This window comes from Chelon labrosus (assembly GCF_963514085.1).
Source record: "Chelon labrosus genome assembly, contig: SCAFFOLD_132, whole genome shotgun sequence".
Taxonomy (NCBI): domain Eukaryota; kingdom Metazoa; phylum Chordata; class Actinopteri; order Mugiliformes; family Mugilidae; genus Chelon; species Chelon labrosus.
In genome coordinates this window covers 5,116-77,204 of record NW_028181612.1, presented here as the reverse complement: position 1 = coordinate 77,204, position 72,089 = coordinate 5,116, and the positions used below count along the sequence as shown (strand labels likewise).

The 72,089-nt window shown below is 41.4% G+C and overlaps 1 protein-coding gene across 3 annotated transcripts; it reads right to left on the bottom strand.

Moving 5' to 3' along the window:
- Positions 1–39,436: 39,436 nt before the first annotated feature.
- LOC311509855 (uncharacterized protein) lies at positions 39,437–70,258 on the bottom strand. 3 transcript variants are annotated; one of them, XR_014699872.1, is made up of 15 exons: positions 68,171–70,258; positions 45,984–46,122; positions 45,364–45,900; positions 45,115–45,210; positions 44,805–45,034; positions 44,418–44,596; positions 44,239–44,326; positions 43,713–44,060; positions 43,479–43,597; positions 42,812–42,903; positions 42,610–42,724; positions 42,389–42,478; positions 41,801–41,962; positions 41,341–41,520; positions 39,437–41,248 (listed from the first exon to the last, which is right to left on the bottom strand). XR_014699872.1 is itself a non-coding variant. In XM_084575295.1 (9 exons), exons 1-9 carry the CDS (start codon positions 68,423–68,425, stop codon positions 43,538–43,540), a joined length of 1,932 nt encoding a protein of 643 aa, XP_084431421.1. In that variant the 5' UTR covers positions 68,426–70,258; the 3' UTR covers positions 43,169–43,537. The 3 variants fall into 3 exon arrangements, 1 of the variants encoding a protein (XP_084431421.1); XR_014699873.1 differs by lacking the exon at positions 68,171–70,258 and adding an exon at positions 46,561–51,950; XM_084575295.1 differs by lacking the exons at positions 39,437–41,248; positions 41,341–41,520; positions 41,801–41,962; ... (1 more) ...; positions 42,610–42,724; positions 42,812–42,903 and having other exon boundaries at positions 43,169–43,597.
- Between the last annotated feature and the right edge of the window lie 1,831 nt (positions 70,259–72,089).

Here is a 72,089-nt window from a genome sequence, read left to right as displayed (position 1 = left end):
TATATACATTTCTCATGGTTAGAGTTTGGTAGGATACACGTCTGTTCCTATAGCCCAAGGTATCAAAAACACAATGCCAGCTAAGCCCTAGTGCACCCTCTACAGGATCTGTCCGGTTTTGGGTCAGCCAGAGCTCAGCACTGTCTGATCTGGCAGCTGATGGTAGGTGATCAACAACCGATGGAAAATTACTTGCCCACTGCCTAATTTCAAATCCACCAGAGGAAAACAGAGCTCTCATATTCAGAAGAAGCTCTTTTGCTTTGTTGGGGCAGGAAAGTGATCTAAGGCAGTTATCTACATAGAATGATTTGAGAACAGTTTAAACCACATCCTCGTTGCCTTTACTGTGATCCTGCACGTGTCTCTGGACGGCATATGTTGTGCAGCAGGGAGCACATGTTGTACCGAATGGGAGTACTTGCCATTCATAGACTGTTGGTGTTTCTTTCCGTTTCATGTCACGCCACAAAAACCTGAGAAGTGGTTTGTCCTCTGGTAAGAGCCTTACTTGGTGAAACATTCCTTTAATGTCTCCACTCATAGCAACTCTGTGTTGGCGGAAACACAATAGTACGCCAAGCAGTGATGGACCTAATGTGGGGCCAGGAAGGAGCTGCACATTTAAACACAGGATCCGGACAGCGTTCCAAGTTCCAATAGTTTATTCTGATGAAGTTGAACAGTTGTTTGTTGGTGATGAATGGTAAAGCTGAATGGTAGAGGTGGATGATAAAGGTGGATGATTTTGTCTATACAAAAAATAACAAAGGAAATATTATAAATCTAGAGAGTATCAAATATATTATAAGAAATGAGGTTGTCTTTACACTTGCATCAGTGATGCATCCACAATCACCTTTTTCTACCGCTAAAGGATTAAATTTAGGAATCTATTATCATGAAACACAAACAATGAATAAATCAAACAATATGCAATATCAACCAAATGAATATCAGAAAGGTGAAAGCCCATACAACTCACATCCAGTATCTCTTTGTTCTCGTGGGATGGTTTGGAGGGAAAAGAGAGGGGTCAAAGGGCTGAAGGGCCGGATTATATAAGGTAGGGGGGTGTGGTCCAGGTAGGTGTGGTCAGTGATGGTGTGGGGATTGGGATTTAACAATAGGCCTGTTCGACTTCATGCAGATCTGTGCAGATCTGACTTGACGTGATGCATGCTGGGTTGTTCATGCTCATAGACCTCGAATATGATTGGTTAAAATTAACTTGTTCAACCCAGCATGCATCACGTCAAGTCAGATCTGCACAGATCTGCATGAAGTCGAACACGCCTAATGTCAGTTAGGGGATTGTAAATGCCTCCTTCTTTGAACTATTGACCTTTGAACCCTGACTTCTGAGAAGTTCTGAAGGGCTATAATTCTGCATCAAAAGGGGCTATAGACATAGGACAAAGTGTTCTAGAAAGCTTATGAACTCAGCTGTGTGACTATACCGAGTGGATATAGACAGAGAGTGGGGGCACTGTTCAAGATGGTAAACATATATTTTCACCCACTTGACAATTATATACTTAACTTCTGGTCACAGAAATGTGTTTCCCACACCCTTAAACCCCCGGCTATGTATTATTCATTTTATTATTTATAACCTCCTATTCTAGGAAATCACTAATCGTTGTAGAAACTACAAATCCCTTGAGCTGCGACATGTAGCTTGACACCAAGTCACGTGATATTTGTAGTTTTTCAGTTTTCAAACACATGTTAAAATAGGGTTGTAAAAAAGATATATATACTGATTACATCAAATATCTAGTACTGCCGAACTAGCGATGACATTGCTTTAAACTGATATATGTTAAGAAAAAGTAACGATAGTTTATTTAAGATGTGTTTAGAACCGCCCAATATTTACGCCAAAAAGCAATACAGTTTGGTTATCTGATCTGATTAATATGAAATATTAACTACAGCCGAACTTGTAATGGCAGTGATTATAGTTGCTTTCAGTTAAGAAAGGACACACAACACTGCATTTGAGTCGTTTATTTGAAAATATTATGACGCTTTGCTGGAGCTTGGTTGAGCGGCAGAAACCGAACGCAGACAATCCACGGCAGACAGCTATAGACAGGAATCGAATGAGTCCAACTACGTCACCAGGCCTTCTGTCGATGTCATAAGCCTTCTTTTAATAATACAGTTTAAAATGTGCCAGGTTTAACGAATGCATTGAGTAACACGGCATTAGTAGCATTCACTTTGAGGGTGTGGGTAGTATTTTCACACTAATCGGCTCGTTTTCTACCCCGGGATGACGACGGAGGTTGACCGGCCGATCACCTCAGGAGGCCGGCGGCTCGTCTCTGAGATGACCCGGCGCCCCCGGTTCCACAGGTGGCGCTTCACTTCTCCGAAAACGTCCGAGCAAACTTCCAAACAGGCGTTATTTGAATAAACTGATCACATATTCGGGATCTACACGGTTACTTTCTCGCATGAAAAAATATTAAAACTTAATTAAGTGACGTATCAACAGCTCTAGAGCGCGAATTAAAACAGCGCGGCGAGTCACCCTCAAATGTAATTTCGGTGCATGTAAAATGACAACTGTGACCGGAGTGTCGATATTTACTCGACCGCTAGAGGTCGCTTAACTTTGAAACGTAACATGAGGTTAGAATTCACCGCTTGTACATACGACTCATGTGGTCGTTTTTTCGAGGAGGACAGTCTCTAATGTGGTGTGGACAGAAAAATAGACGCTCAGGCAGAGAGAGAGCTTTTCTTGCATTTTCACTGAAAACGCCCGTTCTTCACTTAATATTGAACTGCAACATAGGATTTGGATCAGGTGTTATTATAATAAGCTCGAATGGGTTGTGTAATGAGGGAAAAACCATTATTTTTATCCTCCACGAGAGGGGGCCTGCGGCCGTCCAATTGATCCGGCTGAACGCGCACTCTCGTGGAGGATAAAAATAATGGTTTTTCCCTCATTACACATATTCGATGTAATCAGTATATCTTTTTTACAACCCTATTTTAACATGTGTTTGAAAACCGAAAAACTACAAATATCACGTGACTTGGTATCAAGCTACATGTCGCAGCTCAAGGGATTTGTAGTTTCTACAACGATTACTGATTTCCTAGAATAGGAGGTTATAAATAATAAAATGAATACATAGCCGGGGGTTTAAGGGTGTGGGAAACACATTTCTGTGACCAGAAGTTAAGTATATAATTGTCAAGTGGGTGAAAAGATATGTTTACCATTTTGAACAGCGCCCCCACTCTCTGTCTATATCCACTCGGTATAGTCACACAGCTGAGTTCATAAGCTTTCTACAGCACTTTGTCCCATGTCTATAGCCCCTTTTGATGCAGAATTACAGCCCTTCAGAACTTCTCAGAAGTCAGGGTTCAAAGGTCAATAGTTCAAAGAAGGAGCCATTTACAATCCCCTAACTAACATATGCTATTCCCCAGGTTGAGCCCTTTCCAGTGATATCTTTATTATAGTCCTACAACAAAGTATGGATTTTCACATTTCATGGACACAGCTGTGCACAGGCTTAGATTCAGAGAGCCTTTTGAGGGCTCAGCCCATGAAATAAGGATTTATTATTTTTTTATTTTTTTTTAAATAACAGTGAGAAAAATCATGTAAGGTAATCATATCTGACAGATTTACAACTGAATTAGTAATTTATATTGTATCTGCTCATTTGTTTTTGCCAATTAATTAAGTCCACCAGACATCTTGAACCCGTGTGTAAACTAACATCACAACAGCTATTTGTCAAGGGACTTTGAGTAAATCAGTTACACATACCGTTATGATGTCCAATAGGTCATTTCTGACACCTGTGTGTTTCAATGAAAAAACAGCATCTCAACAAAACACTAATGAGGATATGCGACAGGGGCATTCCTTGATTTCAGAATATTGTAACTTCTATCCTCACCTATAGTGTAACTACAGATTCACGACTTATGCCTTTAACAATAAATGTTAATCAAAACTAAATCAATTCTTAGTAATTAACAAGCAATATAAGCACAGCTGATGGATAAGAATGTACTTCTTGATAACATGGGCTTGTCTTTTATGCTGGCTAAGCCACTGTATTGGGTGTGATTGGATGAAGTTGTTTGTTAACCCCTCACCCTTTTTTAGTGAAAACAAACCTATTCAGGCTGCTAATTTATAAACTGTTAACAATCATGAAACTGAATTGAATGGAAATGAACACAGACAGAGACAGGTGGCAGGTATTTTATTTTAAAACATTAACATTTATCATTCGTGTAGCCTGCCTCCTCAAAGATCAAGCAAAACAGATCATAAAGCAGTTATATCAAAGAATATATAACTGATTTTCACTCTTGTCATCAATTAAATACCAGTCTGAATCAAACATTAAAAATTAATTATTAAAAAATAAACATGTCTATACTTGAACATTTTTGATTCCCACAGTATGGCATAATCCTCTGTCAGTCTCCATAACCGTCATACAACACAGCAACAATAACAAACAATACAACACAGCCACAACAACAAAATCAATATGACACAGTAACAGTCTATTTCAGGATGTTAGCTTTGAATGTTGTCTTTTGGCTCCCAGGAGTTTTTCCACTTTGTCCCACTGCAAGACAGACAGACAGACAGCATTAAGTATTACTGTTAAATTGTTTGAAAATTACTGGAAAATGTACAGTTTCCAGTGACACATTGATTCCTCAGTTATGCAGGCATTTTGTAATACCTGGTAAAATGATCCACATTCAGTATGTGTATGCAACAGCCTATATTTGAAGATAACGCGATAAATTAGTGTAGCCAAGTTAGATAAAAAAGTGCATTATGTAACACAGTATGCATGTAGTACACAACGTACGTACTATGTAGTCAGGCACCTACAAGATACAAACATGTCATGTTTTCAATTTGCAGTATAACTTTACTCATAATGCTTCTAACATCAGAAATATAATGTACTGCAGAAACTTATGTCAGAATTTAGTTTCCCAACACAAATCACAGAAGTTGTTCCTTCGTGAAATTGAGGGTCTAAGGACAGAGGATGTCACATACTGTATAGATTGTAAACCCCCTGGGACAAATTGAATTGATTTGATTTTGGGCTATATAAATAAAATTAGATTTGACTTTAAGTCCTTTTGATGCTGGATGACATCAGCAAAACTGTCTAATCAAGGGGCTACGTGTCTGTTTAACTTCATGTTTACCCCTTATTTTCCAGTCAGTATCTTACTATTATATGCATGTTATGTTCCTTTGTAGAAATCATGGCCAATCAAACAGTGATGCAGGCTATGGGTTAAGAGAAGGCTGGAATGAGACTGTTCTCACTGAAACAGTTTGACAGGTATACATATAGTGATAATAAAATTACTGATGACACACTTTTAAATGATCCAATGATCACTTTGAGCTACTCACCCTCAAACGTAACAGTGAGTCGTAATTTGGGTGCACGCAAAACGACAACTGTGACCGCAGTGTCGATATTTACTCGACCGCTCTGGGTGGCTTAAGTTTGAAACGTAACATGAGGTCGTAACTCGCAGTTCTACACACGACTCATGTGGTCGTTTTTTTTCGAGGAGGACAGTCTCAAATGAACAGAGACAGGTGGCAGGTATTTTATTTCAAAACATTACCAGACATTAACATTTATCATTCATGTAGCCTGCCTCCTCAAAGATCAAGCAAAACAGATCATAAAGAAGTTACATCAAAGACATATAATAACTGATTTTCACTTGTCATCAATTAAATACCAGTCTGAATCAAACAATAAAAAATAATTAAAAAAGAAATATGCCTATACTTGAACATTTTTGATTTCCACAATATGGCATAATCCCCTGTCAGTCTCCATAACTGCCATACAACACAGCAACAATAACAAAATCAATATGACACAGTAACGGTCTATTTCAGGATGTTGGCTTTGAATGTTGTCTTTTGGCTCCCAGGAGTTTTTCCACTTTGTCCTACTGCAAGACAGATAGACAGTATTAAGTAACCTTAAGGACAGGTTCGTTTTACTCAAGGCAAGAGACACATTTCACTTGTGAAGGAATTATGTATATACTTTATTACAAAAATGGTCTAAAACGCACAGTAAAAACACCATTCACTCAGGGGAAACTAATGGGAAAAAAATGGATGCTGAGGCTCCTGGTGTGTTGGAGCTAAGGGCTGGGACGGAGACACCCAACTAAAACAATAAGCACCCAGACACTCGTGCTAATCGCCCACACAAAATCGGTGAAGAGACCCAGAACCAAGGGGAGCACAGCACACCAAACGGGGGGGATCCCACCACCAGACCACCAGCGCCACCTCAGCAACTAAAGAAGAAAAACAGGGAAATCAGTGGGGTTGCACTAACACACAAACATAACAAAAACACCCAAACTCTAATCAAACAGGCAGTTGGCAAACAATATCAATCAATAAACAAAACAAAAATACAAACGGTCAATTGCCAGGTCCAGAAAGGAATAATGAAAAAAAACAAAGGAATCCACCAAACAGAATATCAAAATTAAAGAAAAATAACAAATCCAATAAACAGGCGGAATAAACTGAGTCAACTATAGAAAGAAAACAAAATAATCGAACATAAAGGGGACTTCACCCCACTATCAACCATTACCCAGCCGGCACACGACCGACCTTCAACGTTGAAATATAGGTGAAATAACGTCAGTTGTTGCGTCAATGTTGAAACAATGTTGAAACAATGTTTAATGCTAAATGGTTGTAAAAGGGTACGTAGACAAACATTGAAACAATGTTTAATGTTAAATGGTTGTAAAAAGATCAAGAAAATCAATGTTGAATTATAGGTGAAATAATGTCAGTTGTTGTGTCAATGTTGAAACAGTTCTTTTTTATTTATTTATTTATTTATTTATTTGTGATCGTAGTAGACAGTAACGTTACCGTAGCCCACACAGCAGCACAGACTCTTCAGTCTTACGGACCTTCGCGGGGTTTAACCAGACGTTCCACGAGTTCCACCAATCAGATGCATCACTGTGGGATTGTGGGATTTTTCAGGATTGTGGGTAATGAAGTACTTATCCAAGACATCGCGAATAAAAGGCATTTATCTCAAAACAAGGTTAGTGTCCTATGAACTTTTGGTGTCTACATGAGCATATACAATCGCTTAGTACAGCCGTAGCTGGTTTTAAGTCAACCATGTGCAGTTAAGTTTTTATGGCTTATATCCGAACTGTCAATGGAGAAATTGCATTGGTATCTACTTCCGGCATCGGCTGTGGGCGGGACTGTGATGCTCTATTGCGCACAGCAGCGGGAAACTACTGGACACTACGCTGCAGCACAGCCGGCTGAAGTAAGTAAGTGATTTCATTAATGGTTTGATTTTGAGTTCATTTTCTTTAAACAAAAAGTATTAACATAAACGTTATTAGCTATTAACAATAACGTTATATATTCTAGCTCGTGAGGCGCTAATTTACTAGCTAGCTAACGTAAGCTACAGTTAGTCAGTCAGCTGCCGCCTTCTATAGAGTTGAACGAATAATGCTAACGTTAACATTAGCTACTGAAATTTAAACCAGTCTGCGTTTCTCTATAAAGTCTCATTAGCTAGCTAACGGTAACGTTTCTCTATAACGTCTCATTAGCTAGCTAATGGTAACTAGCTACGAACTTGCTAATTAGGCGCCGCTTACTTAACACAGTGTGACTGATGGCCATTATTTGGAAGTTATTTGAATGCTTTAATTTGACCGAAAATGTATTAACGTCAACATGACTCTGGGTTTGTCTCAAATCGCGTACTTCTGCACTTACAATACCTAATTTGAGTACGTGAGGGCGTTCACACTGAAAATTCCAACGAGACTCATAACGGTCAAAAAGCTGAGTGTGGAACGCTGCACACTAAACGGTAGCCATCTTGGTTACGAAGCGGAAGGGGAGGGACTATCAACCCAATTCAAACTTGCGATAGTGGCGGCTGATATTGGCGGCAGTGATTTGGAAGCGGTGGTGGAGCAGTTTTACAGGTTCATACAGATGTAAGTTATAATATGACATTTAATGAAAATGATCTATATTGCTGTTTTACACGTAGTACTATTAAATTGCTGCTCGATATACGCTCGCGGTCAAAATCAAAATACAGCGTTAGTCATTCGTCATTTCCAAGTATAGGCGTAGTACCCGATTTGAGACGATACTACCTTTTTGAAAATTACGCTCTACGGACGTAAGTGCATAGTGCATGATATCGAAGTGTACTGACGAAAGTACGCCATTTGAGACACACTAACATGTGGTTTTAAGCTAGGCTATATTTGTTAGCTAGCTAACGTTAGCTAATCGTGTGTTCAATTCTTCAGGAGTTCTACTGAGAAAAAGGCGCGAGCGTTAGCTGGAGAGGGCAGAACATTTTAAGGTAAGATACGCAACAGTTTTGAATGCTATTTTTTTCTAGACTATGATGCAGTGTAATTCCATTACTTTTAGCGGTAATGAGCATGTAACGAAGTATTTTTGTAAATCAAGTAACGCAATTACAGTTACTGAAATTTAAATTTACTATACTTTTTTTATTTATTAAAGAAAAACAAGCAAGGTGCTTACATGACAAGGACAAAAACACTGTAGTCTAAATTCATACTGTGTGTTTTTCAGAACTCTTTCAAATGCCTTGATGGCCAAGATGAGTACGAAAGGGGGATCGGGGAAGCTGTCATTTTCCCAGTCACGGCTCTGCAAGACCATCTGTGGTAAGTTTAAATTGAATATCATATTTTGGAGCTATATGGTTTTGTGAAATTAACAGTGTAAACAGAATTTGTGATACATGTGGTAAATGGACTACACTTATACATATAGCTTTTATCCAAAGCACTTTACAATGAAAGACTCTCCTTCACTGATTCACACACCAACGGCAGTTACTGCCATGCAAGGCGCTATCACGGCCCATTGGGAGAATTTTGGGGTTCATGCAATCCCTCTGTCAGCCACTATGGCGCGAGGGCGCACAGCTAGGAATGCGCCAGGGATGCGCAGGGCCAGGAACACACACACACACGCGTGCAGTGCAGTTCCACGGGCCATCCAAATGCGCCACCCCTAGTGTTCTCCATGCATTTTTTTTTTTTTTTTCCTCAAATCAAAATAATACGTATGCCATTATTATCTTGTTTTGATTTGGTTTTGAATACAATTTTGTTGAAATAGTTGTGTTACAAGCTTGGTACCTAAGAATCCTGACAATGGTGACAACTTGTAGTTATTACATCTGCTAGTTGACTATCAATGAGGTCTTGCAGCCAAAAGTGTTAAAGGTTGTATCAGCGATTTCTGGCCCAAAAAAGGCCCAAACATAAATGATCACATTCATCTAATCTTTCCTAACGATCCACTAGCTGCCTGTCCCATAAGTAGGCCGTCAAAAAAACGTGTCTGTAGGCAGCCTAGGCTCTGAGATCTGTACATAAAAATAATTGCTATCAACAAGTGTGCACCACCCACTCAAAAGCAAAACAAAGTGTTCTAACCAATAACCGACGAGATGCGCGTTTAGGAGAGTTTCAATTGCACGGGAGGGAGGGGGAGGGAGTAGCGAGCTAGCGTTCTGTTTTGTTTTAACATCAACAGAGTGACGTGGCCATTCTTTATGTGTACAGATCGGAGCCTAGGTTGCCTACAGAGACACGTTTTTTGACGGCTTGCTTATGGGGCAGGCAGCTAGCGGATCGTTAGGAAAGATTAGATGAATGTGATAATTTATGTTTGGGCCTTTTTTGGGCCAGAATTCACTGATCATATCTGCAAGCATGTTAGACTATCCAACAGGTTTAAATAAGTGATCACAACCACGTAAAACGCAAAAACATGAGGTACCTAATAATTCTGCACGCACTGTACTTACACTGACCGCGAGCGGACAAAGCGCTTTACAATGACCTCTCGTTCACCCATTCACACACACATTCATACACCAATGGTGGCAACTGCCATGCAAGGCACACACAGATCCACACACTATGCAAATGGATATATTTTTGCTTGTTCACAAAGGTCTGTGCGGCTGGTTGGTCGAGCGCAGCTCAGTTGGTAGAACGGATCGTTCAGTGATCGGAATATCCCTGATTCAAATCCCGAAGAATGTCCACAGGCTTTTTCACTAGTTTTTGACAATAATGGTTTGTTGTTTCCTCTTTAGATGCAGTCTTCAGCGACCATAAAACCACCCTGACCCAAATAATGGACATCATGGCAAAATTCTTGAAGTATGCACCGGAGAGGGTGGGCGTCGGAAGATCCCTGCTGTTGCCGTTGCTGAATGATTCGGATAGATAATTTATGTTGTAAAACAAAACAAAATAAAATAATGTAAAAACAAAATAAGCTGACTGGTTCTTGATGGAGGTGTTTATCATTTTTGTGTGTGATAGGCCTACTGCAAGTTGCATAGGCTAATATAGGTAAAATGTTGAAGCAATGTTGCAATATCAATGTTCATTCAACGTTGATTTCTAGTTGAGGCTTTAACCATGTTGGATTTGCGTTGTTTCAATGTTGCAATATATCATATTCACCGTTGACAATGTTCACCTATGTTGAAATGGCGGATGTTGAAACAATGTTGCAATATCAACGTTGATTCAATTTGCAAATCCAACACATAATTCAACGTTGATTCACCCTCTGTATATAACGTTTTTTCAACGTTGAATCAATGTTGAAATGCCAGCAGGGTAAATGTGAATCTCCTTGATGCACGAAACGATCTACGGCCGAGCCGCCCAACGGGCAGCTAAACACCAGGAGAGACAATAGAAAAGCAGCGAAAATGATGCAATACATAAAGCACAGCATCAAGCCAATAATAGTAAAGCAGCAAAGCAAAACAGCAGCGGTCCCCCGTAGCTCGTAACGATGTGTAGCGTGATTAGCGTCACACGGCCCTGTCAGCTGATGCTGACGTCACCCGTTCCCGAGATCCACGTTGACCACGGGGATCTGCGGACCCAATAAATCGGTTAATGATAGCTAGCATAGGTGTACCAAAGTGGGAAAGGTCAAGGGGCTACATACCAGTTAGCAGGGTTGGCTAGTCATAACACACCGCAGGGAGAAGAGCGTGCTGCACAGCTACCATCTACCTGTGATCATATGATAATTAGCTGCCGCTAACTAGCAGCAATCAACTGTGCAGAGAGAGTGAGACGCTCACCACCGAAGGCCGTTTAAGTAGCACACACACAGGAGTACAGGAGGCACCCAATCAGACGCTCTGCCCGAGGCAGAAGTTCCGAACCGGAAATGACGTAGCCTACCCAGTCGGGGAGCAGCGAGAGAACTGGCGGCGCGGAAGGGGATCACCCGTTTTATAGGTCTGTGCGCCCCCACTGGTTGGTTGTATTAATGTCAATTAAAACCCACAGATCTCTATACTGCTACACAGGCATTTTGTAATACCTGGTAAAATGATCCACATTCTGTTTTTGTATACAACAGCCTATATCTGAAGATATAGGAAGACGCGATAAGTTAGTGTAGCCAAGTTAGATTAAAAAAAAAAAAGTGCATTATGTAACAGTATGCATGTAGTACACAACGTGCATACTATGTAGTCAGGCACCTACAAGGTACAAACATGTCATGTTTTCAATTTGCAGTATAACATTACTCATAATGTTTCTAACATCAGAAATATAATGTAGCTACTGCAGAAACCTGTCAGAATTTGGTTTCCCAAATCATAGTAGTTGTTCCTTAGCGAAATTTAGGGTCTAAGGACAGAGGATGTCCCGCTTCCAGTAATATCTGGCCCGCCAGATGACATTGAAAATCTGATTTGAAAGAAAAAAAGTTTTAAAATGATTTACTATCACAAAAACGACAATTCCATAGAGAATTCAGACCTTCTATTTAGAAAAGATAAAAATAAAATAAAAGCGTAATTTTCTTGATTCAGGGCGCACACCGGCTTGTGGTGGGAACGTGGGACATATGCGCTCTTGAAATTACAGAGCAAAAAAGGAAAAAGCGAAAAAAGAAATTACTGTTTAAATAAAATAAAGCAACAATGAATATGACTAATAAAAACGGTAATGACAAGCTTAAAAGATTACTCACTTAATGGGACAACTGGCATCTCCCTTCAGTCACGATCTTTTGGATGTCAGGAGATATGGATGTGACTTTCACCCGCAAGCAGTTATTCCAGATTTTTGTGCTTCAGGCGATCCCTCTCGTGCGTCTTAATGGCATTCATCGTAGAAAAGGTGACTTGTAGGTGGAGGGAAACATCGTCAGTACATAAAAGGCGAGTTTCTTGACCCATCTGTACTCATCTGAGCATGTCATCCAAAAGTCATCCACTGATTGAAATCAATAAGCTCCAGCTGAAATACGGCCTCACAAACTGCGGTCAAGTGCGGTCGTTCACAGAAAGCGAGTCAAGCCAGCCGCGTTCGGATTTTTCTTGCGCGTATATTTGTTTACTTACAAATATGCCGGGACAGGCCAAAATGCGAAATGCACACAAAAATTAATGAATAAATACAAGCTTTTTCATAACGCAGCCATAAGGTGGAGCTAAAGCAGTAACACCAATAACAGTCTGTAGCAAATTGAAGTTACTTTATTTTAAACGAATGACTTTCTTAAATTACTTTTTGTTCAAGATATAATAGTAGCCTATAGATGGGGGAAAACGTTTTGTTAAGGAGAAAAAAAACAGCATGTTTGAAACGAAGCACAGTTCGTTACCCGTAAATATTGCACATGGGTAATTTGCACAACAATAACTTGAGTTTTTGAAATAACTGCACATTGCACTGTAGTCACGATAGCACTTTATTTGCTAGATTTGCACAGTACATTTTGCACATTGCGGTACAGATACGTAAATTACTTTATTGAATGTTTAAAGAATTTTTAAGTAACCTCGTGGCCACGGGTGGTTACGTGCCGTCGGGCGGGTGCAAGGGTGCACACTCGGCTCAGCCTGCAAGAGAGGGAAGTTAAGCTCTGACAAAATTATGCATATATATATATATATATTGGAAATAGTAAACGATAAGCGTGCAAATGTAATTTTAAAGACTTGTGGTGCATATTGTTAAGTGGTAAAGGTGCAATCAGTAGGGGTGTGACGCTCGAAGCTGACGTTTCGAAACAGGGTCGAGCTTCCGAAACGCAAGTGTTTCGAAAAGTGTTTCGAAGTGTGGTTCAAAACGCCCATGTCACGTGACCATGGCTAAGTGAGGCTTCGTGGTGTTTCAAACTGGTTTCACCTGGTGGCACACTTGCCGAGCCGAGTAATTAGCCAAGTCCCACAATGCTTAAAAGTCATTCAAACACATCCTATCTTCGTGGGTTTTTTGTGAGGAGAGAGATTGAGAGATAACGACATATAGAGACTCCAAAACAAGAAACAGATTAAATGCCAAGACGGCAGAACAACTGTTATTCTTAAATAAAAATTTATGTTGAACCCGATTAGTCTAACCTGCTTCATTCATTTATCCTTTATTTCCCTACAACATGTTCCCAAAAAAAAAAAAAAAAAAGCCTGGGCCATAAGCATACATTTTAAAACCACTGTAACATTTTTCTTGAGTATATCCCAAAGGATAATATACTATTAAACTGAAATAACAAAACATCTGTAACTGGCAGTACATTTCACTGTGCATTGTACTATGTATTACTGTGCATGTGACAAATAAAACCTATCTATATGTATAAAATGCTCAATTTACTCTAGGGATAAACTAGTTCAGACATTTTAAGCATCAGCAGTGAATCGAGCCTCGGCCGTTTAGGCCGCGTGCATGTGAGTTAACCACTGAACCACCTGGCGGTTGACGAAACATCGCGTTCCATGTCGGTTATTTATATTCTTTGTCTGAAGCGGTTGTGCTTCATGGTCAAAGTGTGATGTTAGCAAAACAGGCCACTAGATGTCACCATGGAGTTACGTGTGTCGGATTGTTTCGAAGCCTCGACACAATTCCGGCGCAATTGCTTCGAACGTTTCGTTGTTTCAGAAAGCCTCGTTCTGCCCATCCCTAGCAATCAGGTGCAATAGCGAAATAAGCGAGTTGTTTGTGTTAACACTTACCTGTCCAGTCCGTGTCCTCTCCAGAGTGCGCCGCCAAAAGAGTCCACCGGGCGCACAGGCACGGTCATATACGTTCCGGGAGAGACCAAGCGGCAGGACAGGAAGTGGGGGATTTTTAATTTTGGTGTTTATTTCTATATTTTGTATTTATATTTATATATGTGTATTTGGGTCAGAATGGCAGCAAATATTATTTATTGTAAATATTATGGATTATTGACAGGGGGAATATTTTGTCATTGGTAAGACAGCAAATTGATAATATTTTAACTTACCTCTGAATGGATGAGTCCAATGATTAGAGCCGGAGACGCAGTACATAAGGCGCCATTTACAATCTGTCTGGATTGTAGGTCTGATCTCACTGGATATATGCCATGCTTGTTTGTTGCTGCTATGTTGCGTTTGGGTTTAAATAAATGCAACGGAAACTGAGAAACCGGAGTCTGCTACGTTTCTCGGCATCATCCAGCCGCTCAAGGGTCATCCATTTCACAATGTTTCTGATTGATGTGATGTTTTGGCCCGCCATTCAGTTGCTCGGAAAAAAATTGGCCCCAGGCCAAACTTACTTGCCGACCCCTGGTCTAGGATTTTTAACAGGTGGGTTACAGATCTCTGAGTCACTACTAAACCAGATTGGATGCATTTCAAATGCATGAATTTGTATCCAAGGGATGTGTAATGAGGGGAAAACCATTATTTTTATCCTCCACGAGAGGGGGCCTGCGGCCGTCCAATTGGCTGAACGCCCACTCTCGTGGAGGATAAAAATAATGGTATTTCCCTCATTACACATCCCATTCGAGCTTATTATAATAAAACCTGATCCAAATCATATATTGCAGTTCAATATTAAGTGAAGAACGGGCGTTTTCAGTCAAAATGCAAAAAAAAAGCTTCCTCTCGGCCTGAGCTTCTTTTTTCTCTCATTAAAGTTACCAACGTTCTCCTCATGGCTTCAGACAGTGGACTTGTCTCTATACTTGTTCTGCTAGATCTCATTTTAGTTTGAGAGCCACATACATTCCCAATTTGATCTCAAGCGGGCCGGACCAGTAAGATAATAACCTGTTCCTCTCTCTGCACAGTTGATTGCTGCTAGTTAGCGGCAGCTAATTATCATATGATCACAGGTAGATGCCGGTAGCTGTGCAGCACGCTCTTGTCCTCTCCCTGCGGTGTGTTATGACTAGCCAACCCTGCTAACTGGTATGTAGCCCCTTGACCTTTCCCACTTTGGTACACCTGTGCTAGCTATCATTAACCGATTTATTAGGTCTTGCTGGGGAACGAGTGACGTCAGCATCAGCTGACAGGGTCGTGTGATGCTAATCGCGCTACACATCCTTACGAGCTACGGGGGACCGCTGCTGTTTTACTATTATTAGCTTTATGCTGTGCTTTATGCATTGCATCATTTTCGCTGCTTTAACATTGTCTCTCCTGGTGTTTAGTTATTATTGTTTGTTATTGTTTTAGTTGGGTGTCTCCGCCCCAGCCCTTAGCTCCAACACACCGGTAAGCCTCAGCATCCATTTTTTTCCCATTAGTTTCCCCTGAGTGAATGGTGTTTTTACTGTGTGTTTTAGACCATTTTTGTAATAAAGTATATACATAATTCCTTCACAAGTGAAATGTGTCTCTTGCCTTGAGTAAACCGAACCTGTGTGTCCTTAAGGTGGCTGGGACTCAAAACTACTTCCTTGCGCGAAATTCCCCAGGTGGCGTTGTCGGTGACTGTTCTCTCCATGATAATATAACCATACACAGACTTCTCTATAACTCCCCCGACCACAAAACTGAGGAATCAATGAGTGATTGGAAATTGTACATTTTCCAATCATTTTCAAACAATTTAACAATAATACTTAATACTGTCTATCTATCTGTCTTGCAGTGGGACAAAGTGGAAAAATTCCTGGGAGCCAAAAGACAACATTCAAAGCTAACATCCTGAAATAGACTGTTACTGTGTCATTGATTTTGTTATTGTTGCTGTGTTATATGGCAGTTATGGAGACTGACAGGGGATTATGCCATATTGTGGAAATCAAAAATGTTCAAGTATAGACATGTTTCTTTTTTAATTAATTTTTATTGTTTGATTCAGACTGGTATTTAATTGATGACAAGTGAAAATCAGTTATTATATATTCTTTGATATAACTTCTTTATGATCCGTTTTGCTTGATCTTTGAGGAGGCAGGCTACATGAATGATAAATGTTAATGTCTGGTAATGTTTTTGAAATAAAATACCTGCCACCTGTCTCTGTCTGTGTTCATTTCCATTCAGTTTAGTTTCATGATTGTTTACGGTTAAATTAACAGCCTGAATAGGTTTGTCTTCACTAAGAAAAGGTGAGGGGTTAACAGACAACTTCATCCAATCACACCCATTACAGTAGCTTAGCCAGCATAAAAGACAAGCCCATGTCATCGGGAAGTACATTCTTACCCATCAGCTGAATGTTTGTGCTTATATTGCTTGTAGCGGGCCCTTGGCATCCACAAATGAGGCGGAGAGAATCAACGGGTGCTTAAATTTTATTGGTTGTCTTAGCACCGTGAAAACTATGTAAAGGAAATACAGAAAGGAAAAAAAAGGAAATTAGATTAAATACATCAGGGAAATATTTCATTTATACACATAAATACAATTATCTCTGTTCAATTAAAGATACATTTATTAAATCATGTTCAGAATCATTGTTAAAACTCAATCGGACCATATCAAAATAAGATGCGCATTCCTCAAAATAAGCCAAATCTAAACATCCCAAGGATAAAAATAATTCAGAAACTGAGGTCCACATACCTCGTTCCACTATACCAAGGGAGCTAATTGTTTGATGTCAAAAGGTGCCGTCGGGGAAACCATCTGAATCATAACAACAATAAAACAAACTTAAAGCAGACCACAGCACCTAATCAACATGAGGATGACACATGATTACAATAAATGGTTTTAAAATGAAACTTACATGGAGAGCCACAAATAATCAAACAAAGGAAAGACTCAGCAGCACATGCACCATGCCAGCACAGAGGAGACAAAGACCCAGGAGGGGGAGCGTGCACAGGTAGGATTACAGGCCTCACTAGTCTCCTCCCTCTTATCCCTTGCTACCCTCCTCAAAGACTGGCCACCAGATGTCAGTCCATTTACTGACTCAACAAACAAAAACACAAAGGAAGACTAAGGTGACAGCCTAAAACACTCTGGCATTCACACTCCCACCAATCATGTTATGATGAATTTAATACTCCAAGAATCATACATGATTTTAAATAATGAATGACAAAATTTAAAAGGCTCAGATTCATAACTTTAACCTCCTTGTATTGAACCACAAATATGAACAGGTTAGCGTAATAGCAAACACCAAGTCACTCATTTTCTAAAAGGAGCACCAATTTCTGGATGGGTCTTTCAACAACTGAAAGCTTCCCTGACAATCTTCGATCTCCCACTTGCACTTTGACCGTACGAACTAGGTCATCACTTCCTTGAATGGATTCAACCACCCTCCCCAACTGCCACTGGTTTCTGGGGAGAAAATCATCCTTGATAATGACGACATCATTAACTTTGAGGTTACGCCGAGGTACATGCCACTTCTGCCGTGTAGAGATATTCAAAAGGTATTCCTTCCTCCAGCGACTCCAAAACTGTTCAACCAAATATTGCACTCGCCGCCACCGTTTTGTTGCATACATATCTTCCTTTACAAATTTCCCAGGAGGCGGGAGAGCAACTTTGGACTTCATCAGAATAAGATGGTTGGGCGTTAAGGGCTCTAGTGATGTGGGATCATTGATTCCATCAGTATTCAGCGGGCGACTATTAACAATGGCCATAGCTTCATAGAACAAAGTTCGAAGTGAAGCATCATCAAGTCTACCAGGACAGAGAGAAAGAGTGGCGTTCAACACATTTCTTACAGTCCGGATTTGACCTTCCCAAACACCACCAGCATGACTTGCTGCAGGGGCATTGAAAATGAACTCACATTGTTTATCAGCCAGGTAAACCTCAAGTTGAGTGACATCACACTGCTTGAGTGCCTCTCTGAGCGCATTCCTGGCTCCCACAAAATTTGTGCCATGATCACAATGGAGTTGACGTACCGCTCCCCTGAGGCTAATGAAGCACCTCAAAGCATTGATAAATGTGTCTGTTGACACATCCTCCAACATTTCAATGTGAACAGCTCGGGAAGAGAGGCAAGTTAGAATCAATCCATACCTTTTATATTCCTTGCGTGCTCTCTTAATGATGAATGGGCCAAAAACATCCATACCACAATATGTGAATGGTGCTGACACCTCCACTCGTTCCCTTGGAAGCTCAGCCATACGTTGCTCCTCTACTGGGCGTCGAAGTTTCCTACACCTCACACAGTTGTATATCAACTTAGTGACAGATTTACTTCCACCAATAAGCCAAAACCCATTGGCTCTGAGCTCCATTTGAGTTTGACTTCGACCTTGATGACAAATGCTTTCATGATAATGGGTCAGAATGAGCTTAGTAAGGTGCGAGTTCTTTGGCAGGATGACTGGGTGTTTTAGTTCCCAACTGAGAGATGATTGCTTTAGCCTCCCACCAATCCGGAGCAGGCCCTTATCCACAATAGGGTCAAGGTGGAAAAGAGGACTGGAACTAGGGAGACTACCACCTCTTTCAAGTATTTTCATCTCTCGAGGAAATGCTTGCTGCTGAGTGAGCTTAATGACCACCTCAGCTGCTCTCTCTCGTTCTTCGACAGTCACATGATTACTTTGATGTCTTCTCTTGGATGCCAGCTTCTTAATTCTCGCAACAACCTTGAGGAGCCTGATCCAAGATGAAAATCGGCTCAAACGGCTGAGCATGTTGTTGGAGTCACTGGTAGTGGTAGTGGCTACATTCACTTGAACTGTTCTAACTTCAGGGTCGCCAACCAGCAGTTCAGTAGAGAAGTTAGGTCTAGATTTCATTTCTTGCTCCCACAGGAATTTAGGTCCTGACATCCAGCTTGTTGAGGAGATATCAGAGACATGAAGGCCTCTAGAGGCATGGTCGGCTGGGTTTTCTAATGTGTCAACATAATGCCACTGACCAGGATCTGTCTTTTCCTTTATCACTTGGAGGCGATTTGCAACAAACACGTGAAACCTTCTTGAGTCATTATGGATATATGCTAGCACAACTTGAGAGTCCGTCCAAAAGAACTCCTCATCAATTTTCAATTCCAGCTCAGCTTTCAACATAGCACTTATTTTGGCAGAGACTACAGCAGCAGAAAGTTCCAGTCTTGGAATGGTCATAATTTTTGTGGGCGCTACTCTCGCCTTGGCCATCACAAGGCTGCAGTAGATTTCATTTCTGTCGTTGATGTACCTCACATAGGAACATGCACCATACCCAATATTACTAGCATCCGAGAAGTGGTGCAGTTCCGTCCTCGTGATGTTGCCAAAGTTGTGTGGATGATAACATCTGGGTATCGTGACCTCTCTCAGCTTCTGGAGACCATTTTTCCACTCCTCCCACCGTGAGTATACATCCTCAGGAAGGGGCTCATCCCATCCCTTGCCCATACGACACAATTCCTGTAGAATGCACTTTCCACGTGTGGCCGGGCGGTGGCTATTTTACCCTAATTTTTAATGAGGGAAAGGATAAGTGAAGGAGAAAACTTGAGGGAAGGAAACTAATGCAGACAACGCCACCTGGGGACTTGCACCCCAGGATATAACCCGAAATAAAACAATAAGATAAGGACACAGGTTCGACCACTGAGGAGTCAGAGACCGTAGTTCTTGAGGAACAAATACTTTTATTATAAATGAGGTAAAGTCAGGAGCAGGACTAAAGAAAAACTAAAACTGGTACTGCTGCTGAAAGTAGATAGAAGAGAACAACAAGGTAAGTATAAGACAAAAATATTTTATTAATACAATCTAAAAAATCTACAGTGACGCTAAAACTAAACTAACACACATGGGCTGGGGCCTCAGGGGGAGATAGACTATGTGGTGTGCACCCCGTCCTACTGGTACAGCACTATGAAATAAAACAAAACTCAAATCACTCAAACACATGCATAAAAAGGGTGCTCCAGTTTCTACTTGCATACAATGGACAGGAGTGCTCACCACTGCGTCCGCCTCCCACCTGACGACTCCCAGGCCACACGGAAAACAAAAAAGGACAGAAACTTCCTGAAACACAGGCAGAAATAAACAACAAAAACCACAACCCAATTGCTTATTAAAATGATCCCTAACCATAAACCCAAAACAAAGAATCAAACAGAAATATACTTAAACTAAACTAACTTAAAGCTGGACCAAACAAAACAGAAACAGAACAGCAGGTGAACCACCTTAGCACTCAACCACCTGGAACCAGCAAGAGAGGCTGAATGAAGCCATCTTGGAGCCTTAAATGCTGCACCTGGGCAGAGGGGGAGGAGCTAAGGGAGGTACCCTGACTGAGATTCACTACACACGCAAGGTGAAAGGAGAAACAAAGCCCAATGGGTCATACAAGGAGGCAACAACTGAAAGAATACCACGGCGCGTAGCAGGTTGGTCCTTAAAGTTGACATTAAAACTGAAGGTGTCATCTTCTATTGACCACTGAATGCCAAGTGCACATCCTACTGATGTCACATCTAGACCGAGATCGTGGGATTTAGCAGTTGTCGCCCTTTCTGAGGGATCAACACAGCTGAGAACTTCTTGCTTGTTTGAGTTAAACTTATGCAAACGCAAACCTCCCCTTTTACACAGCTTTTGAGCTTCAACAATCAAATCCTTGGCTTCTTCGATCGAAGAAACACTGGTCAGGCCATCATCTACATAAAAATTCTTCTCAACAAAGGCTGAGGCCAAAGAATGAGAAGACTTGTGTTGCTGTGCTAAATACTTAAGGCCGAAGTTGGCACAACCAGGGGATGAAGCAGCACCAAAAAGGTGAACGGCCATCTGATATTCTTGGGGGTCTGTTTCCAAATCTCCATGCTCCCACCAAAGAAACCTCAGATAGTTCCGTACTCTGGATGGAACAAAAAACTGATGAAACATCCTTTCAATATCACATACCACAGCCACAGCTTCCTTTCGGAAGCGACAAAGGACTCCCACCAGTGAGTTAATTAGGTCTGGACCAGTCAGGAGAGTGTCATTAAGGGAGACTCCACGGAACTTTGCGGAGCAATCAAAAACCACCCTCAACTTATCAGGTTTTTGCGGGTGGTATACACCGTGATGAGGTATATACCACACAATCTCTCCCTCAGACGGGGGTGGGGCTGGCTCTGCATCACCTCTGCTGATAATTTCCTCCATAAAGGTCTTATAATGATCATGATACCGCTTATTGGTCTTTAGCTTCCTCCTCAAATGCTGCAGACGAACAATGGCCAGCCTTTTGTTATTTGGCAGTGAGGGCAGAGTGCTACTCTTAAAGGGGAGAGGGAGCTCATAATGTCCGTCTTCTCTCTGCTTTATGTTGTCACTAAGATGTTGGATGAAGCGAACATCGTCTTGTGACACATACTTATCTTCATATCCCTTCTCATTAAAATCTGACTCAAGAATTTTAAGAACGTCAGCGGCCGATGGAGTTGGCATTTCCTTCACTGCAACTCTGTGTACAAAGCTCTGGCTTCCCAGTCTGTCTAGATGGGGATTAGATGATCCTGTTATACTCCACCCAAGCTCGGTTCTCTGTGCGAAAGGTTCATTTCCCTCACCTCTGATGACCTCCAGAGGTGCTAATGCTAATGGACAATCATATCCAATCAACAATCCCACTTCGCAGTCTTGCAGTGGTGAAAGTTTATCAGCCAGGTGTCTCAGGTGTGGCCACTGCAGCGCTGTCTTATCGGTTGGGATATGAGATCTGTCCACAGGGATAAAATTCCTAGAGTAGGCCTTATATAGCTGAACGTGGGTTTCAGAGTGGATTCCTCTAATTTGCAAACCGTGTGCAATTTTGCTGGCTATGATAGTATTGACAGCCGTCATCGTGCTTAGCTTTAACTGAACAGACGACACATTCACATTAAGTTCTTTGAGCAAATCTTCCAAAATAAAGGTTGAATCACTCTGTGTATCAAGTAGAGCATAGGTGAGCAGCTCTCGGTGTGGCTCTTCCACTGATGACAAAAATACAGGTACAATATTGGAAGTGGAGAAAGATCTTTGAGTCACGGCGTGGGACAATACATTGTGGACTTCCTGACTTCTACCATCCTCTGTGGAAGTAAGATTTTGTTCCAGGGCTGCCATAGATTCATTCCCCTTCTCTTGATGGAGACAGGTTGGATGACGTTGGCCACAAGTACCACATGTGTGTCGCCTTTTGCAGTCCTTTATAACATGTCCCTTCCACAGACAGCCAAAGCAAAGTTGGTTTTCTCGAATGAATGCCCTTTTATCTTCAATAGAATTTTCTGCAAAGGTAGGGCACTTAGCTATGCCATGCATTTCATCCTTACAGACTGGGCAAGGTGGTTTTGACTTAAAATAAGTTGTTCTATGCATCACAGCAGGGGGGTTATTAGACTGGGTGCTAGTATTCAGAATATTTGCTCTTTTAGGTAATCTGTCATCCATGACTTTGGAGTTCATCAGAAATGGAGAGGCAATGGGATTGCATACTATCCGGGCTTCCTTTTGTATGAAATCTGTAAAATGTGAAAAGCTTGGGTAATCACCAGATACATCCAACTCATCAACAACAATCCTGCTCCATCGGCGCACAATCCAATCTGGTAATTTCTTAAGCAATTTATGATTTTCCTCACAGTCATCTAAGATGGCTAACCCTTTAACATGGGGCATAGCCTCAGCACAGCCTTTTAGGAAGTCTGCGAATTCTCTGAGGGCTGGAGGGTCACTTCCACTGATTTTGGGCCATTTCATAAGTTTATCACGAAAAGCCCTTTGAACGATGAAAGGATTTCCATATCTTTCCTGCAACAATGCCAAAGCGCTGTAATAGGCATCTTCAGAATTCCTGTAAAAGAATCCCTCCACAGCCTTGCGTGCTTCTCCTGCGAGATAGTGTTTAAGATAAAGCATCTTTTCACAAGCTGGGAGGGGCTTCTGGTCAATAAGGGCCATAAAGGAAATCTTCCAGTCAATAAATTTTAAAGGGTCACCAGAGAATGTTATCGGATCGGGGGGAGACAGCCTGCTTACACCTAAAGAGCTTGCAATGGCTTGGGCTAAATTGGCTGTGTCTTGACTTGTTATTTCAGGAGGTGTCTGAGATTGGAACGGCACAACCTGTGGATTTAATGAATAGCTGGACTCCACCATTTCATGCACAGAGGGGATCTCACCAGACTCACTCTCTTCTCCATGATCCTGCACATTGCCTTCAAGACGTTTATAGGCTCTCACCCGGGCTGCTGCTACTTCCACCTCGTTTTCAGCTTCTAGCTGTTTTAGCCTCAACTTCTCTTTTTCTCGTTTTAAGTGCATTTCAGCTTCCTTCCGTTTTAATTCTGCCAACATCTTTGCTTCACTTTGTTTCCATTCATTTTCCATTTTACACAATTTTGCTTGTTGAGTTTGAATTTTCTGCATTGCCTTCGCCTTTTCCAGTTTTACTACAAGCTCTGCTTCGGCCTCGGCTCGTTTGCTAGAGACCGTGGAGAGAGAAGAGTGGATTGAAGATGTCTCTATTTTCTGCTTAGCCTTTACCTTTCCCAGTTTCAGTGGTGGCCCTACTTTGGTCTCAGCTCGTTTGGAATGAGTAGAGGGATAGACCGAGGACGCCTCTGAGATTACTGTCTCTGTATTGGTGTTTCCAAAAATGGAGCCATGATTCATTTTGTTTAGTATTTCCCTCACCCTCTCTTTCTCCAATTCATCATTAAACGTCTTTTCAATAGTTTCTTTTCTTTTACACACAAGGCCACAGATATCAGCTGTGAGGGAGATGCAGGCATCCATTTTCTTAGTAATTTCTGGGGTGGAAGTGCAGTTACGTCTAATAGGCTCATAGAGTTCACACACCGTGTCATGTTTGGTTTTTATGGTTTGTTGAATATTTTCAAGGTCATCCAGTGTACAAAATGCCTTCAGTTCCGTTCTGGAGTCCCTTGCTGTTTGCTTCCAAGAATTATAAGCCTTACTGAAGTTCTTCTCATGTTGTTTAGCCCTCTCTTCCCGCAGCTCCCGACCCTTGTCTGTTAAAGTTCTTTCACGGGAGCTGGGCCTGGATGGTTGACCCTTGATGTTATCCATCCCTTGTGATTTAAGTGACATTTTGAATGCTTGTTTAATTAAAAGTTTGTATTCAAAATTCTAGGTTATGATTCTTTTAGTTCACAAAGTAACCCCTTCACACATTAACAAATTTTGACAAAGCGTATCAGAAACTGTAACCAAAATGAAAACACAATTTCTATAAGCATAAAGGGTTATATTGCACTTTACCCTTTCAACCATTTCATTTAAAGAGACATTGTACATGTGTCATTCGAGGATGGGAAATACGTGGGCTACTGTAACCTTTACTGGACATTTAACTCAAAGGCAACATACAGTGCGTTGCTCCATTTTCTTTCTTTCTCCCATTTCTTTGTTGTTTCAGTCCAGTGTCTATCACTGCATTTTGGCTGTACCTTTAGAGGTTGCACATTGTGCTTTTACTGGTCTTGTCCATATGCCAAGGTTGTAGGTTGTGTTGCTGCTGAAATCAGGTGACGAAAGACAATGGCTCGGACGTGATGGTCGAGTTTTCACTGTAGCGGGCCCTTGGCATCCACAAATGAGGCGGAGAGAATCAACGGGTGCTTAAATTTTATTGGTTGTCTTAGCACCGTGAAAACTATGTAAAGGAAATACAGAAAGGAAAAAAAAGGAAATTAGATTAAATACATCAGGGAAATATTTCATTTATACACATAAATACAATTATCTCTGTTCAATTAAAGATACATTTATTAAATCATGTTCAGAATCATTGTTAAAACTCAATCGGACCATATCAAAATAAGATGCGCATTCCTCAAAATAAGCCAAATCTAAACATCCCAAGGATAAAAATAATTCAGAAACTGAGGTCCACATACCTCGTTCCACTATACCAAGGGAGCTAATTGTTTGATGTCAAAAGGTGCCGTCGGGGAAACCATCTGAATCATAACAACAATAAAACAAACTTAAAGCAGACCACAGCACCTAATCAACATGAGGATGACACATGATTACAATAAATGGTTTTAAAATGAAACTTACATGGAGAGCCACAAATAATCAAACAAAGGAAAGACTCAGCAGCACATGCACCATGCCAGCACAGAGGAGACAAAGACCCAGGAGGGGGAGCGTGCACAGGTAGGATTACAGGCCTCACTAGTCTCCTCCCTCTTATCCCTTGCTACCCTCCTCAAAGACTGGCCACCAGATGTCAGTCCATTTACTGACTCAACAAACAAAAACACAAAGGAAGACTAAGGTGACAGCCTAAAACACTCTGGCATTCACATTGCTTGTAAATCAATCAGAATTGATTTAGTTTGATCAACATTTATTGTTAAAGGCATACGCCGTGAATCTGTAGTTACACTATAGGTGAGAACAGAAGTTACAATATTCTGAAATCAAGGAATGCCCCTGTCGCATATCCTCATTAGTGTTTTGTGATGCTGTTTTTTCATTGAAACACACAGATGTCAGAAATTACCTATAGGACATCATAACAAAGGTATGCGTGTCATACAGGTTCAAGATGTCTGGTGGAATTAATTAACTGGCAAAAACAAATGAGCAGATACAATATAAATGACTAATTCAGTTGTAAAAATGTCAGATATGATTACCTTACATGATTTTTCTCATTGTAATTTAAAAAAAAAAAAATTTAAAAACATCCTTATTTCATGGGCTGAGCCTGCAAAAGGCTCTCTGAATCTAAGCCTGAGCATAGCTGTGTCCATGAAATGTGAAAATCCATATTATGTTGTAGGACTATAATAAATAATCATTGGAAAGGTCTCAACCTGGGGAATAGCATGTCTGAAAAAACTGTAAACTAGGTGTATCCTTATGTCGCTGATTCACTGAACATCAGATGTTGGGTGCACATTTAAACACAGGATCCGGACAGCGTTCCAAGTTCCAATAGTTTATTTTGATGAAGTTGAACAGTTGTTTGTTGGTGATGAATGGTAAAGCTGAATGGTAGAGGTGGATGATTTTGTCAATACAAAAAATAATAAAGGAAATATTATAAATCTAGAGAGTATCAAATATATTATAAGAAATGAGGTTGTCTTTACACTTGCATCAGTAATGCATCCACAATCACCTTTTTCTACCGGTAAAGGATTAAACTTAGGCATCTATTATCATGAAACACAAACAATGAATAAATCAAACAATATGCAATATCAACCAAATGAATATCAGAAAGGTGAAAGCCCATACAACTCACATCCAGTATCTCTTTGTTCTCGTGGGATGGTTTGGAGGGAAAAGAAAGGTGTCAAAGGGCTGAAGGGCCGGATTATATAAGGTAGGGGGGTGTGGTCCAGGTAGGTGTGGTCAGTGATGAGGTAGTTGAGGAGGAGACAGGTGAGGTGGGGACTTGGGATTTAACAGCCGCCCCCTTCAAATGGTTCATTTGAACTTTAAACAAATCACAAGTTAGTCCTTGGAGTCATGTTCAAGTGGTGAAAGAATGACAAGTCGGGCCACCGGCCTGATAAACTTCTTGTCCTTAGATATAACTTCTACAGTTCGGGTCCTTCCATCATGACTGGGTAGGATGCGTGACACTTTTTTCCTACAGGCCATAAACCTCTAGGCAACTGGGCGTCCATTAAGAGTACTACAGCTCCTTCATTCAGATTGAGAGTGTCCCTTTGCCACTTGCTCCGTATTTGTAGGTTGGGAAGGTAGTTTTTAATGAAACAGGACCGAAACTGATCAGCTAGTACTTGACTGTGCCTCCATTGTCGCCGTCCAAGCATGTTAGTATCTGCATACACAGCTTGTGGAAGGGAAGCATCTCGCTGCCCCATTAGAAGGATATTCGGAGTGATAGGGTCAGGATCTGCTATGTCAGAAGATACATATCCAATTGGCTTGGAATTCAGAATTCCTTCTATCTCCACGAGGGTTGTGTGTAAGACCTCCTCAAAAACAGTTTGGCTTCCTGCTGAAACTCTGAGAGCAGCTTTCATGGACCTGATTTCCCTTTCCCACATTCCGCCAAAGTGGGGGGCGTTTGGAGGATTAAAGTGGAACTGTATCTTGGATTTACTTAACTGTTCTCTCAGGTGTGGATTCACGGCAGCAAATGCATCTCTCAGTTCTCTGTCTCCTCCTTTAAAGTTGGTGCCACAGTCAGAAAGGAGCTCAAAGGGCTGTCCTCTACGTGCAATGAAACGCCTAAGGGACATAAGAAAACTGTCAGAGTCAAGGCTGTTCAATAGTTCTATATGAATGCATCTGGTGGTCATACACTTGAACAGTATTCCCCATCTTTTTTCTATCCGTCGTCCCACTTTAATGCTTAGGGGGCCAAAACAGTCTACTCCTGTAGACCAGAAAGGGGGTTTCCATAACCTCAGCCTGGAAGAAGGTAGGTCTGCCATTTTTGGATAGACTGGCTTTGCTCGCCATTTTCTGCACTCCTTACATGACCATTGATGTTTCTTAACAGCTTGTCTGCCTCGGAGGATCCAGTAAGTACGGCGTATTTCAGCAAATACTCCATCAGGTCCTGGGTGCAAGAGTCGCATGTCATAGTCCTGAATGAGGAGCGGTGTTAAAGGATGTTTAGGGTCAAGAACTATGGGATGGATGGTATCAAGATCAAGGTCTTTACTCTGTCTAAGTCTGCCACCCACTCTTATCACTTCCAGTGTTTCATCAAACTCGGGAGAGAGAGGTAACAGACGACTTTGGGGGGAAATTTCTTTATCAGATTTCAGTGCTTGAAATTCCTCTGGGAAACTCAGTTTGAGCATGAGAGATTAGAGCAATTTCTGCTTTGGTTCTTGATATGCTTGTTGGGTCAGAATTTGAATGACAGGTTGAGGTTTGCATTATTTGATAGGTAGCATCTAACAAATTTGTCCAGGAGCTGTATTCCTTTGGATCAGGTAAGTCAAATGGCTTAGCGGTTTGTGTGAGACAGCAGAAAAGAGGTTTCCTCAACTCTGTGGTTATCTCTTTAGCTGGAGTAGGACAGACAGGCCATTGACTAGCAGGAAGGTGAAGGAATGCAGGACCGTTATGCCATCGATGTGTACTAGTCAGCTCTTTGAGTGACTTACCTTTGGTAATATCATCTGCCGAGTTTTGCTTTGTGTCAACATACCTCCATTCACTGGCTGAGGTTAGTTCAAGTATCTCTACAGTTCTGTTGGCCACAAAGACCTTATACCTGCAGGATTCAGAGTGAAGCCATGTTAGTACTACAGTGGAATCAGACCACAGGAACGTTCTGTCAAAGGGGACTGTCAGCTCTGATTTGATCAGTTTACTTAGTTGGGCTCCAGTCAGGGCTGCAGATAGCTCCAGGCGCGGTATAGTCAGCTGCTTCAGAAGAGCAACACGTGATCTGGCCATTACAAATGAGACATTAGTTTCCCCAAGCTGGTTTGTTGTTTTCATATATGCCACTGAACCATATGCTGTTTCTGAAGCATCACAGAAAATGTGCAGTTCTCTCTCTGTTACTTTTGATGAAACATGGGGGTTGTCACCATCATGCCACCTGGGAAAGGAGATGTGGGCCAGGTTCGGGAGTTCACTCTCCCACTCGTCCCAGGCATGTTGCAAGTCACTTGTGGGTATTGGCTGATCCCATTGCTTGTTGGAGAGCTGTTGGAGCAGGACTTTGGCTCTAGTGGTGAATGGGATAATGTAGCCTAACGGGTCATATTGTGAAGCCAGTACTTTATATACATTTCTCATGGTTAGAGTTTGGTAGGATACACGTCTGTTCCTATAGCCCAAGGTATCAAAAACACAATGCCAGCTAAGCCCTAGTGCACCCTCTACAGGATCTGTCCGGTTTTGGGTCAGCCAGAGCTCAGCACTGTCTGATCTGGCAGCTGATGGTAGGTGATCAACAACCGATGGAAAATTACTTGCCCACTGCCTAATTTCAAATCCACCAGAGGAAAACAGAGCTCTCATATTCAGAAGAAGCTCTTTTGCTTTGTTGGGGCAGGAAAGTGATCTAAGGCAGTTATCTACATAGAATGATTTGAGAACAGTTTAAACCACATCCTCGTTGCCTTTACTGTGATCCTGCACGTGTCTCTGGACGGCATATGTTGTGCAGCAGGGAGCACATGTTGTACCGAATGGGAGTACTTGCCATTCATAGACTGTTGGTGTTTCTTTCCGTTTCATGTCACGCCACAAAAACCTGAGAAGTGGTTTGTCCTCTGGTAAGAGCCTTACTTGGTGAAACATTCCTTTAATGTCTCCACTCATAGCAACTCTGTGTTGGCGGAAACACAATAGTACGCCAAGCAGTGATGGACCTAATGTGGGGCCAGGAAGGAGCTGCACATTTAAACACAGGATCCGGACAGCGTTCCAAGTTCCAATAGTTTATTCTGATGAAGTTGAACAGTTGTTTGTTGGTGATGAATGGTAAAGCTGAATGGTAGAGGTGGATGATAAAGGTGGATGATTTTGTCTATACAAAAAATAACAAAGGAAATATTATAAATCTAGAGAGTATCAAATATATTATAAGAAATGAGGTTGTCTTTATGTAGCGGTAGTGTTCGTGCGTTGTGTTTATGGACACCAACAGAGACCGAACCACTGTTTTCGTCGGTTTATTTGTTGTACCTGGCAGAACAGTATACAATCAGTCTCAGTAGAACTTTCAAATAACTCGCTCTCACACAGGGAGACAGCGCAGGAAAACTGTGCTATTAGCTACTGTGCATAAGCACTACACGTACCTGGCAGAACAGTATACAATCAGTCTCAGTAGAACTTTCAAATAACTCGCTCTCACACTGTAGCACAGGAAACAGTACAAAAACATAACTTAAGACACCCACTTAAATACGAAATTTAAAAGTATAAGGGTAAATATTTCTGGAGCTAGCATCATGTGCACTCACCAGGGAGACAGCGCAGGAAAACTGTTACGGTCTCCCAGGGTGCACGACCCTAATTCGCAGGGGTGCTGCGTTCAATAACCTTAAAATAATGTCGTAACTGACGACTAGTGTGAGAGGTGGCAAGTGGAGTCACATTAACTCCGTTACACTCCCCCCTACTGATCTCCACTTGCCCATACAAACCAAAAGAAATACAGTAACCGAGACTAGATACCAGGTACCAATAACATCTCATGAGGAGGAAATGGGCAAAAACAAAACGTAAAGGGTACAGTGCTGTTAAGATCACAGATGCCAAGTAAACCAGTCACAAGACTATTCCTGAAGAATTAGAATGAGGAAGGGTTGCAAAACCTTCCAGCACCCATAGGTAAACACGCCCAAATACATGTTAAATAACTTGCAGATCATGGTATAAAACAGCACACACAATATCCACCTGGACACATCCATGCCAATAGTCACACACAGGTGTCATTACGTCATTACTGCAGAAGAAAATGAGAGAGAGAGAAGGAAAAAAATAAAAAATAATAATAATTTAAGAAGAACCAAACCCTCCTAATAAGTGAAGGAACTCATAGGCTATACATTCACCACTAAACACGTGAAACACAAAATACACACAAAATAACCCTAACGACCAGCAAGAACCTTCTGGTGCATGTTCTGAATAAGTCTGACAACTGGTCTAACAACCCTGCCGTACCTAGTACGTACTCCCTGTAGGCTGTCACAGGTAAGGCTTCGTCCAGTCTCAGATGCCACAACTGACACAGCACCAGGAGACGGCAAGTCAACAGGAAAAGTAGAAACGGCAGGTCGAAAGTCTGGCAAGTCAACAGGACAGTCAGCATCAACAACAGCAGGAACACAAGGATCAGACTGGTCCGGTCTGTCAGACACGGTCTGGCCTGGCCCGTCAAGTCTGCATGAAATGGGATCATCAGGGCGAGTTTCGTCAAGTCCATTCTGATCATGTTCATCAACATCGGCCATGGTAGGCAACGGTTCCCCTGTGGAGAGAGGGAGCTGCGAAATCCAACAGACAGTCCTGTCCTCCGGTCCACATCCAGGAAGAGCAAAATCACTGTCACGCTCAGCACCCATCACAGGCTCATCCACAGCTTCATCAGTCAGATCACTGACAAAGGATTCACAATCCTCCGGATCAGCAGGGAGAGGAAGGAAGTTAACAGGCATGATAAGGTTCCTGTGCACCACTTTCTCCTGGTCTGTTGCACAGTTCCTGAGTCTGAAGGTGTGAGTGTCATCCTGTTTGTCTACAACGATGTAGAGGTGACTTTCCCAGCGATCAGCCAACTTCCTTCGACCTCGTTCTCCTTTGTTTGCCAGCAGGACTCTGTCCCCAACCTCCACAGGTGCACCCCTCACCTTACGATTGTAGAGCTCAGACTGTTTCTGTTGTTGTTTCGTGGTCGAAACTTGAGCAATCCTGAGAGCCTCTGCCAAGTCACGCCGTAGACCCTGCACATAGACATCATAGTCCACCACTTGCTCATCCATAAGCACAGACTGGAACATCATGTCCACAGGCAACCTGGGAATTCTGCCGAACATCAGAAGAAAAGGAGCAAAGCCTGTGGTTTCATGGACTGTCGCATTGTAGGAGAAGGTGAGTGAACGCAGAAGCTGGGGCCATTTATGCTTGGCTCTTGGTGGAAGAGCTCTGATCATGTTTCCCAGGGTGCGATTGAACCTTTCGACCGCTCCGTTGCCCATTGGATGGTAAGGTGTCGTATGAGACTTTTCAACACCAGCAACTTTTAGCATCTCTGCAATCAGGCTGCTCTCGAAGTTTGCACCCTGGTCTGAGTGCACTCGCTCTGGAAAGCCATACACACAGAAAAAGTTGTTCCAGAGTTGATGAGCGACAGCTTTAGCTGACTGGTTGGGACAGAGGTAGGCCTGAGCTAGCTTAGTGAAATGGTCGGTCACAACAAGGACATCTAGAGATTTGTTGGACGAATCTTCTGCTGACCAACTCAAGAGGTCTAGAGGTCTTAACACTCTCAAGTGGTGCCCTGGCCTCAGGTTCAGGGGACTTACTGACCAGGCAACGGCGACATTGCTGCACATAGTCTTTGATATCCTTCTCCATCCCAATCCAGTAGAACCGCTGCCTAGTCAGATAGAGCGTCCTCTTCTGCCCTTGGTGACCTGCCTCATCATGGACACCTTTCATGACCTTATCCTTCAGGTTAGTTGGTACGACATACCGATAAGTCCTCCTTTTTGTCACAGCATCCCTGGAAGAGCGATACAGAACACCTGCTTTGATGGTAAGTTGCTCCCAGTGTCGAAGAAGCCGCAAGACTTCCGCTGGTTCATGTGGGCGTTCTCGTCTCGATGGCTGTCTTTGGCGTTCCACAAAATAGAGTACCCGACCCAAGCACGGATCAGCACGTTGCATCGATGTCAGTTTATCTCTGGGCAAAGGTCGGCAGTCAGACAACTCAGATGGCAGAAGCGGGTGAGTGAGCTGCGGCAAACAGAACGCATGAGGGGACAAGCTGTCTGTCTCCAACGAATATTCCAGAACAGCAGACACTGACTTCGAGGAGATAGGCGTATGCTGGGGCACTGCCACTGCACTGCTGGAGGCCACAGTCAGAGGATGCTGCTGCAGGTAGCTGAGTGGATCACAGGACACCCGAAACGCATCCTGCACACAGTCAGGTGCTAAGGCATTTGCTTCCTCCAATAGTGCACCATAGGGGACAGTTGTGAGCCGATGGAGAACACTGGGGTGCACAAAAGGCTCACGGCTGAGAGCGTCAGCCACCACATTTTTAGGACCGGGAATGTATCTGATGTCAAAGTCGTATGGGGCCAGTTTTGACACCCACCTCTGCTCACAGGCGTCCAACTTGGGCTTACTGAGAAGGTAAGTAAGCGGGTTGTTGTCGGTCCATACAGTGAACCGGTTTCCTCTCAACCAGTGGCTGAACTTGTCGCACACAGCCCACTTAAGTGCGAGGAATTCCAGCCTGTGTGCTGGGTAGCGAGACTGGGCATACGTAAGCGATTTGCTAGCAAATGCAATGGGCCTAGCAACATCGTCACCATCAACTAGCTGAGACAACACTGCCCCAAGGCCATTGGAGGAGGCATCAACTGACAGGAGGAACGGCCTGCTGAAGTTGGGGTGAGCAAGAGTGATGTCATTTAGCAAAGCCTGCTTTAGCTTTCCAAAAGCTTCGCTGCATGCAGGAGTCCAATCAGCACAGGAAAGGTCCCGAGATACAGGTGGGTTCTTCTTACCCTTGGTACGCCTCGGCCTTTTCAGACCAGACGTCAGTGCAAACAAAGGCTTGCTGATACTAGAGTAGCCCTCAAAAAACTGCTGATAAAATCCCACCATTCCAAGAAAGGACCTAATCTTGGTGGGGGATGGGATGTCCGTGCCCTCCACCATTAAATCCTTCTCCTGCAAGTCAACAATGGCTTTGACTTTCTCTGGATCAGTTGAAATGCCTTCTTTAGTCACAATATGGCCCAGAAACTTCACAGAAGGCCTCATGAACTGACACTTTTTGGGGGCTAACTTCAGGTTGTGTGCCTTCAATCTCTCGAACACCATCTCCAACCTCTGCAATGCCAGCTGTTCATTGGGGGCAAACACGAGGATGTCATCAAGATAACACAAAAGGCTCAGAAAGTTTTGATCGCCAAAAATAGCCATCATCATCCTCATGAATGTGGCTGGGCTGTTGCAAAGTCCTTGTGGGAGCCTGTTGTACTCATACAGCCCAAATGGAGAGGTGAAAGCCGTGAACTTCTTGTCCTCCTCGTGGACCTCCACATTGTAATATCCAGAGGTCAGATCCATGGTCGAGAAGAACGCATTTCCTCCCAGAGCAGCCAGGGCGTCAGCCTGGTGAGGCAAAGGGTGTGCGTCACGGACAGTGCGTGCATTCAGCCACCGAAAATCAGTGCAGAGACGCAGATCGCCATTCTTTTTCCAGATAAGAACAAGAGGTGATGCGTACTCGCTCGTAGACTTCCTGATGATGTCACGCTCCTCCATCTCATTTAAAGCCACCCTCAGCTTCTCATAGTGTGATGGGGACAGTCGGCGATAGGGAAGTCTGAAGGGCTTACTGTCACTCAGTCGGATGCGATGGACAACGTCTGTGGCCCTACCGCAGTCCAGTCTGTGGCGAGAGAAGATGGACTCGTACTTAGCCAACAGGTTAACAAGCTTTGCCTTCCAAAAGGGTGACAGGTGAGTCGCATCAAGGTCAATGTCCTGCAGCCCCAAGTCAGAGAGAGTCGGACTAAAGGGTGGACGAGCAGTACAGTCTGAGTCAACAGACAAGCTCTTCTCACTGGCTGTGTCAGACTTGTCAGCTGTCTTCATCACAGTACATTTCACTTCAGCTGACGAGTCATTTTCATAGAGGTAGTCAGTGTCAAAGTCTTCCAATGCCATACACGGTGACACGTCTGCAATCTTGCAGTTGCGTCTCAAAGTCACTGGTCTAGTCGAGGGGTTAATGACTCTCACTGGGACCCATCCATCGCCCCACAGTGGCGTTACAACCCGGCCCACGATCACTGAACGTGGCACGGTTCGTGACTCACTTGGCTCCACGACGACCGTGCTGCCGGCTGAGAGACAGACGTGAGCAGGTAGACGGCCCCAAACTAAATGTTCTGTCATGGGTTCCAGGGTCACTGCATGTTTGAGTTTAACAGTGCCCACCTTATCAGGACACTCATCGCCTCTCCATGTCTCCACAGTGGTCAACAGCTGCAGCAGGCTCACCTCTTCCACAGAGACCTGATCTGAGAACGAATTTTTCTCCTGGCAGTCTCCAGAGTGCTTCAGCACCCGAATTAGGTGTTTTATGACATTGCTACCCAGAATGAGATCATCACATTGGCCCTCCACGATGAGCGTTGGAACCGAGAAGCGACAGCCAAACACCCTCATCTGCAACTCACACACTCCAGCAGGTCTTGTTCTTGAACCTCCACATCCAATAAGGACAACTGATGAGGGGGAAATAGAGTCCAGGGAAACAACATTGTTCTCCTCCAGAAGAGGGAGCACACGAGAGCTCAAAGAGCAGGCCATGGAACCGCTGTCAAGCATGGCTCGAAGCTTCATGGTGTCCTGGACCAGCACATCTGTGTGAAAAAGGTTATCAGTTGCAGATAGTCTCTGTGTGTTTTGAACAATCACAGTGGAGTTATCATTTGTTAAAGAGCAGAACTGTGAGTATACTGATTCGAGGTCAACATCATCAAGATCTTGCGGGGACATGTCATCAGGCCCTACACTACTCCCCTGCTCATGTGGGCCCGCTAGTTTCCCTGCTGGTTGGAGCCACCAGGCTGAGTGGCAGGTGAGACAGCAGGAGGAGCAATCTGGCAAGTCACAGCCTGATGTCCGGCAGCATAACAGCGGAAGCAAAGACGCTCCCTCCTGCAGTGAGACATGGTGTCATGATTGTCACCCCCACAAACAGCACAGGGCACCCGAGACCTGTTGCGGCTACCCATACCAGACCTCAACGGCCTAGAATGCTGAGAGGCCTCTCGCTGCAGTAACCGCTCAAGGAGAGTGATAACATGCTCAAGTGACTGCCCTTCAGACTGGGATGTCCTGCTGGCTGTAGCCGGTTGAGGATCAGGGGCCCTCTCAGCAGACTGAGCATGGCACTGTAAAACGTCCACAGTTTGGTTGGTTTGCAGGCTTTCCGCTGGGCGCGAGGACTGTCGTTGCTGGAGGCGCTTCTTTCGATGGTGTTCATCTAACCTCACCTGAACATCTGTAGCAGTCCACTTTTCCAGAGGTTTGCAGCTGAAGACTAAAGACAGCTCAGTATCAGGGCAGTGAGTGATAAACATGACTGTCACTTCCCGGGACGGATTGTCGAGAGTCTTCCCCTGTCTCTTTAGTCCATCTACAGCAACGTCCATGGCTTTGTTAAGCCGAATCCAATAATCAACAGCGGTCTCAGTGGAGTGGGGCTTTGTGTCATAAAAGTCAGCAAGGGGCATAAAAGAGGCCACAGAGTCACTGAAGTGTTGCCTAAGTATGTCAAACACAGGTTGAGGGCCTGACTTTAAGTCCAAACAAGGCTGACTGCGAAGTCCAATAGTCACAACATCACGTGCTCTCCCCCGTAGCTTGCCCAAAACTTCATCAACCTGGTTACAAAGTTCAATGCCCCTCTTACTCAGATAAAGTATCATAGCCTCCTCCCACTCAGAGACTGAAAGTCTGTCTGTATCATCTCCTCTGAAGGGGTGTGGCTCATAACTATCACGGTTAATTGTCAAATTAACCTTAGTAAGATCAGCTGTGGGTGACGGGGTCATGCTAACATCATTAGCTGGAATGGACTTAAGACATGAAACAATGTTCTCACCTATACTGGTCCCGATCTGTCTCACCAAGTCACTGAGAACATGTACATCTCGCCCAGAAAGTGCAGACTCACCATCCACCCCAGCATCTGCAGTGGCACACGCACTATCCCGCCCAGGACGACTGTGAGGGGTAGATGTAACATGCCTGTCTTCACTAAGCCCACCCAGAGTAGGAAACTGGCTGAACCACAGTTTTGAACCCCTACCAGCACCCGACACATTATATTCATCCATCCTCACTGAAAAAAAACAACAAATAAAACCTCAAAATCTCTCCAGCTAAGGGCCAATTACCGTTTGCAGCTTTACTTGTTTTACTCAATGTCTCCCCTTTAACAGGTTTTATCCTTTAGATGACCCACAGACATGGAAAAAAATAAAAAAATAAAATAGAAATAAATCTCGTCACAGATCACATTAAACATCAATATAGCTTATTCAAAATTGCAATCCACAAATCAATTTTTTTTTTTTTTTTTTTTTTTTTATATGTACTTAGGCCTCATTCATCGCACAGAATAACACAGTCCAAACAACTGACTCCAAGTCACAACCGGACTCACGATCCCACGGGAAGGAGTAAAACACAGATGAAGCAGCCGCCTGAAGAGTTGTCTGTCGGGCTCGCGGATCGCGTCGGCTCGCGGACCACCACGAAGACGAACGGGTCACGGCACCATTGTAGCGGTAGTGTTCGTGCGTTGTGTTTATGGACACCAACAGAGACCGAACCACTGTTTTCGTCGGTTTATTTGTTGTACCTGGCAGAACAGTATACAATCAGTCTCAGTAGAACTTTCAAATAACTCGCTCTCACACAGGGAGACAGCGCAGGAAAACTGTGCTATTAGCTACTGTGCATAAGCACTACACGTACCTGGCAGAACAGTATACAATCAGTCTCAGTAGAACTTTCAAATAACTCGCTCTCACACTGTAGCACAGGAAACAGTACAAAAACATAACTTAAGACACCCACTTAAATACGAAATTTAAAAGTATAAGGGTAAATATTTCTGGAGCTAGCATCATGTGCACTCACCAGGGAGACAGCGCAGGAAAACTGTTACGGTCTCCCAGGGTGCACGACCCTAATTCGCAGGGGTGCTGCGTTCAATAACCTTAAAATAATGTCGTAACTGACGACTAGTGTGAGAGGTGGCAAGTGGAGTCACATTAACTCCGTTACATTTACACTTGCATCAGTGATGCATCCACAATCACCTTTTTCTACCGCTAAAGGATTAAATTTAGGAATCTATTATCATGAAACACAAACAATGAATAAATCAAACAATATGCAATATCAACCAAATGAATATCAGAAAGGTGAAAGCCCATACAACTCACATCCAGTATCTCTTTGTTCTCGTGGGATGGTTTGGAGGGAAAAGAGAGGGGTCAAAAGGCTGAAGGGCCGGATTATATAAGGTAGGGGGGTGTGGTCCAGGTAGGTGTGGTCAGTGATGGTGTGGGGATTGGGATTTAACAATAGGCCTGTTCGACTTCATGCAGATCTGTGCAGATCTGACTTGACGTGATGCATGCTGGGTTGTTCATGCTCATAGACCTCGAATATGATTGGTTAAAATTAACTTGTTCAACCCAGCATGCATCACGTCAAGTCAGATCTGCACAGATCTGCATGAAGTCGAACACGCCTAATGTCAGTTAGGGGATTGTAAATGCCTCCTTCTTTGAACTATTGACCTTTGAACCCTGACTTCTGAGAAGTTCTGAAGGGCTATAATTCTGCATCAAAAGGGGCTATAGACATAGGACAAAGTGTTCTAGAAAGCTTATGAACTCAGCTGTGTGACTATACCGAGTGGATATAGACAGAGAGTGGGGGCACTGTTCAAGATGGTAAACATATATTTTCACCCACTTGACAATTATATACTTAACTTCTGGTCACAGAAATGTGTTTCCCACACCCTTAAACCCCCGGCTATGTATTATTCATTTTATTATTTATAACCTCCTATTCTAGGAAATCACTAATCGTTGTAGAAACTACAAATCCCTTGAGCTGCGACATGTAGCTTGACACCAAGTCACGTGATATTTGTAGTTTTTCAGTTTTCAAACACATGTTAAAATAGGGTTGTAAAAAAGATATATATACTGATTACATCAAATATCTAGTACTGCCGAACTAGCGATGACATTGCTTTAAACTGATATATGTTAAGAAAAAGTAACGATAGTTTATTTAAGATGTGTTTAGAACCGCCCAATATTTACGCCAAAAAGCAATACAGTTTGGTTCTCTGGCTTTATAGAACAGTAGATAGGGTTAGGATTGGTTTATCTGATCTGATTAATATGAAATATTAACTACAGCCGAACTTGTAATGGCAGTGATTATAGTTGCTTTCAGTTAAGAAAGGACACACAACACTGCATTTGAGTCGTTTATTTGAAAATATTATGACGCTTTGCTGGAGCTTGGTTGAGCGGCAGAAACCGAACGCAGACAATCCACGGCAGACAGCTATAGACAGGAATCGAATGAGTCCAACTACGTCACCAGGCCTTCTGTCGATCTCATAAGCCTTCTTTTAATAATACAGTTTAAAATGAGACCAACTGTTATAGAAAGGTGTTGACATGGGTTATAATTTGAGCATAGTCACCAAGGGGTCGGGGGGCGGGCTAGGGTGCAAAAATAAAAAATCCCCCATTGAACAAGACAATATTTAAAGTCTGATGCCAAAAATGTGTTTGAAATCCCCTCAAACCCCTAGAATGCCACCAATTAAGTATTTACAACTTCCAATTTTAGGGAAAACTCAATTTAAAAAAAAAAACCTACAACTCCCTAGACCTCTCTTCAGTACTTGTGTTGACATCAGCACCCCAGTTGTAGTTCATCCGTTTTAGGGTTGTGCTAGGGTTGTGAAAACATATATCTACCCAATATATCAAATATCACACACTGTCTAATAAATAATTATACTGCATGTATATGATCTATGCTAAGAAAAGACAACAATGTTTGAATAATGAAGATATTTTAACTAAAAGCAGTTGGCGCGCTACTGCCGCTCTGCCCGCGTGACGCAAAGCGGACTGTCCTCATCTCCATAGTAACGGCCAATGTTGCTACTTCCGCTATCAAAAATGTAAAAAAACACACACATCTATTTTTCATAACTGAAGGCGTGATTATTAAAACCGACATATTTGACGTCAATCTACTGTAGTGCAGCGTTATAAAACACAAATATCTTTAAGACAAGAAATATTTAATTTTCCACTTAATGTCTTTTTAACATCGGGCTTGACAGCTGTTATGCCTGCCTTATGCGACTGCAGTCCTAGTTCATTCACAACTTCACAGGTGTGTGTTGATCCTAACATGGTGAGCACATGCATTACCAATGTCTTCTGTATATCATACTTTTGGGGACAAGCCACCCAAAAGGCGCTCAAGCTTTCAGCACCCTTCATGTCACCAGCGGCCTGGATGTCAATCAGTTCGCTGTGATTGGCCGCCTCGTCATCACCTTCTCCACGTTAGCGGTTGAATGAATATGAATATGAATACGAAGCCTAAAATATCGTTTTCGCCCTTGCTACCGTACAGGTAATATGAGTCTGTTTACACTGACAAAGGCTAAAAAAAAATAACATACATTTAAAAGGCAAATTGATATATGCAATTATTACCAGAAAGGAACAACTCACACAATGGGATAAAACAGGAGACTGACTAGAGAAAACTATTCATGAATCAAACAAAAGAGACATGACTATAGTTGAAACAACAGTTCACTTTACTGGGTGAAATTAATAATGTAGGCTTTCTAGAGCTAAGAGACTATGCCCTGTTCAAAATAAAGACTATATATCTTCAGATAGAGGTGTATGCATGAGTGTGTGAGAGAGAGTGAGTGAGTGAGGGAAAGAGAGAGAGAAAGAGAGCGAGAGAGAGAGAGAGAGTATTAACATACTAACATGTGGAAATATAACCTGGAATAGCACACTGTTGGAGAAAGTAACAATACAATAGGCTATATAAACTACAGTACGTACAGTATATACAAACTATATACAACTACAGTGAAGCTATGTAGGGATGCGCAATACATTTTGACCAAAAATCTGAAAAAAGACCAAGGTAAATTGTCATGTTTGACAGTTGTGAATCACCAATGATTGGGTTGGAGCAGAGGGTGGGGGCTAATGGGATAACATAATGGGTTTTTACAGATTCAGAGGAATTTGCAGTACATGCTCTAAACACAAAGAAATCTTACAACAGCAGTAAAATAGCCTCAGGTTTCACATACAAGTTATTACAGCACTGATGTTTGGGTTCAACACACTGTGAAGACATCTTCTTAGAGTCATACACATCATCTGCCCAATAACTACTCTCCCAGTTCCTCATCAGTTGAGGAATTATAGTCTAAGTCTTCCTCTTCAGAGAAGTCATCTAAGGACAATGTTTGCAGTCCAAGAATACTTTTGTATGTTGTGCGTGCTTTGGCCAGTTGTGCCTCAACTTCACACAATCTTCTCTTCAGCACACAGAGTAGTCCCTCATGTCCTTTCTCCATTAATCCCTCTGTACTGCCTGAGAATGTGACATTAAAATATAAAGAAATGAGCCAAGTGGTTACCAGAGAAGCAAATTGAAGAAAAAGACTAACTATTTATTGTCCTTACATTTCCCATTGGAATCTTCAGTGAGCTGAAAGGTAAACTCTTCAATCAGTCCAGCAACACTCCTCATGTACTCGATGTGCTGCTTGACTTCACGAACCACAATAACTTCCTCTTCTTTCAGTCTTGCCACCAGCATTTCCTTGTCAAAAACATTTTTTTCCCGCTCCATATCACCATGACCTGCAATACATTAAATCAAAGTGTTATCTTACAACCTCCTATAAAAATATTGGGACAGAAGATATTTTGCATGCTGTACAACTACAATAGAGAAATAAACCCTGACAGGATGTGATTGAACCCCAGCGCTTCGTGAAGGGGTTCAATCACATCCATTTACAAATTACCGCATTCTTTTTTTTGCAGTGTCTTAAATTTTTTTTACATCAGATTCCATATATACATCAAGATGTGTGCATCAAACAATTTGTATTCAGTGCATTTCAGATGAAGTACTTACATTCCCATGGCCAGGAGTAGTTGTCCACAGCCAGGAGTTCATTGGGAGGAGGCAGTTTTTCAACTTCTCCCACAGTAGCATTGTGGTCATTGATGGCAACTTCCAAGGCTTTCTTCTCAACAGCAATCTTTCTTCTCAGTTGATGCCTTCACTTATTCCCACCTACAATGAGAAACACAAAATGAGTGCGTACTCACACGATAACTACACAAAAGCACCATACAAAATAAGTGTATGTGTTATGCTTATTGTGACAGATGCTGTGTGATCATTTTTACATCACAAGTGTTATTATCATTTGAAAAATTGTGAAAAAAGTTTCGGAATCTATTTTAAACAATCATATTTTTTTAGGTCAGGACATCTCTCCACTTTGCAGAAATATTGGAAATATTTGGATATTGCACTCAACCTTATTATGATTTTGACAGTTTTTCACTGTGCTGCCCTGGCTTGTAGTAAACCTACTTCAAAAAATGTCTTTGTTTTTTTTGAAGAAATGGCTTTGCTATTTTTACTATGTATAAATCAGTAGTGAATTCATTTTTTTCACAAATCTGCATTACTAGTGGCCTTTTCTGCTCTCACCAGACTGGCGATACAGCTGAAATTTTCGCTGTTTGATGCCTAAATATAGCCCCTCGATGGTCCTCTGCAGGTCATTTTGGATTGTTGCTCCTTTGGACGACAACAAACAAATTAATTAATGCCCATCTCAGTTTACAATCAGCCTCTTTTCAGATCCTCCGTACAAGAGCAGAGCCAAATGATTCTTTAAAATATGCCATCAAATATTTTTTTCAAAGTACCCGAGGTCCACTGCTGAACATCAGACACCCACTGCTGGACTGTGTCTTGCTGTAGCGATAACTCAGCGGTGAGTTTCTCCAGGTCCTTTGTAGCCTCTGTAATCCTTTGTACAGTCTGTCCGAAAGAAATATCTGTGTTAACAAATGCTGAGACACAATTTAAAAACAAAAATGTTATTATACATATTTGCCTAGTTAGTACCTTGATGTATCTTTTGGCCAGTGTCCGGTCAAGGTTTTCTGCCTTTCGCTTGTTCCAGCCACTTGCCTGGATTGTTAGCATGTCTGTGCGAACTTGACACAAAATGTATGTAAAGTAATTTAGGTTCACAGTGAGGACCAAAGGTCAGATACTACATTGACCATTCTCTAATAGTGTCACATAAATCTGGAAAGAATCATACACTTAATTAATGTGTCAGAAGTTAAATTATTATAAAGAGAATCCTGATCAGTGTAAAAGTGCTGACTAGACAATTGTTTTCAAAGGAGCACCTATGCATGGAACTCTAAAATGCAAAGGCTATTATATATATATATATATATATATATACATATATATAATATGGGAAATATTTAAGTCTGGTGCTGTTAGTCTTCTCTGGAGTTGGACACCTGCAGTGATTTGACTCCACCTGACCACGAGGAAGCACTCTATTGTAGAGAGGTGCTACACCTTCTGGTTTGGTCTATGTGGAGAAGGATTCATGCTGCAGCATGATAACAACCCCAATCACACCTCAAAGCTCTGACAGTACCACTTGAAGACCAAAGACTATAATAATAAATAGCGCTACACTCAACACAAACAAAAAATATGTCGGCTTGTGGTCTCAATTTGGACACAACTATACATGAAAAATGCTTACCGGCTTTTGACATGTACTTGGAACATATGGCTGCTCGGGAGAGGAAGCTGTTAACCTGTTCAACCTCCTCCCTGATTGTTGTTCCAGCTCCTTCTTGATTGCGTCCCCCCCCATTTTAACTGTAACACATTTACATGAATGTTATCATTTGGAAAACAGAAAGTAGGGGCAGAAGACAGACAATCATAATGTGTGGTACAAATGGTAAGAAATACATCTAATTGTCATTATTACCTCACACATCCATGAATGCGCTTTTGCATGCATGATGGAGAGAAATGGACGCATGTTCAGCAAGTCCTCCAACTCTGGACAGTGGTCCACAACTCTCTGCAGATATGGCCAATATTTGCAGACCACATCAGAGCAAAAAAACTGGACGGTCTGTGAAGCTAGCTGTTTCTGGAGATATAATGGGTATGCAAATATTTCTCCACGGAACATACTCAGTCCCTTCAGCAAAACCCCATGACGGCAGACAGCAACTTCAACACCTTCCTCGTCTAGTTTGCTTGCAGACTTGTTGGCGGACTCTCGTGCTGCCGTCCACTGACCCGCACCACATCTTCCTTTCCCTGGATTCTTAAGCAGATGAGGGCAAATACAGACATTTACACAGTTACATTTTACAAAATAAGCTGTAAATCATGGTACTGTGGCATAAAAAAAAAACAAAAAAACAAATTATGTTTACATTTTGAAAAAAAAACGGCAAGCATTCATAAAAATTTGAAATTGTGGTGTTATACATTTAGCTTACATGTCCAGTTGTTCCATGGATGTAATCAACAAAGGAGGACACCTCAGCATCACTGGCCAAAAAGACTCCATCAAAAAACCCATCAGGTCTTGAAAGAAATATATAGATGTGGGTTACATTTACTGTATAAAAGTAATTTGTGGCTCACTAGCATTTCAATGTACATGAATGTTACACACCCTGGTTGGCTTTTGAAGCGATATAATTTGCGGTTCCCATCCACTGCAACTGCCAACATGGAGGGAGTGCATGCAGGGCACTGAAAATGCTGGACCTGAGACAGCTTGTCAACCTCAAATTTGGCATAGGCCCATTCGAGGAAGGCCCTCTGCATTGTGTCCCCACATATCTTACCACTCTGAGAGCAAAAGTGAAAAAACAAAACAAAACAAAACAGTTAGTAACTGTTTTGAAGGTTGGCTTCAGACCGTGGTCATGACGAAAAAGAGGGCTCTGTGAAGAAATGCGTGCTGAAACTTTGGGGATTGTAAGAACAAGTCCTAACAATGAATCAGTTATTTAAAAGGTGATCCAAACAAGATAACTTAAATGATGAATCCACTCACTCGCCCGAAGAGTTTTGTTCGACCCTCGAGCATGCTGACAAAAGCTTGTCTCGACATCCCTGGGGCAGTGATTTTTAGATCCTCATACGTTGTGAACAAGTCCACCATGTACAAGGTCTCAAAATTAACAGTGGCTGGCCAGTAACCGCTTTCAACCAGATCACTTATGGTCACTGGCAAGGTTTTTCCACAGGAGCAGTTTACCAATGGAAGGAAGAGGTTGTATCTTCCTGAAAATTCAGAGAAAAACAATTATCTCTTGTTCAAAAGAAACAAAAAACACAATATGAAGATTAAAAAAATGTTTTACCATTCATTCCAATTAAAATAACTGTCTTTCCCTTGGAAAAGCTTGTTTGCCCGGTGGAGCAGTCGCAGCAGGGAGGAATGATTGGTAACATGCAATCTAAAAAGCAGAATTAGTTTACATATTAGAGTAAAATTAAACCAAAAACTCAACAGTGAAAAACAAAACTTCATCCAGCATGTTTGTTGGAGTAAACCAGGGTTTGTGTAAAATGTATTAAACAGCCTATATAACCTGAGACTTAAAAACTACCTTTTTCATGATAGGAGAATTTCCCTCCCTCATGCAGCTGAACAAAAGTGGATGGCGGCAGGTGTCTGAAGAACCCCTCCACCATGGATGCTCTGTTATGAAGCACCAGGGCCTCATGTTGGGAAAGGTCACAGGCTGTGCAGTAGAGTGACCGGGGTAAACAGTCCCTACACATCACTACTGCAGCCTTGTGTCCACAATGATGGCAAACCCCCTCCTTGGGCTTCTCAGATGACAGCATATTGTTCACCATGAAGGGCCTCATCACTGTCCAATTCTCCAGAGAGGAAGTTTGCCTGTTCCTCCAGTGTGAGGGGAGAGGTTGCTCAGCACCACTTCCCAAGAGGTCTCGGACATCTTGAATGAGGGAGTCTGAAAATGAAAAGGGAAGAAGGCAATGGTAAATCTGGGCAATTACCACATAACAAATTAGGAAGCAAGTATTAAGGGAAAAAAAAACAAAATTTTCGATGGTCACAGTGTCTTCAGTTGTGTCGGTAGACGGAGCACAGGAGGGTGTTACGCTCGCTGAAGAAACTGCAAAAATATGAATATCCATTTAGAACTTGCTCAATGAATAATGAATGCAACTACTGATGAAAAACAAATAAAAAACCAACCAGTAGCTGAATCTCGCTTTCGTTTCTCCCCAGCTCTACATCTTTTTGGCAGAGGTTGGCCATCTTTATCCTCATCAATCCAAACACACAGCTTTGTGGATTTTTTTGACCCTCCACTTGTGGGTTCATGCTGATCCACCTAAATAAACAATTGAGCCACAGAATAAACCACCACCCACCAAGGTTATCGCCACCTACAAACATCTCATTATAAAACCAATGTTATAATATTACATTGTAAAAATTCAGTAGTTCAATAGTTGTGGTCCTGTACTGTACTGACAGATCTAGAAAACCCTTTCTTCATTAAAGAAAAAGAAAATAAAGTGAAACGTTTTGACAGAATTCTGAATGACACTCACTGGCGCTAAAGTGTGAACTCAGCTCAGCACTATAGTTTGCATTTGAATAAAGACATTGAACCAGTACTGTATAGTTCTCTCTTTGCTTGGAGTGTTTTCAGTTTTGCACCTTGATACTTCTTCCCTGCTATAACTCAGAGTCCATTATGGTCTTAGACCTTGTAATTAGCATGTAATTAGTATGCTTTTTCCATCACTGAGATGATGTTACTTACCTTGCACTCATCCAGGAAAGCATCAACCAGGAATATGGCATCTTCGGGGTCAAGGTGATTCATTTGTTCAGCTTGGTTATTTTTCCACGCTTCTTTTTCCTCCTTGTTTACCTTTTCCTGCTTCTTTTCCCTCGTTTCTTTCTTTCTTTCTTTCTTTCCTTCTCCTTCTCCTTCTTCTTCTTCTTCTTCGTCTTCTTCTTCTTCTTCTTCGTCTTCTTCTTCTTCTAACCCATCAATGAGCTCGCACCAGACAGGAAGTTAAATGCACAGAGGATCCGGTAGATTTCAAAATTAAACACAGTGGACAAACATCCCATCGTAACTCGTCACTTTGTCAACATTAGTTTCTCCCGCTGCCACGGAATAATGTGTTGATCAGCAAATCAACCTCCGACATGTAGTGGGCGAGGGTTTGATCCGTCAGACGGAGTGAAATCACAAGGGAGTCCTATGTGGAAACTGGGGCCACAGCTATGCTAGCAGCGTCTATAGCAACCAAAACGTTTCAGTTTCACATTATTCTGGCGAGATCTGAAAAATCTTCGCAACAACGAGCGAGCGAGTGATTATGTACATTCACTGAGTGAATATTATGAAAATAAAATATATATTTCTCGCTAGAAATATAATCAAAATGCATTTTTATGCAGAAACTAACTCAAAATATAGATTTTTTCACTAAAAATTAGAGAAATGTCCGCCATGTTTTTTGTTCTCGCGGCCGGAATCGTGAAAGTCACGTGACTTGGACGCAAAACCATAGGAAAAGAATAGGCAAAAAAAATGTAACAGCAGAGAACGTCTAATATGGGGAGAAGTTCCACTCTCACTGAACTTCCGGGTTCTGAACTGTTGCAGTTCCACTCTGATTCCATATGAGGGCGCTCTCAGGACGAGTGCAGAATGAATGGAGCTCTATGGAGCAGTACCCCTCAAAATCCACTTTTCTCAGGATATAATTTTTTGTGCAGTAATTTGAATATTGAATTTGAAAGGAGATGCAAAGAAATTACACACTGCTGGGTGTTAGATTTTTTAGAGTCACTTATTTTGCTTTAAAAAGTATTTTAAAATGTCAATGACGTCATACACATCGTACGACCAGATACTGCTTTACGGCAATCCTTCAGTCACTGCTTTGGTGTTTTCGCGCTCTGCACTTTCTTTTCTCTCGAGGCATGGACAACACAGCTGACGATGGTTAAATAATCGTGCTAGAAGAGTTTCTGTTTCGTTGTTTTAAAAGACCGGGCCGAAAAAAAAAAACTTGGGCGAAAAAGTCCGCCTTTACATTCTGGTCCCGCTTCGGATGCCACGATGCCGTCAAGCGGGATCTGGTCATAATCAGTCCTTCACTGACCAATCAGCGTTCATTAGCACAATGCTAGCGTGTTATGGGCAACAACAACTCAACCTGTAAGAAAACGAAAGGACATAAGTTCTCGTTCATTCAACTTTTGACCTATAACCCATGTTGAACTTGCAAAACCTACAATCAAATCTGAGATTTCTCAACGACAATCGGGTGAAAGAGACACATTTAGCCGTTTAGCTCCATAGAGTCCCATTCATGTTGCACTCATGGCGATCGCCCCCAGTGGAAATCTGGTGGAACTGCAACCAAAATTCGTTACAATGGGACTTAATAGAGAGTGGGAAGGCTCTCCGTAGACGGGCTCTGGTAACAGTCATACAATTCAAGGGCCATTATTGTAACCCCTCTACGTTTTGGCACTTGGACCAACGTAGTCAGGGTACGTTTTTCTATGAGAGTGGGTTGCTTCATACCATGTATCAAAGCAATGATTACACGAATGGTAGGAGATGTTATGCTCCGGGAGAACAGGTATCAGGAACAGCTTTTGATGTTAGATGGAAAGAACATCTGCCAGGACATGGTCTAAAGTGAGTTGCAAAAGAAGGATTCTAAATGACGTTAATGCTGAAAATCGAGAGAAGTGGTATTAACTGATTAACAGATGGAAACGTTGTAACTTGCTCCCTATGTAGGTATTTTTTTTATATAACTAATGCAATCCATTTAATCATGTAATTCCACATTGAAATATTTTTCTTTTTAAGTATCTAGTTATACAATTGTGTGAAAAAGTATAAACAGGGGGGAAATGATAGAAAAATATTGGGTTTAGGTACTAGATTTAGCAAACAGGTTATATTCATGTATAATTGACCTTTGGCTAAGCCCCGCCCCCCTTAGTTACTGTTGCTACGTCCGACATTCTCTTCTGGGCTCGGGTTTTCTGGTTATCTATAAGGCTCTGGTATCAATATCAAGGAGCAACACTGTTCATGCAAAGCTGGGTACGTCTCTATTCACTTCTATAATCGTTATTACGAAGCAAACGGACTAACGTTACGCACGTATAACGTTGTATTTCTTCAGCGTGTGCTAGCGTATCAACAACTATGCAACTTAAGCTGTAACGGTGATGTTTTGGTTAGCTCCACAGGGTTTTGCGCGCACATCATTGGGCTTATCCATACCCTGGATGCTGGATATATATCGACAGTATAGCCTGCCGAGACCGAAAATATGAGACGCCTGCGTTGACGTCAATGGAGCGCTGTGGAAAAAGTGTCGGACCCCTGTGGGAGCTCTCTTGGCTTTGATTGGTCAATCTACATTCTAGGGCGGGGCTTAGCCAAAGGTCAATTATGTGCCTTGCTTTGTAGAAAACTTGTTAGTTCAAGGAGAGTGCAGGAGGCCTGAGACCTTGGTGCCACCTGAAGATACTCCCTCTCTCAGTAGAATAGATAACATGTTTGATGACAGGCAGTATGACGTGTACTGAAGACAATCTATCATTGTGTATAAATGCTGTTTCATTTCTCTGTTCTGGGAGCTCCTCTCCCATGACCTTGTGTTGTGTGAGATTCTGTGCACTGTTTGAGTAAAGAGACGCTGACTTCAAGATCCTCATTGCAAGAGTGGTCATTTCTTCTTTTTCCCCACACCTTGTCATCATTGCTGTAATGACCACAATTGCAGCTGGATGATACAGCAATAAAATGACCAACAGGCAGGTTTGGCGTGTGTAACAGATGAGGCTTTTTCTTCATCCATATTACAGAGCACATGAAATCTCCCAGCATCAGACCAGCAACACTCAAGCTGTTAAAATGGCGCCTTTTTATACTGCGTTTCTGCTAATGACCTCGGGAGACTTCATCGACAGGGATCCACTGCCTGCTCACATATTAACACACTTTTCCTTTACTTCAATTATATAAACACACATCCTCACAACCCTATATACATATTCAAATTCCTATTATTAATGAAAACAAACCCACACTAAACCACATTACATTTAGAACAATAAAACACACATATCCCAAAACCCCCCACATCAATTTACACTTGGTTACCCCCGGAACTTTAAAACACGGAGTCCGTTGTCTGGGGAAGCCTTTTGCCCGAACACCCTGAAGACAAAGAGACCGGTGAGTACAAAATACACCTCATTCCACATTGCACCTACAAACACCTAAAGAGCAACATATTATAATTTACATCCACCATCACATTTCTTTAGCTTAGCTCTTGCTCATTGTTTTATCAATTAAAATATGGCTGCATATTTTACCCCCATGTCCCTCTCTTCCAGGTGAAGCTGCGTGGCCCACTCAGCACCCGCCAGCCAATCCAAGGCCACAAAAGGACAACCAACATGGAGACAAATATTCCAACACTCAATTGTGCAAACTACAGCCATAACAACGTGTAAAACGCAATGTGATAAAATGTATTGTGCAAATCTTCAATAAAGTGCTGTTGCTCCTATTAAAGTGCATGTGTTCCCATACTCAATAGTGCAAAAGTGCATGGTGCCATATTTACAAAGTCAGCGCTCTTCGTCACATGCCACCTATTGAGAACAGGAAATGTCTTATTTTGTAAGTGTGACCTGCTGTTGCTGTCAGGGTGATGGGATTCACTTCAAATGTTGACAGTCCAGCAGATAGAGCCATTACATTTCTCTCTGGTGGGTTGTCTCTCTGTGAGTGCGTGTGTGAAGCTGTTTTAACATACTTTGATGTCACAGAGAGAATACATTTAAAACAGCCAAGACTTACAGCTGTCACAGATGATTTCCTCTGTAAAATATTGAATTGCACAGACTGTGCATCATGCCACGGTGCATTGTTACTCTAGTGTATCCCCTGAGAACTGCAGTAACCCCGTCTTTGCCAGTCCTCGAGGGACATGGGATGCGAGGGCCCGTTCAACGCTGCTCGCAGCTTTAATTATTATTTGTCAGGAACTTTAGAAAATTCCACGCATGTCTAAACATGCACGAAAAGTCCTGAAAATTTGCAGAAAAATTCGTTCTCCCGAAAATTGTTAGTGTATATGGGACCCAAGCACGGGCTTGGCAAAATGGCTCTGTAGCGCCATCTACGGACCAGCCCCTGAAGCCCGTTGCATCTAAAAATCTGGAAATATGTCACATACTGTATATGTAACATCCCAGGACGCACAAAAAAGTCAATTGGAGTCATATTCTAAACCCAACAGGAAGTCTGTTATTTTGATAAAACTGTGAAAATTGGACAAGTCTTTTTCGTAGGGTTTTTAAATCAGGCATTAAATATCATTATCAGATTGACTTCAAAATTTGGAATTAGGTTGTCGAAAGACAGGCGAAGGAACCTGACATAAGTTTTTGACTTTTCGTTGAAGTGGCGTGGGTGTTCTGGCCCCTCAAAGTTTCATGACGCGCCATAAAACAGGAAGTTGCATTAAACGTACTGTAATTCAGTCCAAAGTGCATCAAACTTTACGGTATTGTTAATGGCCCCCAGCTGCACACATTCATATGTCAATATTCATACAATTATTGTAGCGCCACCTATTATGAACAGGAAATGTCTGATTTTGGAGCATATTGGTAATGTGACCTGCTGTTCCTGTCAGGGTGATTGGATTTTGTCAGGACAGACTTATGGCCTTCATGATCACTCACTGCGAAAATTGTGAGTTTTCGTTAAACTTTGGGCCCGTTCTGGCTGTGAAAGTGAAATTTTTCTCTGTCTCACTGAATCCATCATCAGTTCAAGTAGTGTGCTACTTTGTCCAGCAGATGGAGCCATAGCATTTTTTTGTTTTGGCTGGCTGCCAGTGTGTGTGTGTTGGTTAAACATGTAATGATTGGTGAAGCTGTTTTAACATACTTTGATGCCACAGAGAGAATACATTCAAAACAGCCAAGACTTTCACTGTCTTACTGATTCCATCATCATTTCAAGTAGTGTGCTACTTTGTCCAGCAGATGGAGCCATAGCATTTCTCTCTGGTGGCTGTCTTTCTCTGTGTGTGTGTGTGTGTGAAGCTGTTTTAACATACTTTGATGCCACAGAGAGAATAACTATACACAGAGGCGGTCCTGGCTAGATTTACCCCCCCCCCCCCCCCCCCCCCCCCCCCCCAAAAAAAATACCCCCAAACCCCGCCACCAACACAACAATGTATTATATTATTTGTATTATTTTATTATATATAATCTTAAATACAAAAAGGTAACAAGAACAGAGAAAAAACAAGATAAATAAATGAAATACAGTATATAAACACCAATGTAAAAAAAAAATCCTTGCACAAATCCTTCATCACAGGATCTAATAACCATGCTTGAAAAATCCCTGAAGAAAGCTAAAAATAAAAAAAATTAAAAACTACATAAAGATTCCTGCAGTAAACTATTTCGTATTTTACATACGAGTTTTGTTTTGCATCATCCTAATACCATCTGAACAGTTCCAGTTATGATAACACACCAGTTTTGTACATAAAAAATTACTAACAATTAAAAAATTCCACAGTCAGGATGTCTGTGTGAATTTACACTTGTTGTGTTGCAAACACAAACTAGAATAGGTTGCCTATGGGTGAAATTAGTGGCATGACATGATGCCTCAGTTCTAACAGTTGCTAGTTCAGCAAAACTAAAAACCAAATACAGTCATCTTCTGTGGCTAATAGCAACATATTAGCAAGAGGCTAATAAATAGCCTATAGCCTACTGTCACTCACGTCACTCATAGAAATCTGCATACCTTTATCTTTGCCCATTTCTCCTCTTCTTCTTTTTCTGAACTGGGCACCTGATGGCTTCTTTGGTCTTTTACTTTGATCCATGATGAAGACTCGACATCATTAACTTTTGCATTACCTTTTGCCCGTCAATCAACCGGAGTTACGTGAGTCACGTAGATGACTGCACAGATTTTTATTTATGTATTTTTTTCATTTTTCACATAACCCAATTAATTACATGTAGGATTTATTTTGACGCAGTTTGTGTTGTGTGGCTTGGGATCAGTCTATCCCTCGCCCACTCCCCCTTGCCAACCTCTGCTGTCGCAAGTTGAACTTGACATGGAAATGAGCGGTAGTCTAGAAAACTGGCGAGTTTTGTTTTGAGTTTTTTTTTTTGTTTGTTTGTTTGAGGGCGCTCGTGGTCTATGTTAGTTTTTGTACTTTCCCTTAAATTCTTGGGATTCCTGCTACTTTAAATACTGAGAAAAGAATCACTTTAAAAAATGTTTTTACCCACTGCATCAGACTGTATGAGACCAAAGCAGTTCCTTCAGCAGCAGACTGCTGCATCCACGGTGCAAGAAGGAACGCGGGTCCTTCATTCCAACTGCAATAAGGCTGTACAACACCAGTCAAAAATAACCAGTTTTTTTGTTTTGTTTTGTTTTTCCCTTACATTCATTGTTCTTGCAGACTAAATCTTTTTTGCACTGCCTTGTATTGCACAAATCACTACCTCACCGTCTCAATAGTTTTAAAGCAATTATTTATTTGCAGTTTTCCATCCACTACAGTGTACATACAGAATGTCTTTATATTTCCATTTCTCTATATATTTTGCAGTGTCATTTTTTGTATATATATATATTTTCAAATTTGTTATTGTATTTTGAAAATTTTCTGTCAAATTCGTTATTGTTTTTTTGTATATATTTTGCCAAATTCCACACTACTGTGACAGGGAAACTTCCCATACGTGGGATCAACAAACATGTCTTATGACTAAGCGGGAAAAATGGCTATTACACTTCATGTGATGGCATGGAGTGTAATTGTATGATACACAAATATAAATCTTATCAGTCTTCAAGTCAACCCCTATGTGAGAATATTTTTTTAATGTTTAACTTTACTGCAGAAATAAACATGTTTACTATCTGACAGAAAACCAGTTTCGGTCTCTAATTGAGATATTTTTTTCAGTTCAGTGACAACTGCACTGTGGCGGATGTGAGCCAACACACTCCATTTATATTTTATGAGGTTACATGGCTGTGTGTCTGATGAGGTACTCTACAGCAAAGGGATGTATACCATGTACATCAGACTTCCATTACAACACAAACAGCTGACGTTTTCAGATGGTACAGCCACAGGAAACACAGGAATGTTGAGTACTTTGTCGACTGTGGTGAACTCTATTATCTTCACATCAATAAATGCAAGACAAGGGAGATGATGATTGAAGTCAGCAGGAAGGCCTCACAGACCAAGACAAATAGCTGGATTGCTTAGACAAAACAAGTGTCCTGTACAAGAAGGGCCGAAATCTACTTTTCCACTTTGAATATTTCTCATAGCTATAACATATTCTCATTTTTTCTTTATACTTTTTTTTTTTTTTTTATCCATAGTGGTTTAGCACTAGCCTGGTCGTTACCATCCTACGTTTCCGCCCGAAATTTGATTTCGGTCTGGCACGTTAGTCTGGCCCAATGTAATAGGAATCTGTCTCCGTAATGGGCGGATGCTTATTTTGAGGTTTAAAATCATTGGAGTTCCCTTAACCAATCAGCAACGTTTGGTAATGACGTATATTGTGCGCCAGAGTTCAGGCTCTTACGCTTACCACTTCCGCTTCCAGTTCAATAAATCAAACTTTTCCCAAAGCCAGTTGGAAGGAGAGCTACGACGTCCTTGCCATTTGTAAAATTGACAAGACAAGCCTCTTGTTCTGGTTTTAATTCCGTGATGCTCTCGAGAGTTGAGACAACTTCGCGGATGGTTTCTAGCGCCTCTTCCTCCGTCGCCCTTGTTGCTATGCTGTTGAACTACAAGCTTCACTGGACTACAAGCAACTCGGCATGCGAGTTCCGCGTCATCACTCAACTGTTCGCTGACTGGCGCTGTTACACGCAAACTGCGGAAGTGCAATTTGGCCAGACTCCGTGCCAGACCGAAATCAAATTTCGGGCGGAAACGTAGGATGGTAACGACCAGGCTAGTTTAGCACTACGATAGGCAATGAATGGGAATCCGTCAAAGTCCAATTAGCTAAACAATTCACGACTCCAATTGTCAAAAGTGCACATTTCAATACTTGCATACCACAATTTACACCACTGATCATAGTATTTTATTACAGAGACAGTCATCGCGATAAGTGCACTAGGCTAGTTCGCATCATATCAGATAGACTTCAATTTGTTCATGTCAGTGATTCTTGGACATACACAGAAGTTAGTCATAAAGTTCCACAGGGGTCTGTGCTAGGACTAATAACTTTTACATCACACATGCTTTCCTTGGGCAATACTGTTAGGAAACGATTCCATTGCTATGCTGATCTCACCCATGTATATTTAACTGTGTCAGATGAACAAATCGCTTTGTCAAACTTCCAAACTTGTCTTAAAGCTGGATAACTTTTAACTTTCTAAATTAAAAATAAACAGAAGTTATGCACATAAAACAGGTGACTAGGCTTGCCTTTTTTCACAAAATAAAGTAATCAAAAGTAGAAACATCTCAAAGTGACAGGAAACTAGTTCATGAAATTATTTCTTCTATGCTGGACTACTGTAATTACAGTCAAACAGGAACAACTACAATAAAACTTAATTCTGTCAGAATTTGCTAAAATTAAATAAACAGATACAATTTTTAAAGACGGGCAGATTCATTTAAGATGTCATTCCCCACAGTGTTTTGCTTTACTTCAACAGGTTTCAACCCCACTAGACAATGCTGTACATGGATTAACTGTTTGGCATTGAGGATTTGGCATGATCCTGAATACAGTTCTTCAAAACAAGGACAAATCTACTCAGGAACAGGTTTGTTGAATATTAACAAGATTAAATGACATGCTTCAGTTGTATGGTTTCAGAAAATCTGCCAAACATGGCTGCGCCATTCTTGCGGGAAGAAACTGTTGTGCATTGATAAAGAAAATATCAAGTTCAGAGAATATTGTGTGAATGTTAAAAACATTTTATGTACCCTAACGCATTACTTAAAATGCACTGTTCCAGTCAAAAGGGAATAATCAAATCAAGTCAAGTTTATTGTCTGTATTGAGTCTTACCATACATCTGTGCAAAGCAGAATGACTGTTTCTCTGGGATTAACATGTATGAAAAAATAATTAAATAAAATACATGCATGAAGACACAAGACACAAAACTAACATACAGTCCCTGAGACCTATACCTAACATGATGGGTGCAAGTCCTAATATCACACTTATAGCAGCGCACGTTATTTACTAGCAGCCCATATTGAAAATTACCAAAGCTATGCTCTCACAGTCAATCAGTTTACATTGGCCTGAGAGTTTTTGCACGCGACTTGTTTTTATACACTGTAGGTGTAGCAGAAAATCTTGCAAATACGTTGTAGCTATGGACCCTACGTCACAACCTGGTGTGCACCTTCCTAGAAAGAACTATGTTTGTGGCGATCAACACGGCTGTGATTGGTCTAAAATACCTTTCCTTGTTCGGGTGTGTCAGTGGCTGGAAACACGCAGAAAGTTGTCTCTTTCTAAGCCTCCTACATGCCATCTACTCAAATGTCTTCTCTATGTTCTGTGCTGCAGTGATTTCACTGAAAGTAATTGTTGATCCACATTTAACTTCAACTCCTACATGAGTTTCTCAATTCCTATTATGAAGTACAGAGTTTAACATTTCTAGTTTTCCAGGAGACTTAAATGTGACTATATGCGATGTTGGGTAATTTTTTGGTCCTTCAATTTTATTTTTTGTACCAGGTAATGTTACCTTTCAGTTTATCAAATATGGTTGTTTCTTTTACTTGTTTATGTTCATAACTGTAGATGTCAAATGTCAAAATAACTCATTTTAGTAGCAGAGGTTATTTCTTAATACCGTATTTTCCGGACTATAAGGCGCACCTGAATATAAGCCGCACCAGCTAAATTTTGGGGAAACTACAGATTGTGCCATATATAAGCCGCACCCGACTATAAACCGCTGGTGTTTTAATGTTTAATTACCGTAAGGTTTCTTCTACCACGGAGGGGATTGTCGGGACAGAAATGACTGTTTGGAAACGCAAAGCGTCTCATTTATTTACATTTGACAAACATAAATCTTTCGATCAATCAAACAAAAAATCAATCGATCAAACCTTCACATCTTTGACATTACAAACAGCATTCGTGCAGTGCACAAATAATACAACGGTATACACTTCCTGCAGTCATAGTACCGTAGTAGTGCAGTATTTAAAAAACAAAGCTTACAACGCTTGACGACGCAATAACGTTAAATGGGTGAATTTAATTCGTTTTTAAAAGTGCTTGCCTGTAACACGGCAGCAAAAGTGCAGTAACCCGGCTGCTCAACAAAATAACCAGCATCTTTTTCGAAAACAGCCAACACAGCAGTAAAGGTGCAGTAACACGGCCGTTTACTGTATCAAAATAACCAGAAAAGTCGGTTCTTAATTCTCGTGTCATCGTCTATGACATGATAGTGCGCCCCTGGTGACCGTTAGCTATAAAAATCCATCCGCCCTTGTATAAGCCGCAGGGTCCAAAGCAAGTGACAAAAGTAGCGGCTTATAGTCCGGAATTTACGGTAATAATAATAAGCAAATTATAATAATTTGTCTGCCACTTACTTTCACAGCTCCTTGCTTGTGTCTGCAACTTTTGCAGTTAATTTTAGTCATCTCGCTACAGTACATGCCTCGAAAGACTAACAGACATTCTCATTCTGTTAATGTTATGCCTTCTCTTTCATCATTTCTCTCATTTTAGGGTGGTTGATCATGGTTTCATGTAAAGCTCGGTCAAAGACTGGTGTACAATCATTAGCTGAGTCAATATCACTATAAAGTGCCTTTGGTGTCCTCATCAGAATCACTCAGTCATCATGAAAATATAGCAGAATTATTAATCTCTGAGGTCTTATTATAAGTGACCAAAGATTTGCACACATATCAGTACAATAATATGTCTTTAAAAATGTGTTTCCTTCATTTTATACCTTTTTTTCCTTTGGATGTACGTGATTTTGGCATGTCCCACATACTGTTCTGCTAACTTCAGTGTGTGTAATAAGTGGTTAAATGATACTAAATCAATTTTTTTTTTTTTTTTTACATGGTTTCATTGTCACAACAAGTTATTTGATAAAACAAGTCATTTTGATCATGTATATTCTATTTTCATAATAGTATTGAACATTTTGCATGTGTCCCTGAAACTGCTGTCCACCCTGTCATTTTGGGCTAACTGCCCCTTTAAGAAACCCCTGATGTTTTCAGTGACATCACAACCAGCATTTTGTCTTTCTTCAATGGAGACTGAAACAGTGGCTAGTTGCAGAGTAAGTATTTACTCTTATGTTTCGTAATTTTCATCATATTAGGTGTGTAGTTAGATGTTGTCAAGCTTAACACGCCACTCTGTCATAGTGAAATATCAATTAATATAAAAACCTTTCAGAAATTCAAAATATATGTGTTAAACAGTACAGTCTGCTTGCTAACTGAATCATGTTGCTAAGTGAAGGTCCACCATGTGCTAATTAAATGCTAATATTAGCCAAAAATGTCCACCCTCTCATTGTCCACCCTGTCAGCAAGCCTTCCATGACAGGGTGGACATGGTTCATGACAGGAAGGATATTTGCATAGTTTAGGCCACATGCTGATAATGTTACACTATTACAACAGCTATTTAGGGCTGGGCGATAAAATGATAACGATATATATCGCAATAGACACGTGATCGATATCAATAGAAAATACATTCGATAGAATGTTCGATAATTTCACTCGAACTCCGTTAGAAAAAAATAGGAAGAAAACCCTGAGCCAGAACTGCAAGTCATTCTGGGGGATGTAGGCTGAGGAAGGGCTTTAGCCTCTCGACCTATCACTGCCCAGCTAAGCCAGGTTGATGGCATCAACAACAAAAAGAACGGCGTGGAGTGAAAGGAGAATATGTGTGCGACAGCGTGAGAGGAAATTGTAGATAAAAAAGGAAAGGTCACGTCACCAGTTTGGCAATATTTTGTCTGACAAGAGTCAGACCGATGTTGTCTGCAAACTTGGTGGCGAGTGAGCATATTAATTGGCTCTTGTCTCTTGATTAGTAGTCGGTTAAGTTTCGTTTATCTGCCGGCCGAGTGAGTGGCTGCTGACTCAGTTAAGCAGGGATCCACGAGCAGCGGTTATGAGTCGGTTAAGTTTCGTGTCTCTGCGTATTGTGCTTAAGTGAGTGAGTGTCTGAGTGCCTTAGTTTGCCGGTTATATGAACCGAATCTTTTTTTCCACCGCTACTATTAATTAAAAATGAATGAAAATTAAATGCTATTGAATATGTCATTGTTATCATTTAAAAAAAAATTAAAGTGACAGGTAAAAATGAGTTATGACGGGATTTTTATGACCCTGTCAGTCAAAGTGACTGACAACGAAAAAGTCTCGCGCAACATCTGATCCAGAGGTACACGGCAGCAGTGCCATACGACAAAATATCAAAGCGATATGAAGAAATAACGGATGCAGTTCAGCACAGTTGAGAAGTCTGGGTAGAAGGTTAAAAAAACGAATCAATAATTATCGATATCGACTGATATGAAACACTTATATCGTGATACATTTTTCAGCCATATCGCCCAGCCCTACAGCTATTACAGACATTTTATAACAGTACATGCTATACATAGTAAAAATGTATTAGCAAGCCTCATTTGATCAGGCAAGCCAAGTTTACCGGGACTCCCAATTAAAGTGTTCAAGGGAACATTTTGAATTGTCTTCTTCAAGGTATGAGATCAAAAGGAGCTGAGATAGCAAGGGAATATCGGGAACGTCGTGATGCTGACCCAGAAAGAAGAAGAAAGTATCTTGAGAAGGAAAGGGACAAATGGAAAAAGACAGAGAGACTGGAAAGAAGAATGGTGTCAGTGAGCTCAGTGAGAGAGAGAAGAGGGCAAAAAGAAAGAAATGGAGAGAGGCAAAAAGTCAAACCAGAGCCAGAAACAGGGCCAGTGCTTTGCTACAGGCAGAGACACCACCCAACTCCCCTGCAGCTGCTGAAACTCCTGAAAATCAGCGTGAGCCAGGGCCCTCCAGGTTAGATCATTGGAAGTTTAGCTGATGAGACTTATTAGAAAGTTTCGAATTATCTGAATGACATTTATCAACTGTTTATGTCCCCATAAAATGACATATTGACAACTAACTTGCTAAAATCTTACTAAAAATCCTCACAAATATTTTGTGTTTCAGGCAACGGCGTAAAGGGGAAAGCATTCAAAGGAGTTCGAAGAGGAAACTGAAAAAACAGATCGAAATATTGGAGGCACAGCTCGAAAAAGAGAAAACTAAAACTGAGAAATATAAGAAGTAGTACCATAGGGCCAAGAAAGAAAGTGCATCCAAATCACCACGTACACAAGTGAATGCTTTGTTGGCATGTAAAAAAGTGAATTCACCCATCAAAAGAGCTCTTCTTTTCCATACATCCCTGATTGAGAATATTAAAAGAAAATATGAACATGCAAAAACAGAGAGAAGCAGTTGAACTTGCACAGGAGGTTTGTCTCTAAGCATACTGGCCACATGTCATACACCTCCTTTTGCCGTCTCAAACCCTTTTGGGTGGTAACCCCCTCTTCCTCTGACCCACCTCGATCCAGTTCTGAAGGTAGTGAGAGACCCCACAAGTCAGCATACTTCATTTTTTCAGCGACGGGCCTGCAACGCAGTATCGACAAAAGGGAAATTTCTTCTACCCCTCAACAGAACCCTACAAGTATGGCTTCAAAGAAATAACGTGGAATTTCTTTGAGGCTAGTCATGGCAAGGGGGCACCAGATGGTGTGGGTGGGGCCCTCAAGAGGTCAGCAGACCGGATTGTAGCCCATGGAGGAAACATTCCTGATGCCCAGAGCTTGTATGACAAGCTGAAAAGCCTGAACACATCTGTCGAGCTGTTCTACGTCCCAGAGAGGGATACTGAATCCAAGACTGAGGTACCTGCAATAGCTGCCATAAAAGGCACTATGAGAATCCACCAAGCTATCAGTCTGAAACCCGGCCAAATGAAATACAGAGACATTTCATGTCTGTGTAAAAAGGAGGAAGGTGTTTTGGACTGTCCCTGCTTTAACCTTCAAGAGGTCACTCTAGCTAATGTTACTGTTTCATCCGACGAGTCCCCAGCATGTGGAAAGACACCAGATAATCCTAGGAGACCAGAAATGATTGAGGTAAAGCACATTGGAGAGTGGTGCGTCGTTAATTACGACAATGAAGCATACCCAGGTGTCATCAGAGATGTTGAAGGGCACAGTGTGAAAGTTAAGTGTATGCACCGCCATGGCATAAACAAGTTCCACTGGCCAAGTCTCCGGGATGACATCTGTTGGTACCATGACTGGCAGGTACTTTGCCTAATACCAGAACCACAGGCTCTGAACAAGCGCTCTGTACGGATTGAAGCATCTGCATGGAAGTATGTGGAACAGCAACTGCAGAATTGAGCCATGCCTCTGCAGAAAGGGAGACGTGTCTCAGTGATGTTCAGTGATATTCTGTTTTTTTCAAATCAATCGTTCTCCACTTAAAACAACATTTTTCTTCTTGTTCTACAGTTGAATGTTTGACTTTCACTGTGCAGAATGATGTACAGAGTTCAACTCTAGAATGCCACATTAATGGCTCATTTTTTGTGTTTTGCTGCGTGCAGGTAAAGTGGATCAAAACCAGTCTGTTCACCTGGTAATTTCCCCCTACATGGGAAAAGGACCTCGGGCATTTTTTTTTTTTACATAATTTCTTTTTGATTTATTGCAAAATGAGACCATTCAATGACCTTTCACAATGTGTCCACCCTGTTATGCCCAAGGTCCACCCTGTCATGTTACTGTCCACCCTGTTATTTTCATGTTCTAAGAAAATAAACAATTTATTTTCACAAGTTACCAAACTCTTTGTGTGATTCCTTTATAAACAAGTAAGGGCCAAATAGTATTGTTTGAAAGTTTGACCAGATATCTTTGTTGTTAATTTTATTTAGAAAAGAAAGTGCAATTCTCGCTGATTTTATAAACAAATAGTTTGCCCTAATTTCATTACTATACAAATACTTTTCCCATTAACTAAAACATAGTGTTGAGAAAGGGACTAAATGGCTTTCTGAAAATATACATTTTATAATCACTATGTAATTACAATGTATTTATTCTACTCTGAAATTGTCCATGACAGGGTTGACATATTTTGCTGTTTGCGTGTACATTATTTGCGGGAGCTTGACCAACATGCATTTCTAACAGCATAACATGTACTTAATACAATAAATCTGAAGTTAAATGGAAAATCTCAACTTTTTGGGGGGGAAATTGGGAAGTCTCAAAGGCACCTTATGGTGATATTGACTCAGCTCCTCTAATCAAATTCTCAGAGGGACTGAAGAACCGAACCAAAAGAAAAAGTTACCAGGTTCAGCCAGTTGATCTTCAATATTTTACATAACATTTGGAGAAAAGGCATCTGCTCATTCAGGTATAAGAAGAAATCCTATTGCTCCAAGTATAGATCCTGTCTTTTCATAGTGCTCCTTGCAAGACTGCCTGAGACTAGCCACACTTTCCTTCCTATCGACCCCTATTACACAAAGCTCTTGGATTCCCGACAGTGTTTGGTTGGGGCAGTTTTGGTTTTGCATTATGCCAGGCGGCTCTCTTTGAATCACTGTAGTTATGTTTGTGTCTGAATCACAGGGGGTACTTGGACGCTGTCATAATTGCTTGTTTTTCGAATTGTTTATATATATTTTATTCTGGAAATCAAAAAGCTTTACCCACTCCTGAATAGACTACAATACAATTCACATATTCAGCTGTTTACCAAATTGCCTAAATCTATCGTCATGGTATCACAAGAAGTGGTGTTTTTAAGCTGGTGTAGAGAAACTGTGTCAGAAAGATGGTAGTGGAATTACATATGTGTTTTAGGAGAGAGCTATTTTTTTCTGAGATGACTTTCCAGACTACAGTGGAGATCTGCACTCCAAGCCAACCTGAAACAAAACCCTTGAACATGATGTCCATTTAAAAAAAAAAAAAAAGGGGGGAGACAAAGACACTTCATATTTCATATTATTCATCTACCTTGTGCGGATGACAAAGCACAAGTCCTGATCATATTATCATTTGGATTTGACCTTGTGTCAAAGGATGGGTAGTTTCAGTGTATGATACCTTGAAGCAGTTACATTTGCAAATTAAGAGATTGTTCACATGTATATTTCATTTTGACTATACAAGAAATAGTGGAACCAAGACATAATTGTAATCATCTGATTTTCAAAGAACCTCAAACATTTCCATGTCTCAGAGAATGGTCATTATACTGCTCAAATCCCTAGGGCCCAGTTAAGTCTCATTCTTCAACAAAACTGCTGATAAATGGAATCACTAATCCTGGTGAAAGAAAGAAGACAAACAAGTGAAATTGATGAAAAACATTACTACACTGGAGGTTATCTGGTCTTTAATTGTTTTTTGGAGGTTGGTAGAAAAATGGCAGCCCAGCTGCCTGCAGGAATCTCAGTTGTCACCATCTCTGTCTGTGAGCTACAGGCTCTTGACCAGCTGCAGTATTTTACCTCTGCAGAGTAGCTGCTATGGCAGACAACACATGTATCAGGTCCTGCTTAAGTGTTTTAATTCTGTTAGCCCCAGCATCCAACTGCTGGGACTAGTTAACACGGATGCCTGAGATGAAAGGAAGCCCAGTGGGAACCTTCTTCTTGTACTTTACATAGTCCTCAGCAAAGAAATGGATGAGTGAGAGCTCCTCCTCTTCTATTCGCTCCCGGAAGAACCGCCAGCTGGCTATTGCATAGCCCAGTATACACACTGGGTTACAAAGCATGACCTGCAGTAGCCAACAGTTTCATCAGAAAACAGAACACAAAGGAAATATCTCCTTAAAAGTACAAAGCAGCAAACTATCACTCAATCTATTAGTTATTAGTACTCAGAACATTAACAATGGTGTCACGTTTCCCCACAGTTGTTATTACAACTATAGGAAGAGTGAGTTGGAACCCAGTGTTGGTTAAAAGACATGGTTTTAAAATTACTCTCTCAGAGTTAATACAAGATGGAGACACTGTCCCTCAGTGTTAGTGGATATGTTCACTCATGAAAGTACCCTATGCTCTGGAAAGCCACACCCACCTGGTTTTCAGTCTGCCATTTTCCTGCCATCAAAAGCCATTTAAGAGAATATCCCCATTTTGTCTCTATTTGGTACAGGTATGAGGCAGTGATCTTTCCTCCACTACCCTCCTCTGTCTTCAGTTCAAGGTCGGAAAAAGACGAGACAAAGTGGCTGCTACATATTTAAAAATTTTAATTTAAAATTTTAGACTTAAAGCATTTGACTGTTAAATGTCACCTTGAAAATACTACTACAGCCCATATATCTTATAAACCTCTTTTTAAGTTTAATTAATTCAAATTTTAGATTTTTAAGGTTTACGGTGCACCCAGAAAGTATTCACAGCGCTATTTTTTTCTGCATTTTATGTTACAGCCTTATTCCAAAATGGATTAAATTGATTTTTTTACTCAAAATTTTACACACAACACTCCATAATGACAATGTGAAAACTGAAGTCTTTTTGAATATGATGCCACAAGCTTGCCACACCTATCTTCAGTTTTGCCATTTGTCTTCACAGCATCTCTCAATCTCCTTTGGGTTGGATGGGAAGCATCGGTGCACAGCCATTTTAAGATCTTTCCAGTGATGTTCGATCACTGGAAAGTCTGGGCCAAGTCTGGGCCAAGTCGACAAAGAATGTCCTTGTGTGGCCCAACAAGGACATTCACAGTTATCCTGAAGCCATTCCTTTGCTATCTTGGCTGTAAGCTTAGGGTTGCTGTCCTGCAGAAAGATGAAGTTTTTTATTTTTAATAAATTTGCAAAAATCTCGAAACTTCTTTCACATTGCCATTATGCGGTGTTGTGTGTAGAATTTTTAAACCTTCATAATGACCACTGTTCACAAATTTTTTTTATTCATTTATTTTTTAAATAAATTGTAATTTAAATCTATATGATGGTGTTTTTTTTTTTTGTTTTTTTTACTTTGCAAAAATGTTGAGTGTTACTAGTTTTAAGTGATAGCTGATCATGGTAAGGTCAAATACACATGCATAACATTTCTTTGTCATTAGTCTGACTGGGTTCTCCTTGTCTACCATAGACTGTATATAAATATGGAACACGTCATTGGCCAAACTGAAGCTAGTACCTAAGTGATACAGGCGGTGCCATCTAGTGAGTTTGGAGTCCGCGCAGTATATTTTTCCCTAAAGTGTTGAATAGGAATAATTGGTGTAGTGTAAAAGTGGTCTAGTATAAAATTATATATAATTAGAATTGAACTGACTCTGAAAATCAGTCAGTGTAATATTTAAACTCTGTAGGTTAGGACCATGTGTTCACTGACTTGATGTTAAAATTAAAGTGTTATGTTTTATCACTTTTAGATTCCTCTTAAATTTCAAGTGCTCCAAAACATCCTGAAGACACGAGGAACAACAAAAATGAGATGGGCTACGTACCACTGTATACTGTATAGAACCAAGCAGGCATATTTAACCAGTGCACTGCAGTTCATGGTAAGCATTCTTTCAGGCAGGAATTTCAGTCAGTTCTTTAGAATACTCAAAATCTCTATGATGTTGGTTAGTATTTTATTTTGACCGCCAAAAAATTCTGGTATGTATATAAAAGTAGTAAATGTTTCGATCACCAGAGACAACCGTTGCCTTCTCCTCTGACATCTTTTCGAGTTTCTTTTCAGCCCTTGGTATTTTTCGAGTTTCTCGTGTTCCTTCTTCTATGTGTGGTTCACTCAAGATTGCTACATCTATCGCTGTTTGTCCACCACTACAAATGCTATCTGCCAGTGATACCATGCAGAGGTTTATTTTTCCATGATGGTTCCTACTCTTCTTATGTATACACATAAAACTTTTGCACCCTTCAGAATTTTCTACATTTCTGCATAAAATGCCTTGATGTTTTAAGTAATTTTTTGTCAGAACGAGTCTCATTACTGAGACTGATTGGAAACATTTCTTAACAGATGGACTCGAATTTAAAACTTGTAAACAAAGAGGTGCACTTACTTTTGTAAATCATAGATATGTAATACTAACTTATGTTCCTAAATAAACAAATGCACATGCATAACATTTCTTTTTCATTTGCCCGGATACGGGCGGTGCCATCTCGTGAGTTTGGAGTTAGAGTCCGCGCAGTACGGTCCGAGAGAGGAGCCACACAGAGCCACATAATGATGACTCGCCCACACTTCTGCCAGACTCATTTGTGTTTTCGTTTGATTAATACTGTGCTCTGCTCTACCTCCACCAGTTTCAAAGAACTGGATTATACACGGTTTATTAATTTCCTATTCTCACAGTCCTTCACTGCTTCACAGAGCAATTGGCATGGCAAATGATAGTTGTCACACTTCAGTTTTGTAGTTTGGCCCAAGTCCCATCCACTAACATGGAGGAAGTGGAGCTTATGACTTATACTGCAGTCAGCCACCAGGGGGAGTTCTACTTGCTTTGTCTTTACGTTTGAGGAGCTGTTCCATTGTCCATCTTTATAAAGTCTATGGTGTCTACTGTCAGGATATACCTCTATATACACTATCGGTCAAAAGTTTTAGAACACCACACTTTTTCCAGTTTTTTACTGAAAATTAGTCAGTTTAGTGTCTCATTGCACTCTGAAATGAAAGCATAGAACAAACAAGCAATTTGAGCTGAAAAAGTAATCATGGAATCAATTTATAGACCAAAATGTATTCTAAACTTTTGACTCATCAAAGTAGCCACCTTTGGCAGATATAACAGCTGAACACACTCGTGGCATTCTTTCTACAATAGAAATCAAATATTCTTCAGAAAGTTCTTCCCAAGTCTGTTGCGGAAGTTCCCATAAATGTGTGACACTTGTAGGTTGCTTGGCTTTTACTCTTCTGTCCAGTTCATACCAAATCAGCTCGATGGGGTTTAAGTCTGGAGACTGTGCTGGCCACTCCATGTTTTCAAGCTTACCATGTTGTTCTTTTTTCCTGAGGTAGTTCTGGCATAGCTTGGACTTGTGTTTTGGGTCATTATTTTGCTGTAGGATGAACCTCTGACCAACTAGGCGCATACCAGAGGGTATTGCATGGAGCTGCAGAATGCTGTGTTAGCCGTTTTGGTTCAGGGTGCCTCTCACTCTGTAGTCACCAACCCTGGATCCAGCAAAACAGCCCCAGACCATCACACTTCCTCCTCCATGTTTGACAGTTGATGTCACACACTGTGGAACCATCCTCTCGCCTACTCGACGGCGTACAAAGATCCTGCGTGATGAACTGAAGATTTGAAATTGTGATTCATTAGTCCATAATACCTTCTTCCAGTCTTCAGTCTGTTCTTGAAGCTGTTGTCCTGTGAGCCACCTATCACGCAAGCTGTTAACTCTCAGAAACTTGTCCTCTGATTCAGTTGTTACTTTGGGTCTGCCAGACCTCTTCCTGTCAGAGTTTCCCCCAGTTTCTGAGTGCCTTTTGATGGTGTAGAAAACTGTACTCACTGACACCTTGACTTTCTTTGCAATTTCCCTGTAGGAAAGACCTACATTTTTAAGTGTTACGATGCTCTGTCTGTCTTCCATTGTTAATTGCCTTTTTCTCGCCATTTTTGTAGCAACACACTACTTTCTGCAGTACAATACTGTTCACCTGATGCTCATGAGGGTCTGGTATCACAGTGTGTTCCAACACTGCTTTTATCCAGACAGGGGGGGTTGTAAGTAATCAAGAAAAGTTGGAACACCTTCAGGAATTAGTAGCACCAGCTTTCAAGGCTGATTCAACCTTCATTGCTGCAGAACAGCTTTAAATTGTTAACCCACTTCCTGTTCCCTGAAAGAGGCCTTTTTGTATAATTCTGAAATGCACATTATTTTTCAATTTTGGGTAACCAAACCTTTTAACCTCTGGCTGTTCAGTACTTACCTTTGTACCACTTCAAGCTATTCATTGGACTTGCACGACTTAAACTGCAAGATGTAACTGGAAAAATTAGGGTGTTCTAAAACTTTTGACCTGTAGTGTATACACTACACAATAAAAGAAACTATCACTTTTGTCTTTGTGGTTGTATTTAGTAGGACTCATTATTAGCAATTTCAGAAAAATTTCAGCGTAATAAACATTAAAAACATAAGTGATCAGAGTGTGCTGTTGTAGCGCACCTGTGTTCCTATGCTCCAGTAGAACCAGCCCACATAGGAAGGATGTCTGAAGTAGGAGTAGACGCCGCTGGTGACCAGGACGTGGCTGTGGGCCTTCTCATTCTGAACAATGTGGTTGAAGTTGGAACCGGCTGTCAACATGGCTGCCTTCCGCAAGCCCTCTCCACACATCACCATGAGCAGACCCACGAAGCTCAACCAGTTCATCTGCTTCAGTTCTGAGAGAGAGGAAAGGCTGATAAAATATTGGTGCATTTGTGAAGTCTCAAAAATGCAGCACCACGTGCAGTGTTTCCCACAAGATTTCGTGATACCCGTTTTATTGATTTATTTAGTCTTTGTGAAAGCCCTTAATTATGATGCTACCAACTATTAAAAATAATTTATACAGTATATGAAGAATATTTGTATCAGTCCGTTGCACCGTAATGATGCGGATATATTAACCAACAAACAGCAGCAGTCTGTGCATTTCATGTACAGGAATACTAAACATTATACTGTTGAGAGAGACATGGCATTCTATAGGCAAATGCATGCAAGATTAAATAAAGTATCCGCGAATAATTTTAATTTACATTAAACAGTTAATTTGACCAACTCTCTTTAAATAATTGTCTCACAAAAAAAATAACAACACAAAACACTTAACAAAACACCCAGAGCAAGCCCGAAAGCGACAGTGTCAAGGAAAAACTCTGTTTTAACAGGAAGTAACCTTAAGCAGAACCCAGCTCATATGGAGGGACACACAGCAGTAAACATGCTATACAGTAATAGCACAGAATTGCATGACTAGTAGTAGATAAGAAGTCAGAGGACAAGAGCTCGGTGCCAGAGAAAAGAAAGTGGAGGATGCGAGAGACCAGTGCTCAGTGCATCGTCCCCCAGCAGCCTAGGCCTATTGCAGCATAACTAAGGGATGGTTCAGTCCAGCCCTAAGTATAAGCTTGATCAAGCTTATAATTAGTCAGGTATGTGTATCTATGACAGATGTATGTTTATCTTGCTGTTCTCTTCTCCCTTTCTTCTGTCTGTACCCGGCTGGCCTTAGGCAGATGGGTCCCTCTATATGAGCTGGGTTCTGCTCAAGGTTTCTTCCTGTTAAAAGGGAGTTTTTCCTTGCCACCGTCGCCTTTAGGCTTGCTCTGGGGGTTTCAGGCCGGGTTTTTGTAAAGCGTCTTGAGACAATTTGTATTGTTATTGACGCTATATAAATAAAATTGAATTGAACTGAATTAAGCCAGACCTTAAAAGAGAGGGTAGAGAGGGTGTCAAAGGGTCCCAACCCCAAACTGGGAACTGATTACACAGGAGAGGAGCCTGATAGCTGAAAGCTCTACCTCCCACTACTTTTTGAAATTCTAGGAACCACAAGTAGGTCTGCACTTTGAGAGCGAGACAGCTCTCAGCAGTCCCTGAGAGCTGTCTCACTCTCCACAGTCCACCTCTTCACCATGCGTGGGACCACAGGCCGCCTGTGTACAGTAGGCTTATACACAGGCTGCAGGTGAACAATGTTGTGGTCAGCTCTTCCTAGGGCAGGTGGGGGGGTGCAGAATATGCCTCCTTGGTGTTTGCATAAAACAAGTCCAGTGTCTTATTGTGGGGCAGGTGACAGACTGAGTGTATGTGGGCAGAATCGATGAGGGAGAAACATGATTGAAGGTAGTGTGGGCAGATCGCGTGCCATTGGAAAAAATGTTTTAGATGTTGGTCTAAAACATTTGTCTGTTGCACCTCCAAAACAAACGTTCATCTTTATTTTTACTTTATATTTGCAACATGCCCTCAGTTCAGCGGCACACATGCGCAGTCTTCAACAACAACTCAAGACTACCGTCTTTCTTCGAGAGACAGCGCTATTTTTCTAAAGGTGCAATTTTTCTTGATAAAAATAAAAACAAAGACGGATAGAGCTTTTAACACTGTAGCAGAGGTACAAGAGTGACAAGGTTTGCAAGACAAAAAACACTGGGCTCTAACAAGGAATCAATGATGAAGTGATGACTCTGAAAGTGTTCTCTGTACTGACAAGAAGTCCTGTAAGGAATACAGTTCTTCATCTCATGTTGAACATCCACTGGTTCAGCCTGTTTGGATCACCTAGAGCAGCGGTTCCCAAACTTTTTTGGCTGCGCACCCCCTTCTATATCCCAACCGCGCTGACGCACCCCTAATCCCCCACACTTTAAAAAAAAAAAAAAAAAACACAACAAGCTTTTTTATAGCCATATAACAAAATAATAACGATCGCAACAACGCGCTCACGCATTTGAATTAAACTGAAACACTAACATTTTCAATATAATGAAAGTTACGCACAAGCTTCCACTTTTAAGAGCAAAGGTGATGGATGACAGGCTCAGGCTCACGCTCAGAGGCTGAAAGCAGTTAAGTTGGGGTAAATATGGATAATATTTTCAGCTGCATTAAACAAAAATTGCAGCAATGACTGTGGAGCTAACACAACCCCGTCATCATAAAACAAAGCGGCTATGGAAATACAATTGTAATTAAATTACACACAACATAAATAACAAAGAGGATAGACTCAGGAACAGATAAAAAAAAAATCCATCTGACGATTTTCAAGTGCAGCGCAGCTGGCTCAGTTAGTTGCGCATATACGGTGCGTAGAAGAAGAAAACTTCTTCTCCGCCATTGCATTTTGCATCTCGCGCATCCCCTTGAGGCAGTTCACGCACCCCCAGGGGTGCGTGCACCACACTTTGGGAATTCCTGACCTAGAGGAAAACTACACAGACAAATACACAAGGTAAGTAATGTATGTGTTATAACTTACTCAATATAATTCTTATCACTGTTTAACAGGAAATAACTTAAACGATGGTGAACACCATGGTCATCATGTTTCATTTTACAGTGTTACATTGTTCTTTTTTAGTTAAACTTATTTTTGTCAATAATTTCAATCAATAAATCAATTAATCGTACGATAAATGAAAACTAACTCGATAATTTTGCCAGCCACGATATATTGCCATGTGCATGCGTGTTTGTTTTCCTCATTTCTCTCTACCAAACAAGCTGGATGACAAGAGGGTTCATTCTGTGCATCGGTCTGAGCACCTGGGCCGGTTAGTTCCATAGGGGAATTAATGGAATGAACCCTCCTGTCAGTCATCCAGTCTCTTTGTCTCAGTTGGGGGGGCGGGGCCGCTAGCATACACAGAGTGCAGCAGGTGAGCCTCGTGGGGAGTAAAAGGCAAGGTAACACAAGTAGAAATTTGTAGAAATAAAAGGGATGATTAAAAAGAAGAATGCCACAGCCCCAGTGTGGGAACATTTCGGATTTAAACCGAATGAGCAAGATGAGCTCATTAACACGGACGAGCCAGTATGTTGTATGATCTCTTGGGATGATATGGTAAAATGAGCTCTTTCAGATACGATGGAGCTAGGCCTTTAAGGGCCTTGTATGTAAGGTGGAGGATTTTAAATTCTGTTCTAGATTTTAAAGGGAGCCAATGAAGAGAAGCTAAAACTGGAGTAATATGATCTCTCTTGCTAATTCCTGTCAATGCTCTTGCCATGGCATTTTGATCAATTGGAAGCTTTTTAAAGAACAATTTGTACAGCCAGACAGCAATGAATTACAGTAATCCAGCCTGGATGACACAAATGCATGAACTAGTTTTTTAGTTAAAGGTGCATTAGGCAAGTTTTATAAAACTAACTTTCTGTCATATTTGCTGAAACTGACCCTATGTTCAAGTATAATTGCATGAAGCAGGTCATTTAAAAAAAAATTTGGCTCCTCTGGCCCCACCTAGAGCCTGCAGCGCGATTTGCAAGACATCCAACGCTCCACATTCAGATGCACCAATCAAGTCCAGGGGTGTATCTAACAGAGTGTCAATCACTGCTCATGGACACGCATTTCATAGCGCCCTCC

Excerpts from the sequence above, each read along its gene's own strand:
- LOC311509855 (XM_084575295.1), bottom strand. The coding sequence starts at position 68,425 with ATGCACCAATATTTTATCAGCCTTTCCTCTCTCTCAGAACTGAAGCAG. Across the intron at positions 45,901-45,983 it reads AAAGCGAGATTCAGCTACTG|TTTCTTCAGCGAGCGTAACA; the intron begins GTTGGTTTTTTA and ends ATATTTTTGCAG. Across the intron at positions 44,061-44,238 it reads TCCATGGAACAACTGGACAT|AATCCAGGGAAAGGAAGATG; the intron begins GTAAGCTAAATG and ends CATCTGCTTAAG.